The sequence below is a fragment of the Mixophyes fleayi genome, chromosome 3 (assembly GCF_038048845.1).
Source record: "Mixophyes fleayi isolate aMixFle1 chromosome 3, aMixFle1.hap1, whole genome shotgun sequence".
NCBI lineage: Eukaryota > Metazoa > Chordata > Amphibia > Anura > Limnodynastidae > Mixophyes > Mixophyes fleayi.
In genome coordinates, this window is record NC_134404.1 from 14,571,382 (window position 1) to 14,643,470 (window position 72,089).

Here is a 72,089-nt window from a genome sequence, read left to right on the forward strand (position 1 = left end):
TGCTCCTAATTGCAAACACATGTTCTAGCATGCATGCATCATCACAATCACTAGGCACTTATACCTACCCTGTATATGGTGCAAGAGATATGACACAAATACACGTAGCTCAGAGATGCCCAAAGCTTGAATTGGATGCAGCTATGTGCGATCGAGCTTAGCACGCCCTTACTGTACATTGACTACGTGCATACGACCCTTCCCATTCTGCCCACAAATCGTAGACAGTCGGAAATGTCATTTACGTGCTGCGAACATGAATTGCATTTTTTGGCATATCTATCGTTTTTTGCTCCATCCGCATTAGCCAACATGGTGCACTAAACCATGTTCATCCAGAATAAATGCATGATGTCACAAAACACCATCTATGCACCCGTTCTGGTCAGAGCCACACCCATTTTGTAGGAAGTCCTTGCTGACGTTTTGCCAGAAACTGAAAATGTCAATCGGAAATCAAAGCTGCTTACAAGCAAGTAACCAGTGATATGTAACATCCTTGTTTCTGTGTTGTCTGTGTCCGAATACCACACACAATAGAAGGCACTCAATCAACTTATGTTTAAAAACCGGTGTTCAAAAAGAAGGGGTTATCTAGAAAAGAAACACAAAATCCCCCAACACACTGCAATCAGCCAGTAAAATTGATGAACAGAAACATAGAAACATAGAATTTGATGGCAGATAAGAACCGCTTGGCCCATCGAGTCTGCCCATTGTTTAACCTATGATAACCTCAAACCCTATTTGATCATTTATTCTTTTTAAGGATATCCTTATGTCTATCACAAGCATGTTTAAATGTCTCTACTGTATTAGCCTCTACCACCTCTGATGGGAGGCTATTCCACTTATGCACTACCCTTTCTGTGAAGTAGTTTTTCCTCACATTTCCTCTGAACCTACTTCCCCCCAGTGTCAGTACATGTCCTCGTGTTCTAATACTTCTCTTCTTTTGTAGAATGTTTCCCTCCTGCACCTTGTTAAAACCCTTGATGTATTTGGAAGTTTCTATCATATCCCCCGTTCCCTTCTCTGCCTCAAACTATACATATTAAGATCTTTTAGTCTTTCCGGGTGAGTTTTGTGCTGTAGGCCATGCACCATTGTAGTTGCCCTTCTTTGTACAGTCTGTAATGTATTTATATCCTTCTGGAGATACGGCCTCCAGAACTGAACACAGTATTCTAGATGAGGCCGTACCAATGACCTATACAGTGGTATTATTACTTCTTTCTGCTACTGATTCCTCTCCCTATACAACCCAGCATCTGACTTGCTTTCCTCATTGCTTTGTTACATTGCTTACCTGCCTTTCCGTCACCTGAAATAGTGAGTCCTAGATCCCTTTCCTCCTCAGTAGTTTCCATTATAGTGCTATTAATACTATATTTAGCCATTGGGTTTTTAAGACCCAAGTACATGATTTTGCATTTTTGATATTAAACTGTAGTTGCCACTCTTTGGACCATTCCTCTAGTCTACCTAGATCATCAATCGTTTGTTTTACCCCTCCTGGTGTGTCTACCCTGTTGCATACCTTTGTGTCAGCTGCAAGTAGGCTTACTTTTCCCTCCCTAATAAAAATATTCTATTTATACCTAAAATGCAGGAGTGATCGTTACACAAATTTACAAATACACGATAAGCCACCAACCATTTCACGGTCCTACCCTTAAACACTGAGAGCACCCATATTGGGTTGCATGGCTACTCTCACTATGGGGCCTCTCAATACCTCTACACATTGTCTAGTAGTTACAAAAAAAGACCTGTTACATGGCACTTACATATTTATATTATAAGAGGAATAACTGAGTCTGTACCATCTGTGCTATTATATTACTCATTCATTTTATAACCTTGGGTCTAAAAAAAACATTTTTACGAGGAATCAATGATTTATACGAAACATGTGTGTGAGGTCCTGAGATTTACAGCCATACCTCATCCAATACACTTGGCACCTCAGGACATCAATAAGAACGTGAGCTTTTCATCATGATGGATTCTTGTTATTAATAACAGCACACTGCTGTGCGATACATTGTCCTGTACATCCATTTCTATACATCCCAGTAGTGAATAAAACATTACTCAACATATAGTATAGTCATCCTGCACTTTAAAAAAAAAACGAAACAATTTAAACTGCTTCATGGGAAAAGTAATCAGATTTCCTTCTGGACCAACATTTCCAACAAACAAATCAACAGCCAAAGTATTCCTTATTTTTTACAGCCTGTTCTTTGTTAGACGACAACAACTCAAGCTAATTACTGAGCTCTGCACAGGGCTACTGAGTTTAACGGAAACAATCATCTGTCTAGTTAAGAGACCAAGAAAGTGTTTTGGTATTCTAAGAGAATGGTGCTTCGCAGTGACTAAGTAACACAGGAATCCAGACCAACAATGTAAGGTTAAAAATTATGTTTTTGAAGAACAAATTAAAAAAATATATATTCTAAGTAGAAATTCACAGTGCTCAGTTGACCAACAGATTCAAAGGAACAAAATGACACCCAATCAAAATCATTCCTTAGAAAAAAAACTTAGATGAACTGTGCGGTTCGCGGGAGTGTTACAGATTAGTTTCCAATTGGAAACAAAAAATAATTTGTAATTAAAGAGAGCAAAAACAGGGATTGTGTAAGTCATCCAAGTGAAGAAAAATATTTTGAGAAAAGAACTCACAAAAGACAATAATAGCCTGCTGATTTGTTATCTATGCGGCATGCATCAATCATTTCAGGGCGTAAATGTATCAAGCTGTGAGTTTCCAGCGGGTTCAAAAGTGGAGATGTTGCCTATAGCAACCAATCAGATTCTAGCTGTCATTTATTATCACATTCTACAAAATGACAGCTAGAATCTGATTGGTTGCTACAGGCAACATCTCCACTTTTCCAACCTGCCAGAAACTCTCAACTTCATACATTTACCCTGTGGAGTCCTCCACATACATCACTTTCTCAGGTAAATCACATTGAAAAGCCACGCAGTGTCCCTCAGGGATAGTGGTGACCTCTCAGTGCAATGTGAGATAACCTCACTGACTAAAGAGTTTTGTAGCCATGACCACATAGATAATTTGTGGTTTGAATGAAGAAGATATATTTAGTCATTAACATGATTGCCACTTATTTGGCTATTCTCATTCGATAAGTTGTGACCTGTAGGCTGTAACTAGAGGTGCTGGGATCTGTTTCAAAGTGATTCATTTAACAGCTTGTGAAATCAGCTCGAACGATTGAAAATTCATTATAACCACCTGAAATTTGAGCAAGTCGAACTTGTTCTAGTTGTAATTACTACAATGTATATAATTTTTTGTGTTTTTTCATGGAAACAGCAAACTTGAAATTTGAACTCAAACACTCCAATGTTCACTGTTATAATACATTGAATGCCGAAATAGTTCAAATAATTTGAGCATCTTTAGCTGTAACATCTGTTAATAAACTCTCTCCGAAGTAGCTTCCAATAAATCTGTGACGGTCAACTATGCATATCATACATTGTACATCTGCCTGGGGAATAATCCTGCTTAGTCAGGTTGCTCTGAGTACAGTAACAGACACTCCTCCTATGCAGCCTTAGAACAATCTGGCTGCCACACCCACTTCCAATGTAATTCTGTGTTACCTTCTCTGCAACTGTTAGATGGTTCAACCCGGCTTCGAGCTTGGTGATGATGTTCCAGGGGAGAGATAGATATTTGTATGTGCTATAGGTATTTATGCCATGCATGGTGGTAGATGTTGTTTTCTTCCACAGGCATCGCACACCAAGTTAGATGTCATTGCAAACTGCACTTCCCCCACCTAGATTGACTGGAAAAATAAACAGAAAATGTCTCAGTGATTCACAGAATCAAAAGCTATTTCTGGGTTTATGAAAAAGGAGATGAATGTATCAACTTTGTTATGTATAGAGGTACACTGTTGAGAGACTCTATTCCTTTCATCTATCTCTAATTCTGTGGCTTCTTTCCTATCTTATTTCATTATCTCATATCATGTCACTGCCCCTGTCACATGCAGCTCTGTCCTCACTGACACATCACTCATCACCTGATATACTCTGTGCTGCTGGGGACCCTGCTCCTTCCACTATATAACTCTCAGTCTGTGACTTCCTGCTACTTCCATTCCCCTCCTTACATCATGTCACTGCTCCTGTCACATGCAGCCCTGTCCTCACTGACACATCACTCATCACCTGATATACTCTGTGCTGCTGGGGACCCTGCTCCTTCCACTATATAACTCTCAGTCTGTGGCTTCCTGCTCCCTCCATTCCCCTCCTCACATCATGTCACTGCCCCTGTCACATGCAGCCCTGTCCCCACTAACACATTCCTCATCTCCTGATATACTCTGTGCTGCTGGGGACCATGCTCCTTCTACTATATATTTCTCAGTCTGTGGCTTCCTGCTGCCTCCATTCCACTCTTCACATCATGTCACTGTCCCTGACACATGCAGCGCTGTCCTCACTAACACATCACTCATCTCCTGATATACTCTGTGCTGCTGGGGACCCTGCTCCTTCCGCTATATAACTCTCAGTCTGTGGCTTCTTGCTGCCTCCATTCCCCTCCTCACATCATGTCACTGCCCCTGTCACATGCAGCCCTGTCCTCACTAACACATCACTCAGCTCTTGATATACTCTGTGCTGCTGGGGACCCTGCTCCTTCCGCTATATAACTCTCAGTCTGTGGCTTCCTGCTGCCTCTATTCCTCACTTCACATCGTAACATGGTCTTTGTTACATGTAGATCTACCATCACATACAAAATGACACAAGTGGACAAGTCAAGTGTCCTTACCGCGATCAGCACACATATCTCCTGAAATACTATGTGCTGCTATGTAATTTCTGATAGGATTGGATATAGTCTTTTTTATCCCCCACCTACTTCAAGAACAGAGGAAATACAGATGGACAGGAGATGAAGTCTGGCAACAACAACTTGATCTGGCCCTGTTCAAGAACACATTTTAATAAGACACATTTTATAAGCAAATATTAACTTTGTTACAGAAATTAAACTTGGAATAATTCTCCAGATGGATTCTAGCACAGAGCCTGACTGAAAATAATGGGAGTCTTTAGTTGTTTTGTATAGTTGAGTCCAGAAAGTGTACAGGGAAAGAGTTCTGGTAAAATGTTAGTAAATAAAGCTTTATTGGTACCGGTTAAAGGAGAATTACGTGTTAACGAGAACAGTTTCATAGCTATTGTTGGTAGGATGGCTCCCTCTGTTGAATTTGTCTCTGGAGTTTTGTATGGATCTGGTTGTAGTCTTAAAAGAGATTTTAAAAAACTTTTCGCCCCATCTTGAAGACGCTTCATGTATGGACCCTGACCAATTGTGACTGTGCTTAGCACTGTATATAGACTCATACTAATATAGAGACCTTGGTATGTTATGACTGGACAGGTATATATACCCAGGCAGGACCCTGCACACAGACCTGGGTATCTTGTGACTAGACTTATTATATAGAACAAAGAGCATTTTTACTGAACGTAGTAAACAGCCGGGAGTATTACGGCTAGCAGGCAGATCGGGGAAAATGTTGGCTGGTCGCAGAATTTAAACCACGACAAACTGGGACTGTACTTATGCTACAAGAAAAGTGTGACTGTGCGTACGAGAGCTCCCACCCACCAATAGGAAACATAGAGATAGATTTGATCATTGTAAACAAGAACTTTGGTACCAATAACTCTTAGGTCGGGGGTCTACCTAATCATTCTACTGCTTGAGGCGATAGATGAAACCGCATCCTTCTTATGCCACCCAAAAATTATTTAACATGTTTGATCATGAGTAGTGTACACTCTAAAAGACAAATGTAAGTTGACCCATTATTAAATTCATCAATGAAGAAGAAACCAATGAAGTCTGGTAGATTCCAGTAGTAATATCCCATGTCCGCTATACTCAATGATCCCATAATATCTTGCCTTTTTATTGCATATAAGAGAGCACACATAAGTAGAAATAGTTTGACGGCTGTAATCTAATTTCTCATCAAGGACGCTCTTATCACAAACATTTTCTCCTACTGTATTATGCCCCTCCCCCCAGATATAAGAAAGGTGACATTAGACATTATAGATATAAACTTGAATGCATAGCATAAACTCCATAGTGATGGTGTATTCATACATTAGCTAACTTGGAACTGCTTTCAGTAATTGGTTAAATATCCCTTGCTCCCCTCAGCTGGTTTTCATTTTCTTTAATGCCTTAGGGTTCAAAGACGGGAAATAGCACTTTAGTGAGACACATTGTGTATACGGGCAGGGATCAGTGAAAACAGCCTGCATGTGACAACTTTTCCAGAAAACAAAAACAGACCAAACCCAAAAATGTAATAAGAGCCCTCTGGCATATTTCTATAGCCTTGCTGGCTGAGAGCAGAGGTCGGACCTGGGATAGTGACAGTGGAACCTTGGCAAGTGTTGAGAGAAAGCCCTGAGCCTATATTCCTGAATATGTTTAATCCTTGTGTCATAGGATAAAAAGAAATGGCAAAAGAAAGCAGGAACTAATATATGGCTTGGAAAGGGATGTGATAAAATCTCTGATAAGCGCATTAGAAGTTTGTAATCGCTCTGGATCCCCTGCTAGGGACATTGCCTTGATCTATTCATGCAGAGGAGGTCCAGAGAAGAGGCTTATTGGCTTCTGACGAAGTTAACCCTAGTGTGTGTGTTTTTACGTGTTAGGGACTATAGATTGTAAGCTCCAGTGGGGCAAGGACTGATGTGTATGATTGAAACAGATGCTTCCTGCCTGACATTTCTGTTTCTGTTGATAACATGACCATAAATCCCACCCTACAAGCTCGCTGCCTAGGTGTAATTATTGACTCACAACTATCCTTTGTTCCCCACATCAACTCTATATCTAAATCATGTTACATTCATTTAAAGAACATTTCCAGAATACGTACATTTCTCACACAAGACACTACAAAAACCTTAATTAATGCACTCATCATCTCCGGCATTGACTATTGCAATTCCCTCCTTACTGGTCTTGCGAAAATCAAACTTGAACCGCTACTGATTTTCCTTGCAAACCGTTATTCCTCTGCTGAGCCACTCTGCCAGTCTCTACATTGGTTGCCTGCTTTTCAATGAATCCTCTATAAAATTATTCTACTAACCTACAAGGCCATCAACAAAACTGCACCGACATACATCTCCTCTCTTGTCTCAGAGTATCTCCCAACTCGACACCTCAGTTCTGCACAAGATCTGCGTCTCTCTTCCACTCTCATCATTTCCTCCCATTCTCGGTTACAGGATTTTTTTCGGGCTGCACCTACTTTGTGGAATTCCCTCCCTCGCACAGACTTTCCTCTAGTCTTCAAACCTTCAAGGGTTCTCTGAAAACCCACCTCTTCAGACAAGCTTACAATATTCCTCAACCAGTATCTTAATCTCCTTGGGTTACCAAATTACCTCCTGATCACACAGTCCACTCAATTCTTATTATCTTTGCATGCTAGCTGGTCCAATGTGCAATATGATGGAGGATGCGCCCTTGTGTTTCAAACTCCCATTGTCCCATTGATTGTAAACTTGTGAGCAGGACCCTCTTACCTCTCTGTCTGTATGTATTACCCAGTATTGTTTTATTAAATAAACTATTTATAAATAAATAAATGGTGATGATGATGATATTAATGTTTGTTCCCAATTGTAAACTGATACGGAATTTGCTGGAGCTATATAAATAAATGTTGATGATGATGATGGTGCCCGCATGAAATAGATTGTCTAGTGATTAGTGTGTCCTGAACTCCAGCCAATGCTCCATGTCAGACGTCATTGGAATTTAATGGCAAAAACTCCAGTTGGTCTTCCGAGTTCAAGGTTGGACAGAAGGACATCGCAGAGATACAGTAGGACCCCATGCATCCTGCTTCATCAAAAACTAGTTACAAATAAAATGCTACCTGTGTTTGAAGGTTAATTTAAAAATATTTGCAAACATGAAACACCCCCCACCCCCTTCTTATGTGAATAAGTGGTGTCCGCTACCTGTAAACACCATCATTAATTTTTGAGGTTCCTGATGAAATCAGACTTTTACAAGTGACCCCCTAAGAAGCTAGGAGGTCAAGTACAAATGCCCTTTAATTCTTCAACAGTGCACTTAGTGCTGCAGCATGTCTATGTATTTATTGCTATTATAAGACATTCGTCTTTTTAATATGGATGTATGAATTAATCCAAGCTCCTCTACCTCAAATTGGCTGATGAAATACCAGTTTGCGCTGCTACTTTTCACAGGCAGATCTGATCAGACAATTTAGTTGTGATTGACACATTTTTGAAAAATCGGATTGTTAATAGATCAGTCTGCTTAAATGGCATGTAATATGCAGTAATAGAATCACTTTCTCAGAATCATGTGATTAAAAACTGGATTAGGCCGTAACTTTCTCAATCTGTCAGCCAAATGAAAGTACCCCATTGTCATTACGGCCATTGCCCATGCTCTTACTGCCCAGAGATACCCTCTCCTGATCATTTTTCAATCACACATGAAATGCTCTGTAGAAATCACTGAAAACACTTGACAATGAAATCTCAGTCTGTCTTACACACATCTCGTTCAGGAGGAGTGCAGAGAGAGCTGAGTTGTAATATCCTTGCACACAATACTGCCCAGGAATAATTATAGCTATCTTCTATTGGTGCCTGTCCTTGGGATCCCAGGACCACCCTTCAAATCCACATACTGATAACATATACCTCATTGGGATTCGGCCTTATGCGTACAGCAATGCCGGTGATAATTACTATACAGGTATGGTACCATGAGGTAAATGAAAGAAACAAGTTTGGACACACTCCCAAGTCCATGAATTGTATGAGAATGTGCTACAGTGCTGGGATCGGCTATATAAAATACAAACCTTGCGGAAAGAGCACACTGCATTTTATACCTCTTTATATATTAGGGCGAGTGTTGAGACCACCCTGCATCTCACCCACCTATCCGTATTTATTTAGAGCAGCATTTAACAAAGTTCCTGAATTATTTACAGGATATAGTAAGGTAGACGCCACTACAGGGTGTAGGTGACCTTCGAGTCAAGGTCTTCTTGCCACATTAGATAAGAAATGTACAATCAGAACTTCATTTTACGCCAGATGCTATATGACATAGTAATGTTGCAGAGTTTAATATACCGGGTGTTTCAAAGAGATGGCCCCGATTTGAAATCGCTATATCGCTGCAACCACAAACCACCCATAAATGAAACTCTTGCTGACTGAAAGTGTGGAACATGGAGCAAAAAATTACTCCCGCTAGATGCCTCTCCCAGCACTCAAACCGCCCCTAGCCTCAGTTGTTCACAAGATGGAGACCCCGCAACAAAAGGCGTTTTGCATTCCGCAGTTCAGCAAGACAATCAGTAATTGCGATGTAGCGTGCAATGGCATTTTGGCACTGATCCAATGACAAAGAGTATTTCTCGTTGGTTCCGACGCTTTGAGAAAACAGGCGTATGTAAGGGGAAGTGGAGAAGTGCACAGGTCGACCACGCACTTCAGAGGAAAACATGAGAACTTGTGATCCCTCATACGACTGTCCTGCAGGTCCGTTTTCTAAATGACACATTGCCTCAATGATGGATAGGTCGTACGGGACCCCAACACTTGGTGCTACACTCTCAGTCCCCAAGATCCTCAGACGTTACACCCTGCAACTTTTTCTTGTGGGGATATGTCAAAAAAACGTGTGTCTGTTCCACCAGTAGTGACCACTATGAATGACCTCAAAAACAAAATCACGACAGTGGTGTATTCAGTGGAAGACAGGCCGAGAGGCGTTTGGGACAAATTCAACTATCGTCTCAATGTTGTCTGTACAGAGGGCACATAGAGCATTTATAACATGGTTAGGAAAATTTGATAACTCATTAAACCGCTTGTAACTTTTTGTGTAAATGTAACATGTTGCCATAATGAAATATATGGCTTTGAAACTGGGTTCATCTTTTTGAAACACTCTGTATATCCCCTAATGTGCTTCTATTTTTGTCCTTAACATACTGATCCTGCAAAGTCACTCTCCCACACACCCTGGATTAGTAAATCTAATACTTTAGTACATATCATAATGTGTATCTCATTTATTACCAGAAAAACTTCCAATCCTCCGCTGCAGATAGCGCGGTCACGTTCTAGGAGATAGTTACAAACTATAATGACTACCACCGGTACAGACATGGGCTCTCATATAGAAATCTGTTAACCAGGATAAGTAGAGGGAATGTACGTTAAAAAAGGGATATTCTTGTAAATGTAATTCAGTACAATAGATTTCAGATCTGTGTTTAGTATGTCCATAATATCACAGATTGGATAGTTTTTCTCTCCAGTCTTAACAGATGTACCCGACCTTTACAGCTGCACTGTGGAACATCCTGCATGAAGCATTTATCATTTACTAAGTGACCAAACTTTTGGATTTATGAGTGTTTTTATTTATAGGTTCTATATAAAGAGTAGTATTGGTTATAGCATGCTTGAAGTTCATTTACTGTGATCTTACCCATTCAGCAGTCATGAGAGGACGCCTAGTGGACAGTTATAGTACTACATTCACAATCCCCACTGAGGGACTGATTCAAGTCATGCAAAAATGAAAGTAAATTGCGTTTTAATTTAAAACTTATGTAATTCGGGCAAACGCACTTCCGTACCTAACTACAAGCTGATCTGACGGGTCTAGGTGCGCTCTGCTCTGACAGACAATACACTGTATGATACATCCAATACATATGTGGAACATAAAATTCTAACAGAATGCACAGAAATAATAAAAAAATATTGCTACCTGTTAATAATATAGTGCTTAATTATATATAAGATGACCAAAGCTTGCACTGTGCGCTCGAACTTGGCACACCCTTACTGTACATTGACTATGTGCATACGCCCATTCACATACCCGTTCCATCCATGAAATCATAGGCTGTCATAAATGTCCTTTGCGCTCAAAGATGAATTGGATGTTCTTGTATCACTGGCGTATAGACCAGTTCTGGGCATGTGAAGAGCGATTTGACGCAATTACTTTCCTTAACGAATCAGGCCCTGACTGTTCAAACATCAGTGTGTAATGTATAACCAGGTAATAAGCATGTGGAGGGCAAAAGTGTCACATTACAGCATACGATACATTTATATACGTCTTCAAAAGGAGAAGTACACAAATGTAATAAGTGAAGCTCAGATGTTGCTGGTTCTTTATAGGATGGCAGCAACTTGGTCGTGGGGGGAAGGTTGAATGAGCCAATCTCTTATTGGCTCATTCAGACCGAAAAACAAAACCCCTCATATACAGCAGAGACACAAGACGGAGACATTATTTTAACCTTATTTGGTCTCATCTGTACAAGAAATGGATTTGAGAATTCTTATTAGCGGGAACTACAAAAAGCTCTAAAGCACTTTCCAAATCTGCTGATTATGCTAAACAATATCATCTATAAAACATTTCCAAATGGAGAGTTCATGCATAGATATAAAACGCATGAGACGCGTTTCACCTTGGGCAGAACGCGAGTGTTGCACACAATGATCGCACTTGATTTTCTTCAGTAGAGTAAAAATTTCTCCTATTTACAGTTAGAGTTCACAAGAGAATTAGGTCTTCATATCGGTAGTTCAACAGAACGGTAAACTGGCTTATGATTTACAAAACATACAAGCGGTGCAACATCCGAATAACAAATACAAATGTTTGAAATTTATAAAAAAAAAAAAAATGCCAAAAATCATAGATTTAGAAGAGAACATGACCGCAATTAATAAACAATCATTTGTACAGCAACAATTTACACGTTCAGGTTTACTGATCTAACGAATAAAATTAATTTCGAGCCCATGTGCCTGACATGAATGAATCATCATTTATTTATATAGCGCCACCAATTCTGCAGCGCTGTACAGAGAACCCACTTACATCAGTCCCTGCCCCATTGGAGATTAGTCTAAATTCCCTTCACCACACACACACACAGACTAATGGACACACAGACTAGTCAGTTTGATAGCAGCCAATTAACCTACCAGTATGTTTTTTGAGTGTGGGAGGAAACCGAAGGACCCGAGGGGAAACCCACGCAAACACGGGGAAACATACAAACCACAAATATAGCCTTGGTCGGCAATCTAACTCACAACCCGAATGTTTTGAGGCTAACCATTAAGCCACTGTGCTGTACTTTACTCAACTTGGAATAGACCCCTGTAACCAAAAATATACTGCAAATGTAGAAAGAACCTGAACTTACCTAGTGTACAGTAGATATTAGTCTTACCGACATTGCAGTTGAAAAGCTCTGGTACTCAGCTAGCTCCTTACTCGTGAGTGGTAGTTCAGCAGCACACTAGTGTGATCAGTCTAAGGGATATTTGCATGACCTTGGGGCCCCCATAAAGAAGTAACACCTCTACCCCCCCCCCCAACTGATGGCAGCCATGGGATAGTGCTATAAGACTTCCGACCTTGCTGTTGTGCGTCTGCTCTCCATCAGTGTTTTTTGCTTCCTATTCTTGTTCTGCATTTGGCTGAACCTGTCTGGCTTAGCTGTTGGTGGATTACTATTTATCTGTCACCCAGATGCAGGCTGGCAGTTGTCATTGCGGCCAGTTTAACTCCGGTAAAGTCCCCGCGGTGGCCCATGTGGCTACAGGTCAATTGGTTAATGAGGGTCATAGATGCCCCGTCTACAGTTCACTTCTGAGAAACTGAACTTGTTAACTTATTTCTTTTTCTCTACCAGATGATCCGTCTCACGCATATGACAATATAGAAGACTGATCTGAAGGAATGCAAGGGTTAGAGATGGGAGAAACGGCTGCCTACATGTTAGTATGATTTCTGGTTGCATATGCATGATTTAAAAACACAGACATCCTGGAGACCAAACACAAAAGACGTCTCCAGCACTGTAAAACGCGTCTAACAGAAAGGACACACCAAGACATTTATGGCTTAAACTTTATTTCTCAATCTTGCTTATTGAATGTACCCAACAGTGACAAGAAGCTAGTAGACTGCAATTCATTTTCGGCGAGCCCCAGCTATGTTTCCAGGCCAAGACTCAAAAATGCAAGTGTGGAGATATCAGAGAGACATCTAAAAAAATAATATTTAAATTCTCTGAGATGTTGGGAAAAGGGAATAAAAGTTTAAAAACACCCAATCCAGAGAAGCTATTTGCTGAGAGAGCACAGTCTGCGGATGTTAGCAGCGAGCTCTTCATGTGGACTTGTGGTTTACACGGGGTCCTTGCATGAAGTGACATCACCGACAGATGCAGCATCCAGAAGACCACACGGGAGGGTGGGTGATCCTGTTTCCAGTTTCTTAACTTCAATCTATTTGAACAATTTCAGGACAGCAAACAGATCCTCTTATGGAGCGAGAAAGGTTTCCGAATATCCCCCACAAGGTATAGACAGAGGGATTAATGGCACATGTGTCGGGCTGGAGCAGTAAGCGAGCGCTGGATGCAGGGTTAACAGAGTCTCTCTATTTTGGCATTGACAGGTCCCCAGGACCAATTTAACATAGTTCAACTCTGGTAACTAGTGCTGTCCGACATGTTACATGAAGTCATCAGACTCATTGCCATCCTGCAGAAAGAGAATACATCAATCATTATGTTTTAAAGGTAAGTAAGAAAGATTATTTTATGTACTCAACCGCCCCTATCCTACCCCCTGTTCTCTTAGCTGTGTACATCATTAAGAAGCCCTGCTGCAGAAACTCTGTATACTGGGACTTGTAGAGAGCCACAGGTTGGACAAGCCTGTGCTAGACAACAGAGGCCTGTTGTAGAATACCTCACACGTAGACCCAACCAATCGGATATCAGCTTTCATCGCTCTACCGCAGGTCAGACCAATGAAAGTCGACAACGAACTGGTGCTTTGGATTACAGCAAGTTTGTGTGAATGGCCACAGGCCTTAAGCTAAGCCGGTCACCAACACAGTGACCGTTCTTTTGGTGGCTGAGCCAATATTCAAACTGCTGATTCTGTGGTAGTTATTAACATCAACATAGCATGTGGCACAAGTCCCTAGCCGATTGTTTGTTTAGGTCACAATATGGCTAACTCCGCAGTGTGTGTAGGGGACAATAACACCTAAAAGTGCAGCATACGCAGGAGTTCCTGCCTTCTTACCTGATTGGAAGACATTTTGTCAGATTTCATCAATGAAGAGTAGCTCCTGAGGAAACACACGATAGAGTAGTGTTAATATACCAGTAATAAGTGATTAACATACATAGGTGTATGAGAAGTTCAAATGCTGAGTAAACACTGACCTGTACAATAAGCAGGTCACTAGTCATAAAAAAGACCACCATAAGATACCTTTATATATTGCTAGCCACTTCTTTTGAAAATACTTATTGTTGTAGTATCCTCCCCTCCCCCGTTTGATATATTCTCATGGTCAGTGCCTTACTATGTAATTGAATGGGAGACCGATTCAGTAAACATTTGTGCCAAGTAGTAAGAAGCCTTCTTACGGTTCTGTGCTTAATACATGAACACAAATACAATTTAAAAAAATCATTTAACGCTGACAATGTTGAACAGTCTAACAATCCCTGCAGCCAGCTTAACCTGACTCACGCTCCCTAGGAGAGATGGAATGAAATCATTATTTCATTGCCACAATTTACTCAACAATATTACAATACTTTTCAAAACACTCCCACACACCTCTCTGATGTCCCAACCTCAGCATCCTAATATAATATTACACAAATTCTCAGAAAATCGCATTAGTGTCAGCCAGCCAAGGTGCTAGCAGTGAAACGCAGAGCTGGCAGGCATTGCCTTGATGCCAGGAAATAAAACACCTTTAGATATGGAGTCTCTCACAGCTCACAATACAAGCGTAACATAGTTCTAGCCACTGGCGGGCATGCCAAGCTCTCTGCTACAAGTTCTTTATAAATGTCATGCGATTCTAGTGCCAACTCTGACCTGGGCTCCCTGTAGACCTGTACAATGAGCAGGTCTACAAATTAGTCAACTTGTGGTTCTCCGGGTGTCATAGAACTAAAAGTATCAGCATGCCCTGACAAGCTGGGTCTTGTAAAACCCTGAAAGCTGAAGAGCTATAGTAATCCCAGGGTGTGGTGATGCTTTCATGAGAAGTGACAAAGAATTTACATGCAGCTGTGCCTCTTTTTATGGCTAAGAAAACAGCATTATATCCAACATCCTGGAATGCAAGGGTTTCTGGGTATTTGGATTTTTTGTGGGCGGGGGGGGGGGGGGGGTCGGCGGGGGTACTTACTTTCCTTATAGATAAGGGATTCCATAAAATAGCTAGCACCATCCAGGAGAGAAATGCAACGATGGGAAGCATGCATGACCTGAACAACGAGTTCCTGTACACTACACTTAGACTGGGGCTGGTGGACTTCTAACACCTACATAAAAGCAAGTTAGTGTCATCATCTTCAACGCCTTCGGCATTCAGCAGGTAAAAAGAAATAAGGCATGAAAATGTGCCAAAACATCCATGGGATAATAATCCATGTCCAAGTGGGTGTAACAACGCAGCCGCCAGGAAAAAGAGGATTTATGTACTTACGTTAAATCCGTTTCTCTGATTCCGTCTGGGGGACACTGCTTACCATGGGTTGTGGAGGAAGCTTGGGGAGTTGGCACCTAACTAGTTAAGTTTTAGTACTGCCGACAGACCCCTCCCCTCTACAATCCCCCTGGACTCTTCAGTTTATTAAAAAGCCCTAGGAATAAGGCCAGTCAAATAAGAGCCCACAGAAGAACAGAAGAAGGGAGGGATCGCAGTGTCCCCCAGACGGAATCAGAGAAACGGATTTAACGTAAGTACATAAATCCTCTTTTCTATTTCATCCAGTCTGGGGGACACTGCTTACCATGGGGATGTTCTAAAGCAGCCCCCTAAGAGTGGGACTACTCTGAAAATCCAGCTCGCAAAGCATTACGAGCGAAATCTGCATCCGTAGATGCAAATACATTAAATTGGTAAAACTTTGTAAACGTGTGGACAGAGGACCAGGTGGCTGCTCTGCAAAGCTGGTCCGCAGAAGCCCCATTTCTCGCTGCCCACGACGCCCCTACCGATCTGGTGGAATGGGCCGTAAGTCTCTCTGGCACAGGACGGTTAGCCTTTATGTAAGCATGTCTAATGGTTGCCGTAATCCATCTAGCGATGGACTGTTTTGAGGCTGGCCAGCCTCTCTTATTAGCATCATAGAGAACAAACAAAGAATCTGTACGTCTAATTTGAGAAGTTCTTTTTACATAGATGCGCAGAGCCCTAACCACATCTAACTTTTCCATAGTCTGGTGATCAGATTGGGAAGCGGATGAAAAAGCCGGAACTACAATTTCTTGGTTAAGGTGAAAAGCCGAAACTACCTTCGGAACGAAGGAAGGAAGGGTTCTTAAGACCGCTCTGTCCTCGTGGAAAACCAAATATGGTTCCCGACAGGACAAGGCTCCTAATTCCGAAACTCTTCGAGCAGAAGCGATAGCTAAAAGAAAGAGGACCTTCCAGGTCAACCACTTTAATTCTGACACACGCAAGGGCTCAAAAGGAGGCCCTTTAAGCATTTCCAGTACCAGGTTGAGAACCCATGATGCTGTCGGCAGAACATAGGGAGGCTGAATATGCAGTACTCCCTGGAGAAAAGTCCTGATATCCGGTAAATCGGCTAATTTTATATGGAAAAAAACCGAAAGTGCCGATACCTGGACCTTTAGGGAACCTAACCTGAGACCTGCCTCCAGGCCATCCTGAAGGAAAGCTAACAAGCGAGTGAGGCGAAAGGAGGATGAGTGGCAAGTCCTACCTTCGCACCATCTAATGTAAGCTCTCCAAATCCTGTGATAGATGCGAGCTGAAACTGGTTTTCTAGCTCGCATAAGGGTGTTTACCACGTTTGGGGAGAAACCTCTAGCCCTCCAGAGACTGGCTTCAACAGCCATGCCGTTAAACTGAGCGGAGGTAAATTCTGGTGTAGGAATGGACCCTGAAGGAGAAGGTCGTCTCGAGATGGTAGACGAACCCCATGTCCTTTTGCCATGGAGATTATTTCCGCGTACCAGACTCGGCGCGGCCATGAGGGAGCTACCAGAATTACTGGCAGACCCCCATGCCTGACCCGTCTGAGAATGCGAGGAAGCATGGAGATAGGAGGAAATAGGTATCCCATCCTGAACTCCCATGGCATGGTCATGACGTCTACTGCCACGGCTAAGGGGTCTCTTGACCTTGCGCAAAACCTGAAAACCTTCCTGTTGTGTCTGGAGGCCATGAGATCTATGTCTGGAAGGCCCCACCTCTGAACCAGGCACTGAAACACTTCCAGATGCAGAGACCACTCCCCCGGCATCATCTGGTTGCGACTGAGATAGTCTGCTTCCCAATTGCGTATTCCTGGGATGAATACAGCCGATATTGCCGGAACATGAAGTTCTGCCCAAGACAAAATCTGGGCTGCAATTTTCATTGCTGCTGCACTCTTGGTTCCTCCCTGTCTGTTGACATATGCCACAGCCGTGGCATTGTCGGACTGAATTCTGACAGGGTGGCCCTGGAGGAGGGATTGTCCTCCTTTGAGGGCTAAGAAAATAGCCTTCAGTTCCAACATTTATGGATAGGGATGATTCCTGAACCGACCAAAGGCCCTGAAGCCGGAGGTGAAGGATTACCGCCCTCCAACCTTTCAGGCTGGCGTCTGTCGTTGCTATGACCCACGCCCCCGGAGAGAAGGATCTGCCCACTGTCAAGTGATCCTGAATCAGTCACCACTGGAGAGATTCTCTGGACCTCGGGGATAGAGAGATCTTCTGTAGGTCCAGGCGTAGATGGGATCCTGACCACTTTGTTAACATATCCCACTGAAAACAGCGAGAGTGGGCTCGAGCAAAGGGAATGGTCTCGAAGGAGGCCACCATCTTTCCCAGCAACCGCATGCACAAGTGGATTGAGGGTCTGGGAGAGGACAAGACCTGGGAAGTAATACTCTGAATTGAGGTGGCCTTTTCGACAGGCAGGAACACCTTTTGCTGGCTGGTGTCCATGATGAGGCCCAAGAAAGGGACAAGTGATAACGCAAACAACTCTGAGGAGGATTTGAAGAGCAGGTCGTCCAGATAAGGCACGACCTGGATGCCCAGAAGGTGAAGACGAGCTGCTATAACCAACATGACTTTTGTGAAAACCCTCGGCGCTGTGCAGAGGCCGAAGGGGACGGCCCGAAACTGATAATGGGAGGGTCCTACAGTGAATCTGAGGAGGGACTGATGGCCCTTCCAAATGGGAATGTGGAGGTGTGCATCTTTTATGTCTATGGAAGCCATAAATTGATCTTTCTCCAAACCGTTTATGACCGACCTCAGAGATTCCATCCGAAATCTGTCGACTCTTAGGTGTACATTGAGGGACTTTAGGTTTAAAATGGGTCGGAAGGAGCCGTCCGGCTTCTTCACAAGGAACAGGTTTGAATAAAAACCCTGTTCCTTTTGGAATTCTGGAACCCTGCAGATAACTTTCTGAGAGAGACGAGAGGCGACACAATCCTGTATTGCCTGTCTTCTGAATGGATCTCGGGGTAGGGGGGGTTACGAAGAACCGATGGGGTCTGGGACCCAGCAGGTATATCCTGTATCCCCTTGATATAATGCCCCGAATCCAGGAGTCCTGGGAGGACTCTGTCCACTGTTGAAGAAAAAGAGACAGACGACCTCCCACTGGGGTTTCCCCCGGGGAAACGAGTGGACAAGGACGCAGGCTTCTCCTGAGTCTTGGAGGCCTGGCGCCTGGCCGAAAAAGAGGATCTTCCTCTAGAGGAGGAGCCTCGGGCATTGGGCTGTTTACCCCTAAAAGACTGTCCACTGGACAAGGAGGATCCTCGAAAGGACTGACGGAAAGAGCTGAACCTGGGTTTTCTGCTTCTACCTGGGAAAACCGGCAAGGAAGTACTCTTGCCCCCAGTAGCCTGGGATATCAAGGTATCTAATTCCGGACCAAACAAACCTGCTGCTGAAAAAGGAATGATTTCAACAGACTTTTTTGATTCCGCATCTCCCTCCCAGGATTTCAGCCATAGAGTTCTTCTAGCTGAAATGGATGCAGCCTGTATAGAGGAGACAGCCGCTGAATTTTGTACTGCCTCATAAATGTACCCCGATGCCTCTTTTAAATGCAAGGCCAGGGGGAGTAATTCAGAGCCATGTAAGGCCTCTGCCAGCTGGTCTGCCCATACTTCCATGGCTCTAGCTACCCAAGCTGAAGCGAATGTGGGTCTAAAGGACAAACCTGCAGCCGCAAAAATAGATTTCAGTTGGGATTCAACCTTCCGGTCATTGGCATCCGGAAGGGACGCTGAACCAGGAGCTGGAAGTAAGGTGTGTTTGGCCAAACGTGCTATAGGAACATCTACTTTTGGGATACTTTCCCAACGAATTACCTCCTCCTCCTGTAAGGGGTACAAGGAGGAGAATCTTCTGGGAACTGAGAACCTCTTCTCAGGTTGTTTCCATGCTCCTTCAGCAATGTCTACGAGTTCCCTAGAAGGGGAAAAACGGCAAGCCTTTCTTTTGGCCTTCTTAAACAGAATTCTGTCTCTAGGCGTAGGATTCTCCGGTTCTGGGAGGTCTAACGCTTGTCTAACTGCAAAAACCAAATCATTAACAAATTGGCTTCTAGAACTATCCTCCTGTTTCGAAGACTGAACTTGGTCAGAATCGGAATAAACTGCCCCCTCATCCTCAGAAGATTCCTCAGAATCTGAAAGGACCATGATAGGGTTATCCGATCTAGGTCTCTTTCTTTTAGCGGACGGGATGTTTGGGGACTCAAGCAACAAGTTAAGCTTATTTAAACCTTTAAGGAAAGATGTAGACCATGCCGCTTCTGTGGGGATAGGGGTTTGGTCAGAAAAGGAAGAGGAAGGTCCTGGTAAGGACGCTCCAATAGACCCTGTGGTAACAGGGAGGCCCAGCTGAGTGCTATTATTAGTAGCCACCGAAATAGCCATATTAGATAGCAATTGGTTAGATTGTAATACCATCTGAGCTAAGGAGAAAACCGACTGCGTCAGGGAGGCCACCCAGGCCGGCTCCTCCGTCAGAGGGGCTGTGGACTAAAGAGTCTGCACAGTGGAAGCCCCTGCATCACAGGCAGAACAGAGCGCCAATTTAGGGTCCCCCTGCCCACATGGTAATTTAACTTGACATTTTGAACAAGTGAAATATTTTGCAATAGGGCCCTTTCCCTTATCTGTCATTCTTATAAAGGAAGGCACACCAATCACACAGATTAAAGGGTTAATCTAGCTGTGTAAACAGAGAGAATAGAGAGAGATATGTATGCAGGAAAACAGATTATATAACAAGAAACAACTAATCTATATAATAAAAGTTGTACTTGTAATAATTAAACACCAAATGTTTGTAGGCAAGTAGGAGACTATAATGTAAACCTTACAAGCCTACTTTTTTTCCACAGAAATAAACAATATGTGTGTTTAAAGGCAATACTTAGCCCAGGGCCATAAAGGAGAGAAGTCCACGGCAGTTTGTCCAGTGTCTGCTCCCTCAGCTCTGCTCTCTCTTCCCAGGCTTCCTTTGGAGCCAGAAGACTGGGATATAGCATCTCTCTGTGGAAGGAGGGGGGAACTCTATGCATTAGCTCCCCCCCCCCTTCAATAGCTCCAAAAACGTATCAAAAAAGAAAAAATGGAGCGTGACAGATAGTGGAGACCTCTATACAGAGGTCTCCGCAGCGACATACCCGGCGCCCTCCTCCTATGCATGAGGGGGGAACCGTGGTATAGCCCCGTTCCTCCTCTCTCCGTAGCGCTGCTGGCCCGAAAATCCAAGATGGCCGCCGCTACTTGCTAATCCGATAACCGGCACTCTCTGCCTGTAATGGCAGCGCCGGTTATCGGGGAGGCTGGAGGAGTGCAGCGGTCCATGAGACCGCTTGTCACTCCTCAGTTTAGGCACCCTTCTGAAAGTTTCCCTGTCAGTGAGAGCCTCTGGCTCCCATCTGACAGGAGAATGCCTGCGTTGCTGGCTGTGAGTGTGTTCTCTATTATAGAACACACTCCAGCACTGCCACCAATAGTAGTGAATAAAAATAAAATAAAGAAATACATTTTTTAAAATTTATACTAGCTATAAGAAACACTGCCCAACTCCAGGGCACCTGAAAAAAACTGAAGAGTCCAGGGGGATTGTAGAGGGGAGGGGTCTGTCGGCAGTACTAAAACTTAACTAGTTCGGTGCCAACTCCCCCAAGCTCCCTCCACAACCCATGGTAAGCAGTGTCCCCCAGACTGGATGAAAGAGAAATAAAAAAAAAAGCCAAAAAACCCGAAAACAAATTTGGACCCAGGACCTCTAATCAGCAGGTGGAGTAAGTCCAAGCAATGAATCTAGGACAAATCCGCAGCAGCTGAGCAGTAGAAACTTTTGATAGGAAACGGCATCATAAAGGAACACATTTAGGGTTCATGTCTGTAAAGGTGGCTACTGCACCTGCATAACAGCACAATAGTCTGGGAATAGGGAAAATGTATTGTTGTCAAAGAAAAGGTCCGTAATCTAAGCCCAGTATTTGTCTCGGAATCTGAACAATCTTGAATTGTCTGGAGGTGGCACCAACCAGTGGATTTCACTGGGGAAGATGTTAGCACCAAAGGACTCAGGTAAGCTTTCAGGGGACGATGATAATAATGTTGTAGAAAAGCAGATTGTGCTCCAATTCGTTTTCTGGTAAAGACCACGTAGAAGCTAAAGGCTGCAGTTTCTAGACACGGAACAAGAGAGGGATCATTTCGTCTTCCAATTGTCAAACTGGCTCAAACAACCTTGGTGCAGTCACTCATACAAAATAATTTGTCTGATTTTTAGACACTTTTTAGAGTTTAGACAGGCCCATTATCAGTCTCCTGTGTTTTAGTTGTGAAGGATGACTGGCCAGTAGCAGACTTTGCTGTCTCGTTGACCTTGCCAGTCATGTCAGGTGCTTTGATATTGATGATGGCATTTATCATTTAGAGACTCCAACACAATCCTCACATGCTACCAATATTAAGGGAAAGAGCTGGAGATCCTGAAAAACAGATCCGTGCTGTGATGAAAACCTTGCAGATACGGCAGCATGCAGTTTAAAGGCTGACATACATATATTCTCTATTAGTGATGGAACGGTCTCAATTTTCACTTTGAAAGTGTAGTCGTCGCGTGTAGACATATACAGCTCTCTGAGTGATTTGTAAGATTGGCCAGACAGGTATAAAGATGACATGAATATGTTTAGAGCATGCCTGAACAATCTGAGGCTCTCCAGGAGTTGTGAAACAACAAGTCCCAGCATACCTTGTTAGCTACTAGCTGGTAAAGCATGCTGGGGCTTAGATTGAAAACAACTGGAGATCTACAGAATGTCCGTCTGTCTTAAGCTGGGTACACACCTATGCAATCGTACTTCAGATGCAATTCCTCGAACGATTTCACTAACGATGTAAAGTCCCGCTGAGCATGACGATTCATGCGTAAACACGTACACAATTAACATTCAGATTTGTGATCTTCATCTCTCATAACCATCTGTTGAAAAAGATTGTGACTCTGTACACTCTACAGGAATCTGCCTACAGTGCAACAATATGTAAACAATTTAAATAATGGGCTGAACCACATGCAAACATCCAGGAAGAAGAAATAGCATCACCATTCATTTACAGTAGTGCTTTGTCTATAGTTTATGTTCGGTTCACTCTCAGCAGAATTGTAAACTAGTTTTGTTTTTTTTAATGATCCAGACCCGTAGAAGAAAATCACGCGTTTGTTTGGCTTTTCGCCATGGCGACAATGCTGAAAACAATAAATAGGAACAAAAAGTAGAAGAGTCGTAGTTGTTGGACCAAGGACTGGTTCCTGAGAGAGACTACTTTTCAGATAGGTCACTGTTACAGGAGAAACTCCTGAGGACTTCCGGACTTTCCAGCAGATGGATGACCCTACTTTCCAGGGCTGCTGCAAATGATCACCCCACTCATAGAAAAGGAGGACACGTATTTCAGTAGACCAAAACCTGCAGACCAAAGCGGCTGCTACCTTGATACTTCTGGCTCTTCTCAAGTACAACACGGTTATTTCATCTCAAGCTCTGGGTCTGATCATAGCCGAGACCTGCAAGTCCATCATAAGTTTTCCGCTAACAATATTTGAAGATTTATTCAAGAAAAAAAAAAGATTTAGAACAAATTTGCTTAGATCAACCAAAACACACACACTATATGGACAAAAGTATTTGGTCACACCTGTTAATTATTGAATTGAGGTGTTTCAATCAGACACCTAGCCATGCAGTCTCCCTTTGCAAACATTTGTGATACAAAATGAGTCATTGTGAAGAGCTCAGTGACTTCAAGCGTGGTACTGTGATAGGATGCCACCTTTGCAATAAGACGGTTCATGAAATCTTATCCCTGCTGGATATTCCACGGTCAACTGTAAGTGATATTATTACAAACTGGAAGCGTTTAGGAACAACAACAACTCAGCCGTGAAGCGGAAGACCACGTAAAATCACAGAGCGGGGTCAACAACTGCTAAGGTGCATGGTGCGTAAAAGTCGCAAACGCTTTGCTGATTTCATAGCTGAAGAGTTCCAAACTTCAATGTAAGCACAAAAACTGTGTAGCGGGAGCTTAATGGAATGGGCTTCCACGTCGAGCAGCTTCATGCAAGCCTCACATCACCAAGACCAATGCCAAACGTCGGATAGAGCGGTGTAAAGCACACCGACACTGGACTGTGGAAACATGTTCTGAGGAGTAATGAAACACGTTTCTCCATTTGGCCGTCAGATGGGTGAGTCCGGGTTTGGCAGATGCCAGGAGAACGTTAGCTGCCTGACTGCATTATGCCAACTGTGAAGTTTGGTGGAGGAGGGATAATGGTATGGGGCTGTTTTTCAGGCGTTGGGCTAGGCCCCTTATATCCAGTGAAGGGTAATCTTAATGCTTCAGCATACAAAATCTTTGGAACAATGCTATGCTTCTAACTTTGTGGCAACAGTTTGGGGAAGTCCCTTTTCTATTCCAACACAAATGTGCCCCAGTGCACAAAGCAAAGACATGGTTTGATGAGTTTGTGTAGAAGAATTTGACTGGCCCGCATAGAGCCCTGACCTCAACCCCATGGAACACCTTTGGGAAGAACTGGAATGGAGATTGCAAACCAGGCCTTCCTGTCAAACATCAGTGCCTGACCTTATAAATGCTCCACAGAATGAATGGGCACAAATTCCCACAGAAACACTCAACATCTTGTGAAAAGCCTTCCAAGAAGGGTAGAAGCTGTTGTGGCTGCAAAAGGGGGACCAACTCCATATTAAAATATATGTATTTGAATACAATGTCATTACAGTCCCTATTGAAGTAATGGGCAAGCGTCCATATAGTGTATTTTGGCACCAACATTTAGATGTATAAAGCATACTTATAGGATCACAGTAGAGAATACATGTTGTACCCTGTTTAGCGCATGTATAATTGGGCAGCACGGTGGCTTAGTGGTGAGCACATCTGCCTCACAGCACTGTGGTCACGAGTTCAATTCCCGACCATGGCCTTATCTGTGTGGAGTTTGTATGTTCCTCCCACACTCCAAAAACATACTGGTAGGTTAATTGACTAACAAAATTGACCCTAGTCTCTGTGTGTGTGTGTGTTAGGGAATTTAGACTGTGAGCCCCAATGGTGCAGGGACTGATGTGAGTGAGTTCTCTGTACAGCGCTGCGGAATTGGTGGCGCTATATAAATAAATGGTGATGATGATGTATACTTGAAATGGTCATATACGTATGCCTATTGTTAAATGATTACAATTAGATGAAGAATAACCATACATGGATTATTGACATAGTTATGCTTTCTGGATTATTTGGTGGAATTCGTTGACACGCCTGCAATAAAGGCCTAGACAAATGATGTGGTGCAGCTGCAGGATATTACACAGGTGTACTGAACTGACTGTCCATATATTTTATATTGCACATGATAGGTAATATGATGTAGCTTTAGAATGGAAATGTATAGGGTGTTTGTATAAATAGAATATGCCTGTAGCAAGGGAAATTAACAAGTGGATAAAACAACATTTGAGAAATGTAAACATACCACACAAGTAAATGAGACTTTATGGAGAATCACTATGCATTTATACAAGTGCTAACATTTAATGATCTATACACTTGGATACAGGAACAAATAGATGACATAGTACATGCAATGAATGTTTACTTTTGATTCCCTACTAAGACAGTGCTGTATTCCATGTGCTCACGTTTAGACAACAGAGCACGTAGGATACGACAGATTTAAACATGTGCGCCCACCAAGGCGTCGCTGTTGGAGGAACCATCAGCAGAAGTGTTGGACAGGCGGACACGAGTGCGTACACACTTCTCCATTTGCCCGACATTGTTCCATCGTGGACTGTCATTTTTATGAAGTTTATAAAACCAAAATCAACAGATGCGATGTGTTTTGGTTCTTTAAGACTTGATGGTGGGAGCGCACACACTCTGGTAATATTTGACCAAACGGTCGTGAATCGTGTTTATCTGATTATTGCATAGATGTGTACCCAGCTTTAGAAGCACATCCCGCTCAACCAAGGGTGGGGACAAATGATACATAAAATTGTACAATAGGAAGATTTATATACCACTTAACCAGACAGTATTATTTTCCGCTTGACATTATAAAATTGCTTTGTGGCTGCATGATTACTTTTGGTATGCAAAGACTAACTCACCGGAGTTCATCCATTTCTTTCTTCTTCTTCATCTCCTCCTTCTCTTTCCTCTTCATCTCCTGAATTTGAACTTTCTTCTCGTTCCTCTCCTCCCGGTCTCTCGATTCCTTCTCTGCTGCAAGGTCTGGGTAACGTTCATCCTTTGTCTTCTCCAGACGATTTAGGATCTCATTTACCTTCTCAACGGTCATACTTTTCACCTGAATAAGACAGAGAGACAATCCTTACTAATGTTAAACAGTTAACAAAATCAGACTGCTCACAAGGAGAAAACTCCAGCAGTACTATATTCATTTTGTAGCTCCGCTGCGCCCTCTTCTGGAGACAGGTCTGTACTGTTTAAATTTAACTGGGAGGATTATGGAAATCCATAAACTAGATTGAATTATGAAGGTTTTCTGCAAACTAGAGTACTAGGCCTACAGCTGAGATGAGTAGGATATACGGGAATGTTTTATACTTGCTGTAGGAGCCATAGGAGACAGGGCACAAGCACCAAGCCCCCCCGCCCAAAAGATTAAAAGATAAAGAGAGGGGCAGTTGAAAGAAGAGAGCCAGCATTCCTGGATGGGATATGAAAAGAGGCCTAAATGTTTCATGACTGGAATTTCCACGGTTGGAAACATCATTTAAAAATGGAATTTAAAGGGAAACTGTTGAGGACAAGCGGTGGAATGCCCAGGGAAATCTCTTATAGAACTGCTCGAAACTGAGAGGATTATGGAAATCAGAGCCCGCATATCACTGCAAAGGACCTGACAAAAGGTTGGATAATAAAACACACCTCAAAATCAACCATGAAGATAATCAGAGGAATGAAAGATTAAGATTTTAGAATGTTCTTCACAGTCCTCAGACTTAAATATTATTAAAAATCTGTGGAGAGATGTCAGACACGTGAAACACGGCAGAAGACTTGAGAATATCTCGGAGCTAGGAAAAGTTCTGCAGGGTGAGAATAATCCTGCAGCAAGACCCTTAGCTGGGTACAAGAAACATGTGGTACTGTAGCAGTGATTAGCAAAAGGAAGGATTACTAAATACTGACTCACTAGGTGCCCGCTTTTGCATATACCACTTACATGACTTTTTTTAAATTTGATAAATTCAGCTAATACATAGTAACGTGCGTTAAAATAAGCAAAAATATGTCCTGTTGACATCTGCACCCAGCAGAGGCCGTGGTAACTTCACTTTCACCAGGGATGTCCAAATCATATATTGCCTGTTTTACCTACATAATCTAACTGGAACAAAATTATGTTTTACCAAAACAAATGTCTATCAGGCCCCCGAAGAAGCTTTAAAATTCACTGGTGTACACAAAAATGAATAAAAGTTATTCAGTTTAAACAAAACATTAAAAAAAGTGTGAAAACTGGTACAATACGTCCAGAAGAACAAAAGAAGTTAACAAAAAAAGAAGATTTTTGTACGTTAAATCTCTTTCTCCAATTCCATCTGGGGGACACTGCTACCATGGGGTTGTATGAGGGCGCATGGAGTTGGCACTTAAATAAGTTAACAACTAAGTTTGTTGCTCACTCCTCCCCTCTGCAACCCCACAGACCTCAGTAATACTAAAGTCCCAAGAAAAGGGCTCAACAACACAACTAACCGTAGAACAGCAAAAGGGAGGGAACGCAGCGTCCCCCAGATGAAATCGGAGAAAGAGATTTAACGTAAGAACAAAAATCTTCTTTTCTCCTTAATCCACTCTGGATGAAGGAGAAAGGGTGACTCCGGTTTAACCAACCGTACAGAGAGTTGTAGGGATCTGTAGAGAAGGTTCTGGAGACAGGTCTTCTGAAAAGTGGTCGTAATCCTACAAATCTCTTCCTCTGTGAGGACATCAACTGGGATATGGAATAATTGATTATCCAATCGTGTTGCACCAGAATTCGAATAGACAGGGTCAGATGCTGATAGAGAAAAGGACCCAATAAGGATTTGAGGTGAAAATAGTCCAAATGCGGCATAATGTTCACTCCCAAGGCACGTAAATGTGCTGCCATTACCGCCATAATCTTTGTGAAAACTCTCTGGGCTGTGGAAAGCCCTAAACTGATAATGGGAGCTTCCTACTGTAAAAACAAAGGACTGATCCCATCCGAAACTTGTCTACTCGTAGATGTTGGTTTAGCCTCTTGATGTTTAGAATTGATGGAAACAAACCGTCCTGTTTGGACACCAAGAACAGGTTTGAATAAAACCCCCGGTGTTTCTGCCACTCTGGACATGATCCCCAAGATCCAAATATCTCAGATGGACGCCGCCCACTGATATTTGAATAATTGTAGGTGACCCCCTACCCCGGCAGTCTCAAGGAGAGGAAGGTCCTGTTATGCAGATTATTATTAATTATTTATTTTAATGTAAAAAAAAATTGAGATCTTGTGATTCGGACGTCTTTTGGAGTAAGCATCTCTACCCGTTTGCGACTGTCCTCGTTTTGCAAGGAGTCTACCTCTATTGGCGGGCTGAACTTTATAGTCCGTGTTCACAAGAAGGGATTTCCAAAAAGACCCAAAACACAGAGTTTTAAGTTTAGGGACATTCGTCGTCTGGACCAAACAGAGAAAAAGTTTCAGTTAAGTGTGTATACATAACATTAGGAGTTTATATAAATACACATACATCTCCTAACTCTACAGGGATAAACCCAGAGTTGTACTCCCCAACACAATCCTGTGTTAATATATATATAACAGAATAATCCTCACAATAGAAGACTCTCAACAATAAGTTTATAACTATGTGAAGGAATCAGTAAATATTCTACAGGTATCCATCTGTATAGATATGTGTAAGGCAAAATTGATGTAAGGCGCTCATCCCTCCAGAACCATGTCTAGGGCAGAGTACCCGCAGATAGAAAGCAACTTGTCAGTCACACACAGTATATACTGCAGGTAGAGAGCAGCCTGTCAGTCACACACAGTATATACTACGGATAGAGAGCAGCCTGTCAGTCACACACAGTATATACTGTGCCCCCCTCCGCGAGAGACTTGGCATTTCCCTGAAAATGGCCGTTCCTCAGACGAAGTCCCCTGCGCTCTATGCCCAAGGCAGCGCTGGACCCGTCGGGAGAATACAGTGACAGTCGCATATGGCTGTCACTGCCTGCAGGATGATTCTTTTATATCTTCTTGTTATTTTTTTAATATGCAAAAACTGAACTATATTCCATCTTAAACTAAATGAACCAGTGTAAAACATAACACTAGAGCTAAAGGAAAAAAGACCGCACTAGGTGGTCTGTTACACTTCCCTCTGATAGATGCTCTAATAAGGCTAGGATAGTGAATGACTATCCATATATGGGAAGGGTGCACCCGATCATAAATATTAGTGACCACAGATAAAGAACAAAAGAGAAAAAGTAATGATCTTGTGGGGCACTCGAATGGACCAAAAAGTATCTGAAAATTACTGTTAAATAAATCTTTATTGAATCAACTTATCATAAAATTTCTAATAGCGAAATATTAAAAGGTGTATATAGAATGCAATTGAAAAAAGAATAAACTGGTAAAATAGACAATATTAATTGTCAAGCCGTGTCACTGCTCACTATAATATTTGGCCATAAATGTATGTCACAAATAATCAATATTTTTTATTATTGGAATCTTCATACATTAAGGATGTAACATCTTATTGTTTAATCTATTATGGTAATTCCTTCATGAATAGATTCCAAATAATATTTATGAGCTGAGAGGATGGTAAATGCGGATTGCTTATAATATACAAGCAGCATATGACTCATACAATTCCACTCTTGTTAACAGATGTGTGATAAATCAAGGTAATCCTCTGTAGGTGTGAAAACCTTTATACAACAGTGGTGTATTGTCCTCAAATAACCCCATTCATCGGGATAGATTTAGCCAATAATGAGTATTCAGTACAGTAATTTAGGGGGAACACTGATGGCTTGTTTACATATATACAAGCAGCATGAGAATCAATAGACAGACACAAGATTAGTCCGTCCAGCTAATCTGCATATGTTGATTCCCAGGTGAATTCTGGATGAAATACAATAGCACTGTTCTGATCTATTAAAACCCCAAATAGAAGAGCGTGATTAAATCTAGGTCACTAGTTAATCAACTATACTGAGTACTCGATTCTAATGTGTACATTTATTATGTTCTAATAACTCCCATGGGTATATCTATCGCTAACTTAACCCTCCATACTCATTTGCATATGTTCAGTCCCCCTATTGTGAGCATGATAACTTTCAATGGACTCTGCAAATTATGAGCTCTCACTAGTTTCTCTGCATAATAGGTGGAAAGCTGTGAGGTTCTAACGGAGGTAATTTAATAGACTGAGGTTTAAGGTCTAAAAACTAGCTAAATGAATAGGAAGCTCATATTATTTAAAGAATTGAATTATATGAGCACGGGCAGTGAACGCAGCGTCCGCCGACGCGCGTTTCGCTAGTAGCTTTTTTAAGGCAAGCCGAGTGTTAGGCTTGATTGGCTATTTAAAGGAGAGGTCCCTCCCCTTATTCTGACGTCATTCCTGGCAACGCTATGGCAACACTATGGCAACCATAGTTGCCAGTTAAACCCGGATATAGTAGTATATTTGTATGGTAAAAATATCAGTGTGGACTGATCGCATTAAAGGGATTAATCCCGCTTGGACAGAATCATTGTTTACTTAGCAAAGAGGATTATAAATAACACTAGGAGTGTATAAAAGAAGTAAATTACTGATCTAAGAAAAACGGACAGATTGAATCTATAATGGAGCTAAGGTAAGTATACAATTATTTACTACAGATGAAGGGATGAAACTAATACATCCATGATACATTACCCGGTGAATTTACTGAAAAATTGTTGGTATAAGTGTTAGGTGGTTTAATGTGACTAAAATTAATTGAATCTGGAAAAACCAGATCCAAAAGTGTAAAATAGAAGATGATACCACACTTAAATAGGTATTAATATTGTGAGAAGATGGAATATACTCACTATCCTGTGTGAAACTCAAACTTGACAAGAAAACAAAATATGAACATTATTTATGACAGTATAATAATTGTCTTATTTGAATAAAGAAATTAAAAACTTAAGGCAAACCCAAGTTTGCTGGTTTTACAGTGCCTGAACGTGTATACTAGTGAGCCAAAAGAAAGGCTAAGTAGTGATATATGAAAATCTTATATATCCATACGTTATGGATAAACCATAATTATTATCTAATTATAAGACGGTCTTAATGACCGATAATTAAAGTGAAACAACATCAAAAAAAATCCAAAGAAAATAAATGAGTGAACATAAGCAATACCAGAAATGAAATAAACATTACGTTTTGTTGATGTGATCTTAGAAGTTGGTAAATAGTAAATCATAAAAAGCTTCCATATGATTTAATGTACCTAATTGGAGTGCCATCACATGTGTACCAATATTATATCTTCACACTGTAACACGTCCCACAATGGGATCAATAACATAGGTCCATTATAAAAAGGCTGAATAGCTGTTATTATCATTGATGCCATTTGGGGCTAGACAGCCCATTAGGAAGATCAGTTTCGTCTCTCTTCGTAACAATTCTGTATGAATATCCCCCCCTCTTAGACCTAAGCTCACTTGTTCCATAGCGTATGCCCTTAGGACCTTAGGGTCACTGTTATGATATTTCAACATGTTTGGCCACTACTGTAAGTTGTCTCAAGTTGGCTCTATCATTCACTGCTCTTTTTATGTTCCCTATATGCTCCAAGACCCGTTTCTTGAAAGGTCTACTGGTCATTCCCACATACTTCATATTGCAAGGACATGAAAGGCAATATATAACATTTATGGAGTTACAATTTAAAAATTTAGAAATCTTATAAGTTCTTCCGAACTTATCCTTATACTCCTTGATCTGGATCATGTTCGGACACGACTTGCAAGTCCCACATCTGTAGAAACCATTTGGAACATTGGAAATCTTTTTTCCAGGTGCGAAATAGCTCTGTACTAGATGATCTCGGAGATTTTTTTGATCGTCTCCATGTTATCGAGATTCTATCCTCTAGTACTTGTTTGAGATCTTCATCTAATTGTAGAATGTGCCAGTGTTTTTGTAAAATCTGTGTGATGGCTCTCCATTCCGAACAGAAGGTCCCTACTAATCTTAATTTGACATTCTTCTGATCCACCCTTGTTTTATCAATGTTTGAGTGAATTAATAAATCTCTATTGAGCTTGGATACATTCTTTTCGGCTGTTCGTATGATATTACTATTATATCCTCTTCTCCTAAGCCTACATTTCAATTCTTCCGATCTCTGCTTGTAAATTTGTTCATCTGAACAGTTCCTCTTAGTTCTTAATAATTCCGCTTTCGGAATTCCTGTGATAACCGGGGGGTAATGGGCGCTTGATGAATGCAATAAACTGTTTGTGGCCGTCTTCTTTCTGTACATATCAGTATGTAATCTCCCGTCTTCAGTTCTAAAAATGGTTAAATCTAGAAAATTAATTGATGAATCATGTATCTCAGATGTCAGCCTTAAATTGAGATCATTATCATTCAGGAGATCAGTAAATTCATGAAATAATCCATCATCACCATCCCATAATAGAATCACGTCATCTATATACCGTAACCATAATAATATATGGTCTGTATATTTCTCATTCTGCGAATTAAAGACTACCACCTCCTTCTCCCACCAGCCTAGATATAAATTGGCGTAGGTGGGGGCGCAGGCAGTCCCCATCGCAGTTCCTCTGATCTGCAGAAAGAATTTTTCCTCGAACACAAAATAGTTCTTAGTAAGTACAAACTGTAGTAGGGTAATCAGAAAGACTGAAAGGTCAGTATTTCTTTCCATTCCCAGGAAATACTTGACTGCATGTAGTCCATTATCATGTACTATATTAGTATAGAGTGACTCAATATCATAAGACGCAAGTTTAGTGGTGGGATTTACTGTAATATTGTCCAATTTAGACAAAACATCCTTGGTGTCTTTGATATACGAGTCTAAACTCATCACATGTTTTCGTAGATGATAATCTATGCACTTACTCGCTTTTTCTGTCAAGCTTCCATTGCCAGAGACAATCGGTCTCCCTGGAGGTGACCGTTCATTTTTATGAAATTTTGGTAACAAGTATATAGTAGCAATTCTAGGATTGGTGACTAAGAAAATCATAATCATTTTTGGAGATTACACTGTTTTGAAAGGCTGAATCCACAATATTGTTGTAACAAGACAAGAAATTGGCAGTCGGATTAAATATAATCCTTTTATAACAGTCTTTGTCATTCAATTGACGATAAACCTCTTTTAGATATTGTTGTTTCGGCCATATTACCACATTACCCCCTTTATCAGAGGGTTTAATCAGGACATCTTCCCATTCAGAAATCTCTTTTAATGCTAGCGTTTCTTCTTGATTTAAATTACCAGAACGTGATTTGTATTGTTTGGTTTTCACAAACAATTCATCTAGGTCATTAGACACTAGATCCTTATAGATCTTTACCTGGGGACAGATGGATAGATCTGGAAAGAAGGTCGATTTTGATTTTAATTTTGGTAATTCATCTACCACCATGGATAAGGCATTTTCATCTTCAGGATTAGGTTGATATAGTTCCTCTAGTATTTCCAAGGCTTGTTGATCTTCTTCCATATTTAGATGGACAGAATTGGAACCTGTTCTAATAGTAATATCCTGTGGGGCAGGAGTAAAACCTTCTCTTTGTTTGATTTGAAAAAACTTTTTTAATAATAATTTCCTAGAGAAAGGGCTAGATGCTTCTCCCATTCAAATCTATCAATATATTGAGTGGGAGAAAAAGAAAGGCCTTTACTTAGGAGAGTAATTTGAGTGGGAGTAAGAGTTCTTTCTGAGAGGTTAATGACTCTTAGACAGTCTTCTAATATCTGGTCCGTCTGTAGTTCCTTCTCATGGTAAATTGACTCCCCTGTTCTTCCATCTCCTTTCTTTTTCTGTCTCTTAGATTTCTTCCCCCCCCCCCCCCCCCCCTGTGAATCTTGTATGATTTTCTTGCCCTCCTCTGTCCTTGTTTCTGATATCTGTTCCTAAAAAATCCCTAGACTGCATTTGTTCATTATTGGAGTTATTAGAACCAGAGGGATCAGGGACCTCATTATCAGAAGAATCCAAATCAGATGTACTATAAGTGGGTAATTTTTTATTGGGTCTTCTAATGTACCATCTAAAGACCTTATCCTGTAAGTAGTCCTCTTTATCACGAGCAAATTTGCCTCGTTTTTTTTGTCCACAATGTTTTTTTCAAACTGATCCAGATCATTTTTGAGTTTATCATAAGATTTTTGAAAAGACTCAAGTCCCTCAAAATTTTTTAATTTATCACCTAATATGGAGATTTCTTGAGCATATTGTTTCAGAAGGGTATTATCATGTCTAATCAGAATATTGATTAATTCATTGGAACATCTCGTAAGGGAAGACTCCCATTCTTTCTTTAAATCTTCATTGATCAACTCGAAAGCAGGGTATAATTTGGGTCTAAAACCTCTGGGAATCATGCTCTGCTTGATGTAATTGCAGAACATAGTTTTATTCCAAAAGGTTTTTACTTGTTTAAACATAACACTTTTTAATTCAAAGAGATCCTGTGTCCAACCCTTAGAGATTGAAGTATGACTAGAGGTAGAGTCTGATAAGAAATCAACATCTCTATCTGTTAACCAATTTTCTTGTCTCTTGGAGAGTTCACTACTCAGACTGAAAATAGCCATTTTTTTTTAAAGAAATTTAATACTAATAACTTTATATATTATATTGTAATATTGATATAACCTGTGCTGGTCTGGAAATGGTGGTAACAAAACCACCCACAATATCACAGAGCTAAAAGGAAAAAAGACCGCACTAGGTGGTCCGTTACACTTGCCTCTGATAGATGCTCTAATAAGGCTAGGATAGTGAATGACTATCCATATATGGGAAGGGTGCACCCGATCATAAATATTAGTGACCACAGATAAAGAACAAAAGAGAAAAAGTAATGATCTTGTGGGGCACTCGAATTGCATTCTATATACACCTTTTAATATTTCGCTATTAGAAATTTTATGATAAGTTAATTCAATAAAGATTTATTTAACAGTAATTTTCAGATACTTTTTGGTCCATTCGAGTGCCCCACAAGATCATTACTTTTTCTCTTTTGTTCTTTATCTGTGGTCACTAAAACATAACACTAGTCTACTCCTAACCTCACTGACATGTCAATAACACTAAGAAAATAATAAAAATCTAATCTAGCAGCAAGTACTGCAGAGCGGTACTGACACAGCCAAACTCCTTGGGCACTTAAACAAAACTGAGGTCTGTGGGGTTGCAGAGGGGAGGAGTTAACAGCAAACTTAGTTGTTAACTATTTAAGTGCCATCTACATCTGTGCATGCGAGTGGAACATGGTAATTTTCTACAGTCTCAAGCTTAGCTGACGGAGCCTTCCATACACAAGTTAAAGGGGGTGGAAAAACATGCTGATGTATACATTGCTGCAAAACGGTTTATTTAAGAATCAAAAAGAAAAATTACGTCTTTTTGCCGGTGAAACCCAATCTGGCCGACGTCCATGTCTCCGGTTTTCCTTAAATTGGCCCACTGTGTGTACACAACATTTATACTGCTCATTTTGCAGCCTGCAGAGAGAGAAACATAGTAATTAGTAATAATACCTTCAGATCAGACGTCACAGAGAGAATATGATGTATTAGGGGGCAACCAGATTGTAGGTCGTGTTTTCATCACTTTTTAGAAGATTAAAGCAACGGTCCGATTAGTCGTGGATAGCAACACCTCTCTCCTGTGCACCAGTTTGTACAACTGCCCCCACTGTATTATCAGGAAATTACCAAATTGGGAACCATGGGTCCTTTATTAAAGTATTCACATAACGCAGACGGGGTTCTGATAGAGATTAAAAGCACTCATACATCCTAGCATAAGAATTATCTCAGCATTTTTTGAACTACTTATGTAAAGGGTCAGTCACATCTCTTAATGATGGACAGCGAGGGGACTGAGATCCATGTCATTCAGCTCTCGGACATAAATGCTTCACACTGGCTATGGGAAATCCAGCAATGTGATAAATGTAATGAGAAAACCACCACTACATTCAATGCCACATTAATCTAAAAGCAGCGGGCATGTTACCTAGTAGGCGGTTACTTGTACTATTTGCATAGGAGCAGAATCATTGAATCATTTCTATTCTATATAATGCAAATAAAATAGATTCCAATATAATAGCAAAGCAAAAGTTCAACCTATCATAAAGTAATTTGCAGTTTACCTGTACACATTAGGCTTGTTATATATACTAATATACACGACTCTTACAGTACAGCTCTATAAAACACCCGAACACATACCTTGGATACTGTTGGCCTTTACTAGCTGTGCACAATCTGCCAGTACATCTTTAGGTATATCTTCTATCGTCTGACCCTGAAATAGAGGAAGTTACATTTCAATCCCAATCTACTTTAATTTAAACGTTAAAGAGCAAGTAAAATCCCTTCTTCACATTATTATAGGCTAAAGGTTGTAGATCATACAGCTGAATTCTATGCACTAATTGGTGCGTTTATATACGTCCTGCATGTAACTGTGCCATGGAGTCTTCCAATGTCTAGAATTACGCATCGTCATTCATCCACAAGGGAGTCACTTAACGGACATCCGTCTGATGCTGGTGGAAAACGCTCTTTCAGGTGCTCTCCGAACATCCCATAAATGCTTGTTTGGGTTCAGACCAAGTGACTGGGAAGGCTATGACGTATGTATAACATGGGTATCATGTTCATCCAAGATTTTTTAGTTATACATTAGTGTCATATTGAGAAATCAAGGGCATTGTTTCTGCTCTCCTATACCTATAGCATTCTGCAAGAAGTGTTTTATTTCCTCTATCAGTCTTGTTTACTGTTGGACAGTGCGGTTGTGTCAGATGACTCTCTCTGCTGTGTTTTCACATATTATATTGTATGTAGCTCTGTGTTTTACCTTCTGTAGCCGCAGGTAAACATGAGCGGATGAGAGTTTATCCACATGGAACCTGCAGAGACAAGATACGAGGTTATCAGTGAGAATCCCGAGGACATACTCTGCCTAGCTAATCATACGTGTACAGTAGACAACAACATTAGGGAAGGAAGATGTGGTGTTTTGGAGGATTAACCTCTAGGCTGCTGTAAGGTTCCATATTTGGCCAGCTTGATTTAAAAAACAAACAAAAACAAAACAACAAACAACAACCACCCTCCTAGTATATAAGCCCCAGAAACACTGAAAGAGATCTTATACATACCATATATCTTCCGGCCAGCCATACTTTATAAGATCTTCATCTGCAATATATAAAAGTGGGATACTGTACAGTGACCATTGTCTCAGCTCTCTTACCCATAACCCATTTATCTTATTGACATGTAACACCCCTAATACAATAGCGTGGGGCATAGCCTAGAGGCTAGGGTTGTGCGTGACATCACTGGTGCGGAGTATGACGATGACGAGTATGACATCATATGGGAGTGGCCAGGCCCAGAAAAGAATCAACATTTAAAAGAGCAAATAGACACAAACCCCTGAATGTGCTCATAGTCTGCACAGAGGGATATCATGAAACAGTTCTGATCACATGTATTTGCGTTAGACAATAAGTGAACTGACAATTTGAGGTTACAGTCCTGACTGAGAAGACCCTCCAGGAATGCAGACAGGAGATGATGTGTTAATTCTTTTACAGGTTCTCAGACAGACCACTAATCTCTATTGAGATACAGTGCACAGGACGGATTTATTAATGCTGGATTTATTAATGTTGCCTATTATGTATTAATGCTTCCATCATCCGTTCTGTGTGCACTCTATCCGTGTCTCTCCGTAAAGATCAAGGTTCTCTCTCTGAAGCTCTGTCCGTCCTCGCAACAGTATTACTTATTACGCACAAAGCTCAACGTGTTCCCCCAAAGACTTACTTTCAAACTTGTCCTTTCCCATGTATAGTGTGTACTCCGGGGAGACAACTGCAATAAACAGATTTAATCACCATTATTGGTCACAACAAGGGTGTATCATGTCATGTATGCACTGTGATTTGTAAGTACAATGAAATAAGGACACTACATATGGGGTTCTAGCTGAAGTGTTCCCAAACAACATGATTAACAATGGGAAAAAAATATATTAAATTCTGCAAAATAGAGGGGTACTAGGAGTTTTTTTTTTACTAAGATATATATATATATATATCTATATCTAAATGATATAGGCTTCTAATGTCCTCTTTAACAAACAGTTCTAAAAGATAGAACATTAATCTTTACTAGCTGAAGTACCCTGGTTTAAATCTTCAAGTTATTAAGATCTAAATGAATTGGATGTAACTGTCAACCTTTTAAAAATAATTAGCAGCTCTTCCAACACACCCATGAGGTGGCTGCTCAGTGTCGTGTTTGTTTTTATATTAAATGTCATCCAAATCTATGCAGTGAAAGGCCCAGAACAGGCCCCCCAGGTCAACGTTCTGCACAGCGTACACTAACGGGAGGTCCAACCGGGACCCTAACCCCCCTCCCCCAAAACCTGGCCAGGATACAACTATACCACTTTGTATTGGTTTCATCCCAAACAGTGCTGGGGTGTCTGAATGCATAACCAGAGAGGCAGACATACAGACCAATGATATATATATATATATATATATATAAAATGACTGACTGTTACACAAAACAGTTCCACCACTAGTCACATGACATCACTGCACTGCTCATCATATACAAGACTATATAATACAGACATTACTACTCTGTGACCATAAGGGAATATCTTTTACAAGAGTTTTACATACACCAATCAGCAACAACATTAAAGACACCTGCCCAATATTGTGTAGGTCCCCCTTGTGCCGCCAAAACAGCTTTGACCCATCGAGGCACTGACCCCACAAGACCTCTGAAGGTGTCCTGTGGTATCTGGCACCAAGATGTTAGCAGCAGATCCTTTAAGCCCTGTAAGTTGCGAGGTGGGGCCTCCATGGATCAGATTTATTTTTCCAGCACATCCCAGAGATTCTTGGTCGGATTGAGATTTGAGGAAGTTGGAGTCTAAGTCAACACCTTGAACTCGGTCATGTACCTCAAACCCATTCCTGAACAACTATTCCAGTGTAGCAGTGTGTATTATCCTGCCGAAAGAGGCCATTGCCTTCAGGGAATACTGTTGCCATAAAGGGGTGTACTTGCTATGCAACAATATTTAGGTAGATGGTGTGTGTCAAAGTAACATCCAAATGAATGACAGGACCCAAGGTTTCTCAGCAGACCATTGCCCAGGACCTCACACTGCCTTCGCCAGCTGCCTTCTTCCCATAGCGCATCCTGAAGCCATCTCTTTTTGCCATTTTGGAGATGCTCTGACCCAGTCATCTAGCCATCACAATTTGTCCCTTGTCAAAGTCGCTCAGATCCTTACACTTGCACATTTTCCTCCTTCCAACACATCAACTTCAAAAACTGACTGTTCACTGGCTGCCTAATAGATCCCACCTCTTGAAAGACGCCATTGTAACGAGATAATCAATGTTATTCACTTCTCAGTGGTTTTTATGTTATGACTGGTCGGTGTATATCCATGACACTCAGCAGTATATAAGCAGGTAGTGTAAAGTCAACAATGACAAATTCAAGAACATGTAAGTTAATTATAAATATAAGTTATTTGTATTATTGTGGTTGAATTGTAAAGCTCCAATCGCAGGGAGTGAGGTAAACATAAATAAAAGGTCATACAAGACAGACAAAAAACGCAGATGTGAAAACAAAGGAAAAAAGGGTCCTGTTAATGCGAGAGCTTACATTCACAAACTAACAGAGCTCCGACATAGCAGTGTACATAGATGTATAATAGATATCACACAGTGTACATAGCTGTACAACAGATATCACACAGTGTACATAGCTGTACAACAGATATCACACAGTGTACATAGCTGTACAACAGATATCACACAGTGTACATAGCTGTACAACAGATATCACACAGTGTACATAGCTGTACAACAGATATCACACAGTGTACATAGCTGTACAACAGATATCACACAGTGTACATAGCTGTACAACAGATATCACACAGTGTACATAGCTGTACAACAGATATCACACAGTGTACATAGCTGTACAACAGATATCACACAGTGTACATAGCTGTACAACAGATATCACACAGTGTACATAGCTGTACAACAGATATCACACAGTGTACGTAGCTGTACAACAGATATCACACAGTGTACGTAGCTGTACAACAGATATCACACAGTGTACGTAGCTGTACAACAGATATCACACAGTGTACGTAGCTGTACAACAGATATCACACAGTGTACGTAGCTGTACAACAGATATCACACAGTGTACGTAGCTGTACAACAGATATCACACAGTGTACGTAGCTGTACAACAGATATCACACAGTGTACGTAGCTGTACAACAGATATCACACAGTGTACGTAGCTGTACAACAGATATCACACAGTGTACGTAGCTGTACAACAGATATCACACAGTGTACGTAGCTGTACAACAGATATCACACAGTGTACGTAGCTGTACAACAGATATCACACAGTGTACGTAGCTGTACAACAGATATCACACAGTGTACGTAGCTGTACAACAGATATCACACAGTGTACATAGCTGTACAACAGATATCACACAGTGTACATAGCTGTACAACAGATATCACACAGTGTACATAGATGTACAACAGATATCACACAGTGTACATAGATGTACAACAGATATCACACAGTGTATATAGCTGTACAACAGATATCACACAGTGTATATAGCTGTACAATAGATATCACACAGTGTATATAGCTGTACAATAGATATCACACAGTGTATATAGCTGTACAATAGATATCACACAGTGTATATAGATGTATAACAGATATCACACAGTGTATATAGATGTATAACAGATATCACACAGTGTATATAGATGTATAACAGATATCACACAGTGTATATAGATGTATAACAGATATCACACAGTGTACATAGCTGTACAACAGATATCACACAGTGTACATAGATGTACAACAGATATCACACAGTGTATATAGCTGTACAACAGATATCACACAGTGTATATAGCTGTACAATAGATATCACACAGTGTATATAGCTGTACAATAGATATCACACAGTGTATATAGCTGTACAATAGATATCACACAGTGTATATAGATGTATAACAGATATCACACAGTGTATATAGATGTATAACAGATATCACACAGTGTATATAGATGTATAACAGATATCACACAGTGTATATAGATGTATAACAGATATCACACAGTGTATATAGATGTATAACAGATATCACACAGTGTATATAGATGTATAACAGATATCACACAGTGTATATAGATGTATAACAGATATCACACAGTGTATATAGATGTACAATAGATATCACACAGTGTATACAGATGTACAATAGATATTACAGTGTATATAAACCTACCATTGCTGGTGAAGTAGAACACCATGGCTGCACCGCACTTATCTCACTCTGCTGCCGGTTATGTCAATATCTACAGGGAAGAAAGATACAGGATTATGTTACCTAAATATTCACATCCTCATGTGTAATATCATCACAGAGAGAGCTCAGTACAGGCAGAGAATACTGCACACCCTGCTGTGTATAATATTATATACATACAGTGTAATAAGAGAAGTGGGACATGTGGACAATGGCTTTATTCATTAATGCTAAATATATATATATATATATATATATATATATATATATATATATAGTGTATTTTAGATAGACACACGATATGCACACATACACACACATATTGGGAATTCTTTAGCCAAGTAGCTGTGGATACCAGAAAAGGAAAAACAAAGTTTAGTTCTCAGAGAGAGAACCCAGAGGCATGCTGGGAGTTGTGGTCCTACCTCAGACGGAGACCCGGATGTTGCGCCTACCTGCTCTCACGACGGTTACACAAAGGCCGCTGTCTCCGCGCAGTGCCGCTCCCCGGACCCGCAGGCACAGCCGTCACCCGCTCACACCCCCCTCCGTTCCGTCTCTCCGGTCCTGGTTCACACCGGAAGTCACGGTCAGAGCGGCCGCGGCCAGTGCGGGATAGCGCCTCTCCAGACACTGCCACCCGCTGGCCGGAGGTGGTATGACAGCAGCAGTTACAGGAGCAGAGAGGGGTTATGTAGGGTCACACCCAAGTACAGTGGGATCCCATCTAGTGCTGGCCATTACCTCCCAATAGTCTCTCTGTTGTACCCAAATCACCTGTCCATCTTCCCTTCCAAGCTGGATGTGGAAATATGTCTAATTGGCATCTAAATTTGCATAAATACCATCTACTTTCCCATCTCTGTATTGTTACAGGTCAGTCCATAGACCTATTTGTTTCTAGGAGTGTGTAAATTTTCCCAAACTGTCTAAATGTACTGTGCAATAGGTATTACGAATTACATGCAATAGCATTCATTAGTGTATTTTCGGTTTCTAGGAGCAAACCAGAAACTGTGGACATCGATGCGCTACGTCTTCCAGTGGCTTCATGACAGTGACACCGAGCACACAAAGTCCTCCGCTCCAAATCACCTTTCAGTCTTCTTCCCAGAGGTGTAATCGTCTGTTTTCATTCTTTCCAGTTTAATGAACAATTCTTATTCGCAGTTATAAACTCTCCTATTGTCACACATGACAGAGGTGATTTGCAGATTTTTCAGGATTTTGCTCCCCCATCTCTGAAGAAAAGACCAGGGGGTAAATGTATCAATCTGCGGGTTCTTGAACACCCGCGTGTTCAGCCTCTTCCGCGATTAAATTTCAAGCGGCGCTGCATTGTAAAGGGTTAACTTCCCTTTACAATGCAGCGCCGCTTGAAATTTAATCGCGGAAGAGGCTGAACACGCGGGTGTTCAAGAACCCGCAGATTGATACATTTACCCCCAGATCTGATATATATCACAAAAACACTAAGACCGTAAAGTTTGTTATAGCTGGGACTACCTGTTCAATCTCCTGGTGATGCATGAAGACAGAACGCATAAGATTTAAATGCCTGAACAAGGAATTGTCCTCATAAAAGATATGGGCATTCCCCAACATCTCCTCCTTCTGTAGCACCTTCTAGACCCATAAGACCCAAAGCACCAACATTTGAATGATCCAGAAAATAACTGACTCACTTAAAAACTGTGTATTTAAGCTCATTATTATTTGCTTGGCTTGGTATATCATACATGTTTTTCTTTTCTCTCTTTCAGGCACTTTCTGACCTCCAGGAAACTCAACTTTGACCCTTTTTTCATAAGTGCGAGCCATGTTAAGTTTTTAGATACAAGTTCTAATTTGGTTGTCTTGGACCCTCACTCCACTGTCGGGCTCCTGAGGATTGACAACAGCATAGTTTGTTAGACATCCCTTGTGTTGACCACTCAGCCAACTGAGACCTTATAGCCTCATTTATGTTTAGGCTCATCCATGTTTAGAAGTGTACATATCCATTATTGTTTTGTCTAAATCTAATGGAGTTTAAATATAACCACTTATTGTTTGAAGCTGCTAATTCCTTTTTGTTTTATCACAATGTTACATGAAAGATTATCCTTATCTTACAGGAATCACCCTCACCTTTGTCAATGTCCTGCAACCAACTCCCACCCACCACCCAAGTTCACAGTATGTACCACATCTTTTGTTGTGAATTTCTTTGCCAAATTTTCACAAGTCTTAGTCGGTTGCTTGCTACAAGGTAGAGATTTCAATGACAACTCAAATCCGAAATGTGACCGTTCGGAACCCATTCTAAGAACAGGAAATGTTGTACCTGCAAGTCAAAAACTTAAAGATCTTGTTACACTAAATAATTTATATGACTCTTGGTAGGTCCTATACTCCATCGATAAAGCGTTTACAGATTATTCAGTTCCAAATATCATCTGTAGTTGAATAGTTATGATTCTGATTGATCAAAGCACAGCATGCTCAATTCGATCAACAGACATCTTTTCTGTGTCAGACCAATCAACCGTCTCGAATGAAATCAATATGCATCACCCCCGACTTACCTTGCAATTCCTGGTGACGTAATGAACACCTCTTTTTACAAAACGAAAACAGAGAGAAGAATTCCAAGAAATGAATTACCCTGCTGACACCTCACTTACATTTATATAGGAAGCTCTTAAAATGACCATTAGAGGCTCTCTCATCAGCTCGACATCTCATGAGCAAAAAAATCTTCTTAAAAAAAACCCTAAATGTTAGACTTACATTAAACTCTTAGCTCTCAGAGGTCAGCTCGATCACCTCTTAGCGTCCGATGCTGCCACGAATCTTCAATCCCTCCAACAAAAGGTTTAAGACAGAGAAGACAAAGCACAATTTTAGTATGGAAACTAAAGGTTAAATGCACTCGCAATAGAATTGTAACCATTAAAGACATCAAACCAATCTATCTATGACCCTCAAAAAAATTGCAGGTGGAGTGCTGATGCCCAAAGCTTATTTCCCTGTTCAATACAATATTATGGGAAGAAATTCGAGATAGACACCACCTGGGCAGACATTAATATTATCCCTAAAGAAGAATGAGTCTCTACCTTGTGTACTGGCTACAGACCATGTCTCCTAGATGTCGAACTCAAACTATTTGCTAAAATACTGGGAAGTAGATTGTTTCATTCCAGCTCTTGTCCACCTGGATAAGTTGGACTTTTTCAAGGTCGACAGGCAGCAGACAATACAAGGAGAGCTGTGGTTGTGATATATATCTCTAATGGTAATAGACAAGCTGCCCCCTTTCATCTCTTCGCTTTGCTCTCACGATGGAGCCTTGGCGGGCAGAATTCAAAACATTTTAAAGCTAACGAGTATTCAATGTGGCCCCTGAGAATATATGCTCTCCCTATACGTAGATGATGTCTTACTGCTAACAAGCCCTCACACATCACTCCCTTTATTACATAAAGATTTTATTACATACAGAGGGCTCTCAATTTTCAAATCAAACAAGATAAATTAGAGATTTTACCACTAAATTTCACATCCCACATGCAACAACTTCTCAAACAAAACTATTTCAGATGGAAATTTCATCAAATCAATTACCTGGGTGTCTTTCTCAGCAGTCACTATAACTAACTATAAGAAGCTAACTTTCCAGCTCTGATGGATGCTGTAAAGAAAAATCTAGCCAACTGGGATCGGCTTTTCATATTACGGATAGGCAGAACTATAGCAGTAAAATGAATGTGTTACTTATATCGTGGCTAAAAGGGCAGTTTGCCACGGCTTGTTAAGAGAGAGACTGATAGTCTTACAAAGAGTCTGCCGGTTCATGCCATAGACAGGATTAATTCTTTGCAGTCCTCTGCACACGGGTGGAAGACATGGGTGTTATTAATTCATTGTTTATTACTCAGTGCTGGGGAGGAGGTTTAAATAGGAGGTTCTTTGTTGTGGGCAGGACGACCAACGCTGAACTAGTTGACCGGTGGCTTGTTAGGTAACTGAATGTTAAGCCAGATACAGGGTCACGAGAGATAGAAAATTATTTTTGTGTCTGCTGTAACTGCACATTTTGCTGACTATACCATCCTGGCACATATGAATTAAAGGTTCGGCAAAACAGTGCATATTGTCTGTCTGTCGTGCTTATCACAATATTTTCTAACTGATATATTCCCTTTGCAGTTTTTCCCAGAATGCATGGAAATCCAGGGTGTAAATGTATGAGGCTGCGAGTTTCTGGTGGGTTCGAAAAGTGGAGATGTGGGCTATAGCAACCAATCAGATTGTAACTATCATTTTGTCAAATGTACTGAATAAATGACACCTATGGGTAAATGTATGAACTTTTCCGATTTTTTTCAACTTGCCGCTATTAAAGGTATTGTTTTGCCTTTAAAGCCATTGGCGCCTTAAATTTTCACTGCAAACTCACCGAATAACGGCGAGTTGAAAGAATCAGACGTTCATACATTTACACCCTTGAATCTGATTGGTTGCTATAAGCAGCTTGATTCATTTACACCCTGGATTATTTTCATCTGCCCTTTAATCTCTTTTTCCAAGTTCTTCACCTATACAACTCGCACTGAGAGTTTTCACAACTGACTGCGTTTGAATTTGTTTTTAGGCTTGAATCTAATCCAAGGGGGCTAATATCAACATTCTACCACTCACTAGTTGCTCATGGTCAACCCGTAAAAAAACATACACGAAACTTGGGAAGAGGACCTGGGGGAGACCTTAAAGATAAATGAATGGTCTACGGCAGTGGTTCCCAAACTATGTGCCACGGCTCCCTGGGGTGCCACAGCAATCTCACAGGGGTGCCGCGGCCAGGGCCGGTGGTAAGCGAGGCGGGGGACAACTTGGTAATTATTTTGGCTTAGGGGTGCCTTGAAAAAATTATTGAGACCCTAGGGGTGCCTCGAACTGAGAAAGTTTGGAATCCACTGGTCTACGGTAAAAGAAAGGATTGTTAAGGGCTTGATCTGTATAAGAAATGGATGAGTGCATATCCATAGTTACACATAAAACAGGGATAATTGAGACCCGGGTCCACTATATAGTTACCCTTCAGCTTCTACTCTTAGATTTTTTAAAAGTTGCTTTGAATCTTGGTGCTTGTATCTGCTTTATTGTCCGTCCAAAAGCGTTAAACACGCTGTCGCGTTTCTCCAAAACCGGCAGTGGCTGTTTCTTCCTTTTCCAACACTTCTGTTTCAATTGTAAACCACCTATCAGGAGGGCATAATTGCAGTGAATTTCTAAACTAATGTATAAATTCATGCAATAGAAACATTAAAGGATTGGTTGTAAAGTTAACCCTCAAAATTACATAAAGGGGCATATTCAATTGACGGCGGGATCACCGAAAATCCCGCGCTCAAAAAATATTACCGTTATTACGGTAATCCTGCGTGGGAAAACCGTTAATACGGTAATTTACTCGCTTTAACGGTAATATTTTTTGAGCGAGGGATTTTCTGCGATCCCGCCGTCAATTGAATATGCCCCAAAGTGTCTTAAAATAATGACAAAAGCATATAAGAAATAATCACCAGCTGTTGATATATTAAATCCAGGAATAGCGAATAGCGAACAGAGAGTATATCAATAAATAATCTTGTTAGTCTACAAACAGCCTCAATCAAAGAAGCAAAAGTGGTCATTTTTATTATGTTGGTTATGTTCTTATTTACTGTTTTGGAATTTTCCCACCCCCCGCCCTCCCTTTTTTTCACACTCTGAAAAAACTCTCAATAAAAATATATTTTTGAAAAGTAGCACCCAGACCCATGGAAATTACACATACAATTCCATGGCAGGGGCATGCTCATGATTCTGTACAGTTTAATTTGTATTTTTTTGTTTAACATTAACATTTTAAAATGACCACATTGCCCTTCAACACTCTCCATGGTCCTACACCTCAGAGATAATTCAGATGCCACTTGCCTTCCTTCTGTAGAATGGTGACCGTTGCTACTGGTCATGTGACCACCCTGTACAGAGATGCACCTGGGCTCCTCTATTTTCTCTGACCTCATTGGTCCTGACAACATATGAGTGTCTCTTCTATCCCAAAGCCATTAGAAAAATCCCTAGACCAGGGCGCATTCCCTGAAAGCCCAGCACCGAGTATTCAGTCCTCGACACAACTCTAGTTACCAGACGGGCGTTCATCCCGAGATATAGCTGCGGAGTGTCCATAGATAAAACCCCCATCTACCAGTGTATTTATTGGACTTTATACTATTTATTGAACTGTCTCTAATAGGGTTTACAGCTTTACAACAGACCAAAATGCAGATGGATGGAGATTGTGACTATCACGGCATAGACTGTACGGCCCATACATTTTATTTTGTTTAACTGCTGCAAATTTGCCTTCTTTACTACTTTGGTCATTTTTGTACATATTTATTTTTGTTCATCATTTGCGAAAATTCAGCACTATCCAGAAAGACCGTCCCTGGGGACAAGGTCTCTATAGAACTCCGCAATTCTTCTGTACAGAATCTCTTGGACATATGCTGAGAATTTGCCAGAAGAGGAGGCTTCTGCAAAGCGAAACTAGATCATGGTCAGCAGCTACCAGAGAGTTCAACTGGGGGAGATCCTTACAATGGATAATTGGTGCATTCTGACTCCAGATTGCAATATTTATACATGTACTATTCACAGAAAAGTCAATGGCTTGAGATCATAAAGTTACATAGAGTTGTGTAATAAATATCAATTAGTAGCATTATAATTTTGGTAGTATTGTATATCAAGGTGTAAGTGTACCTGTAATTTGGAAGTAGAGCCTCCTCCTGGTCATCATCAGGAAACTTATCACTTTATACCAGAACAAGAGATGAGAAGAAAATATTCAGTTTTAGGGCACACTGGAGTCCTTCATCCTTATTAATTGTAAAATTGATTTATATTAAAATAATTTTATTTATACGTTATTCCACCATCATACATTGAAGCTTCGCAAAATATATTAAAACCTTTGCATATTGTGTTAAATTAATTATATTAATAAACTACGACCATAAGATAAAATCTAAGTGGTCAGTCTGGTTATTAATGATTCCAATATCCTAGTGCTGTTATTTCACTCACAAGATTAGCATCATCATCATCATCATTTTAACTCCTGACAATCATACAGATAGAACAAACATGAAAGCAGTGTACGTAATTACATAGGTACAATTCAGCAGAATAATAAATGCAATTAACAGAACAAATCGCATGGCATACAAAAAATAAATTCAGCTTAAGACATGACAGGGACAAACAAGGACAATGGGGGGTGGACAGAGATGTAGGGTAGAGATCCTTACATTCTAGAGGATGGGAGTAGTGACAGACAATAGGAGCAAAGGTGACATTAAGTTTAATGGACCAGGTGGGTAGCAGAGGAAGTGGAAGCTGAACAGTCAAAGTTCAGGATGGATGTTTGAGCTGGTGATAGGATAGGTAGAAGAGGGTAAGGATATTAGGTAGGGAGGATGGTGAAGAATGGGGAAAAGGGAGGTACGTTAAGATAGAAAAGAGAGGGTGATGGGGCAGTGTGGAGAGACATGGAAAGCAGTCTGTGTAAGATGGAAAGAAGTACATGGTAATACAGAAGAATAACAGGGTGGACTTACTGCAAACACAGTTAGGTTACTGGTACTGGGGGGATGATGTTCCTGTATAGGACAGTTATGTGTGATGTGGAAGTGCTGATTACTGGAGGGACAAGTGTCGGGTAGTTCATGCTTGCACTTGGATGGGCCGAGGAGAAGCCTGTTAACAGGCATGTCCGAGGGCCAGTGTGTGGGTGACTTTTGGTTTGAGAGGCCAGTGATTGTGTGGGCCGGTGGTCGGGAGAAGAACAGGTCAGATCTTGAGCAGTCCGGGGGTCTGGTGTAGTTTCATCACCTGATGGATGAGGGGACATTTCAGCTATAGATGTGGTTACCGCACCTGGCTTCAGATAACTGATGGTTAGGAGAGGTCCAGGAGTAGATGGCTTCACCAGCGTGGGTAGACTGCTTAGAGGAACGCTCATAGATTCATCTGAAACCTGGACCAAGATTTGGTAGACTGAAGTACCAATTTATTAGCAGTGTGGCATATACTGTATAGTGCAGGGGTGTCACGGGCACTAGGAGTCTTTACCCAGGGATCACCAGGTGATAAGCTTACCAGAGCAGTATAGATGGTAATATGGTACTCTGGTAGCGGGGTGATCACGGAACAGGAGACAGCAGATGATAGAGATGCTCGGGAAAGTCTATGACTAGCAGCACTGGTAATATATATGTAGTAATACACGAGGAACTGAATGGACAAAGGACACGTAAGGGTAGTCAGTGGTCTGCGGTAGCAAGTTGTACCACTGCTATAGTGAGGAGGAATGTCCAACAGAAACGAGGAGGTGATGAGATTCAGCGGTCTGCGTTTAGCAAGTTGTACCACTGTCTGGGTGAAGGAATAGAATCCAGGTGAAGGTATCCGGGGAGTCAGTGGTCTGCGTTAGCAAGTTGTACCACTGCTATGTCAGAGGACACTGGAACAGGTGACACAGGAAACAGGAATCAGTGGTCTGCCTCTAGCAAGTTGTACCACTGAATATATATGTGAGGAGGAGCACGGGGAGAGACTGCAATACAGAGGATACACGGGCACCTTGAACTTGATCCACAATGACATGCACAATGTAGTAATGACGAACAGCACTGCAATAATACAAAGTCACAGAAACTATCCGGGCAAAAGCTAACACAGTCAATGATGGCAATAGTCTCAGCGGATAGTAAGCTCCAGAGGAGAACAACTCAGTCCAGCAAGATATGCAATACACCAGCACAGTCAATGAGAAGTATGCATACCGTGGTTCAGGAGCAGGCTGTCAGACAGGAGTGCAGAGATACCTGAACGGCTGGAGGCCGGCAGGATGCGAAGTCCCGGGAGGGTGAAGCGGTAATCAAGTAGGTGCAGCGCACAGGTAGGTAGACCAGCAGGGAAACAAATACTCAGGAAGCAGTAGTATGTAGAACTGGACTCCTGGAGGACCCTGAAGAGTAGCGATGGTCTAGACGAGATGAAAGCAGTGAGGCGCAGATCCGATGCAGACTGGCGAGTAGACACCAGCAGGAACACTGAGAAGCACGGAGAGCGGATCAGCTGCTGCAGACACGAGCAGAACCGAGGAGTAGCAGCCAGCAGGACTCTGCAGGTACACGGAGGCAGCGGATAGAAACCAGCAGGTGCAGCCACGATGAAACACGGGAGAGTAGAGCTGAGCTGGAACTGTTGAGCACGGAGAGCAGCGGATAGGAATCAGCTGGTGCAGTCTCGAGGAAACACAGGAGAGTTGAGGTGAGCTGAAGACTGTAGCGCACGGAGGCAGCGGATAGGAATCAGCTAAACAGTCATGATGAAACACAGGAGAGTTGAAGTGGTCTGAAGACTGTAGTGCACGGAGGCAGCGGATAGGAATCAGCTAAACAGTCACGATGAAACACAGGAGGGTTGAAGTGGTCTGAAGACTGTAGTGCACGGAGGCAGCGGATAGGAATCAGCTAAACAGTCACGATAAAACACAGGAGGGTTGAAGTGGTTTGAAGACTGTAGTGCATGGAGGCAGCGGATAGGAATCAGCTAAACAGTCACGATGAAACACAGGAGAGTTGAAGTGGTCTGGAAACCACAGGAGAGTTGAAGTGGTCTGGAAACCACAGGAATCAGCAGCGCTGAATACACGAGGAAACACAGGAACACCTTCAGAGGCTCATGGGGAATGAGACTCCAAGATCAGGCCCCGAGGTATGGAACTCAGGTGTTTTAAATAGGGAGTGTTGCCTGATCAGCCAATTAACTAAAGGGACAGGTACTGAAGGTTTGAAAGGGCTGCGCATGCGCAGACCCTCAGGATGGTGGACGGCCACGGTTCCTAAATACACGGGAAGAAGCACTCACAGTCTGGTGAGTGACAAGGGGATTACAACGTACTATCCACAATATTTAATCACAGCTGAGCTCAAAATGATCTAACTCCTTATTGCACAATTACATCACTTATAATAATGTTAATTTTATATATTTTGCAAACAATGTAGCACCAGCAAGGTCATTATTATGATTTATTGGACTCACATATTAACCTAGCACAATTTATGTATATTGGATCCATTAAACATTTAGCACTATTAAGTTTTTACTGTTTTTTCATTCAAATCATAAGATAGCTGTAGGACGTTCTCCCATCTGTATACTCATTATCACATTGCTATAGTCGGACTTCATTGCCATTATTGAATTATATGTATGTGCACACAGAGCTCATTTTCATACAGAAATCTGTTTATTCTAAGACCTTACGTACTATCTATTATTTAACTTCTTTAATTGTGCTCAAATATGCCACAAACAAACAATCAACAAGTTGATTCAGATTCCATTCAGCAGAAGGGACCAGGTGACAGCATTCTTCAGCCATAGCTTCAAAAATATAGTTACCAAGAAATCAATTTCTCAAAAACTTTGGATTAAATCTGAATTTACGAGGATTCATCCAAAAGTTCCAAACAATCCAGAGGACTTTGGGATTTCTCCTGATTTTCATCAAATCTATGTTGTGCTCAGATATTTATGGAAAACATTGTCCAATAGGAATTCACAAAGAAAAATAATTAATTCATAAATCAAACACTGTAAGCCAATTAAAATTTACCATGTATTTTGTAGTTTATCCTACGGTGTCCTCCCCTTTTCTAATTAACATATGTTGCACCTACATATCATTCATTTACAATGTGACCTGTGTGGAATGTTTGCAAATAGTAATTAATATTTTAAAAACTTTTACTGTATTTAATAAGTAATTATTCATACATTTTATGTAATTCATTTAATAATAGTAATCTCAGACCTATTTTTATCCTTAAAAAATATTTTTTTTTATATAAGTACTGTTATAATATATATGGCAGACCAATGTGTTTGCTTGTACTTGCATTCATTATTATATGTGTTATGTATTATAAGTTAAAGTGTGTTTTTCACATCTAACGTCTGCGCAACCATAATTAACAAAATGTTATGCGCAATGGCTGTTTGACAAACTATGTAATCTAAAAAAAAAAATCATTAGTATAATACATGTAGTATCTTTCGCATCAGTAGGGACATAAATTATAAGTTTATCAATAAGACAATAATCTAATTTGTATTTGATGACTTGCTTGTGACACTATTGAGTGTTCAGCAATGTAGCACTACATATAAAAAAGCATTAATAAATGGATATGAATTTGAAGTGTAACGAACATGTCTGTATAATAGCGCATTTATGATTCCGACAAAAGTTAGGGAAGGGGCAGTGGGTTGGAATTTTATAAAATAGAGTAGGGATAAAAAACTGTGCCAATAATATCAGGTGTGCAACCTGCACAATATAATCCTGGCATAAATGAAATAAAAATAAAAATGAATACAAATAAATATCAACAAAAAAATATATATATATAATTGAAAAAATCAAACATATGCCAGATGCAAATACAAATGTGCATAAATAATGTGAATTTCAAAGCAAACATATAAATCGTTTAGTCCATGAATGCTAATGAAATGTCCAAATACATAAGGATATTATTGGCACAGTTATTTATTCCTCCTCCCTTTTGTAAAATTCCAACCCACTGCGCCTTCCCTAATTTTTGTCTTTTTATGAACGCGGGGTTATTTAGGCAACCCTGAGGGTTATATGGCTGCATCCTAATTCCTTTTCCTGTATCTAGTGGAGCGCAGGATAAGCATTACAATTTTTTTTCTGCATTAATGATTGAACTACTTAATATTAACATTTGAGTATCTTTGTTAAAGACACTAAAATTAAATCCTAAGTAGTATTGTTATTTAAGCCAAAAATAAAAACATGTAGGTTTATTTAATATTAGGTCTTAAATATGTATCATTTAGTCAAAGATTCTTTCAGAATCGAATATCTTATGAATTGTGAATACATTATGTAAGTTTATTTCTTTTGGTCTTCTATTTAGACTAAGGCTGGGTACACACTATTGTGTTTTCAGCCGATTCTCTGGGCCAATCAGACGATAAACGACTGGTGTGTAGCCTGAAACGATGAACGATTATTGTTCCAAAGCACATTGTATCATTGAGTGACATTTTTAAACTGAACTAAAAATCTTGTTCAACGATGGAAGAATGTCTATCTAATTCTGCAGTGTGTATCTACTCTGCAGAATTGGAACGGCAGAGGGGACGGGGCAGGCACATGTACCTTAAATAACTGGAGAGGAAACATCTCAAATATTCTTTGTGGAGTGGAATGTATGCTTAGAGCACGGGGCGGATCCCTGCTGAGTGACAGTCTGACAGTCAGCCAACATAGAACTCTATATTGCAGTGATGGCTCTAGTTGTTTATGACTCCTGTATAGGCATCAATTGTTAACAAATTAATTGCATTATATTGTTGGCTCAATTATTGGGTAATTTTAATATATATTTTTAGAGAGTCCTATGTCAGACCTAATTGATCCATTAGATTTAGTAAGATACTATTTTGAACTTTTTTAAAAAATACACACTATTCATCATAAGTTCTAGTTGTTTGCTAATGTTCATATTTATTATATGAACTGATTATAATAGTTTTTTTTAAGTATTTCTGTATAATAAATATTGTTATTTTTATAAATTATAACGATTTGTTCCTTTCTTTCGAATTGTTTTATTGGGATGGTAATCTAATAACATACTACCTACACACCCTGTTTTCTGCTGTTTATATTATTGCTCTTGGTTCTACCTTTATGTGGGATTAAAAATTTTCCTCTCCAGTTGCAGTAAGGATTTTTGGAAGTGTGATTAATTTCCGTATTGTTTCTTAGCGCCTAATTTATATTTTTTGCTAATGTGTAAAATGATAAACTAATTTGCACCCCTGGCATTTTAACATTGTTTGTCCAGGGTCATATTTACACATTTTTTTGGCTTGCTCTCCTTAATGACTCAGGCCCTATAATGACTTACATTCTTAGCTTGAAATACTTACATTCTTCAAAAGCCTCCTCCTCCATGGCCTGATCCACCTCCTCCTCCATGGCATGTTGCTGCCTCTCCTCCCTGGCAGCACCTCTTCGGTGCTTCAACTGCCCACTGGGTCATACGGTCTGTTGGAATAAATTATACACATTTAGCTCTTTACTAAAATTGTGTCTCTATTTCTCACTTATACCCAAACTGTCAGATAGTTTAAGGTATATCATTAAAACACATTGACACTTTAGTGACTTTAAAAAGATAAACAGAAACAACACTTACTTGATGTACTTGACCTGGCCAGAAAATAACAATCACATAGTGATTCTGAGATATTATTAACACAGGATTTGGTTGATTGCTACTTAATTTCCAGGTGAGGCAGACATCTTCCCACTAAAGCCTGGTAGTTCATCAATCAAAGCCTTAGTTAGGTTTGTTTGCAGCTAAGCGCTATCTGTCAAGATTGAACATTTCTAAGTGCTATGACTAGAAAACTCACATCTGATAATCTCAGCACGGGTTGAGGCGGTCCTTTGCTAGTATAACAGAGTTATTCAAAAATATTTGCATATTCCAAAGGTATTCTTTTTTTTCTGACAAAAATGTGTGATGCATGCATTTGTTTATGTTTATGGTTAGAAATATTATACATGATTTCACATTAATCACCGAACACCAATTGCATTTTTTGGATCTTAGAACATTTTTTAAAGTGTTTTCTTAACCATATTTTAAAAATAATTGGAACCTTGGAAATCGGTCTGGAACCTGAAGTGGGCTGCCTCCACAGTTTCAGGAGGGCTGGGGCTCTGTTTGAGGAGGGGCTGGGGGAGGGAATTAGAAAAGAAGTAGAACACAATAAAAAACATGTAACATGGGGAAGTGCCAAAACACATAAGAAGCATCCTAACAGATATTATATTGAAAAGCTTCATCCCCCCACCAAAAAAAAATATACTACAGGCAACACACACATTAAAATGCACATCGCATATCAACATAGAGATGCACTGTTATTGTGGTACATAAAATATCTTACAAATAAAAACTTTTTTAGTGTCTAGAAAGAGGAAATATACCTCTCAATACAAATAAAATTCCACTATACAAATCCACACCAGTAAACTCCACTTTACTTCTAAACAATTTAAAGTGTGCATGAACCAGTCTTTTATAGTGGTTTGTAATGAGAAAAGTGTAAGCAGGTGTGTGGGTCACTGTAGTATCAGATGAGAAGATCTACAGCTGGGTCTATGTAACGCTGTTTACGTGTATCTCTGTCAGGCGCCGCTCGGCGGCCGCCCGCCCGTCCACACAGAACGTCTGGTTGCCTAGCAACCAGACGCATCACTTCCCCTTCCGCCCGGCCGGCCAGCTCAGACCCAGAAGCGTCCCCGTTGCTAGGCAACGGGACGCTGCTTGAAGAGAGCGCTACGGCGCTACAGGATGACTAGCGCTACGGCGCTACAGCTATGACAGCACTACTAGTGCTGAGGGCATTGGCTAGCAGCACTATTTAAGCCCCTCTGACCTCACCTCCTGTGCCAGAGTTTCCTCTCCTGCTGGGGCTGGATTCTTCTTTGTCAAGAAAAAAGATGGGTCTCTGCGCCCATGCATTGACTATAGACCCCTGAATCATATTACCATCAAGAATCGGTACCCGTTACCTCTTATCTCTGACCTATTTGACAGAATCAGCGGGGCTCAAGTGTTTACTAAACTAGACCTACGAGGGGCCTACAACCTCATTCGTATAAAGAAGGGTGACGAGTGGAAGACCGCCTTCAATACGAGGGATGGTCATTTTGTATACCTGGTAATGCCCTTCGGTCTTTGCAATGCCCCTGCCATCTTCCAGAATTTCGTTAATGACATCTTTCAAGATCTGTTGTACACCTCCGTAGTCGTTTATCTAGACGACATCCTAGTGTTTTCGAAAGACTTGAGTTCTCATCAAGAACAAGTGAGGGAGGTCTTACGAAGACTGCGCAAATATCATCTTTATTGCAAATTGGAAAAATGTGTTTTTGAAGTTCTCCAAGTGTCCTTCCTTGGGTTCATTGTGTCCGGCTCCGGGTTACAGATGGATCCCACCAAGGTGTCATCCATCTTGAATTGGCCTCAACCGCAGGGTCTTAAAAGTATCCAAAGATTCATTGGATTCGCCAATTATTATCGACAGTTCATCCAAGATTTCTCTTCCATCATTGCTCCAATTACAGCATTAACTAGGAGATCTGCCAATCCAAAGATATGGTCTCCAGAAGCTGTTTCTGCCTTTACTACTCTGAAGAAAGCCTTTTCCTCGGCCTCTGTGCTCTCTCAGCCGGATCAACAGCGACCTTTCTTTGTGGAGGTAGACGCCTCTTCAATAGGCATTGGAGCCGTGTTATTCCAAAAGACACCTTCAGGTACCCATTCTCCATGCGGGTTCTTCTCCAGACGATTTCTTCCCAACGAGATTAATTACAGAATCGGAGACAAGGAGCTTCTCGCTATTAAAGCAGCTTTGGAGGAATGGCGGCACCTATTAGAGGGAGCCCTACATCCGGTTACCATCTTTACAGACCACCGAAATTTGACATTCATTCGGGAAGCTCGCTGTCTGAATCCTCGGCAGGCCCGCTGGGCATCATTCTTTGCTCGCTTCAACATGATTCTTACCTTCTGTCCAGGTGCTAAGAATGGGCGGGCAGACGCTCTATCTCGTTCTTTTGATGATACAGACCGCCTGAATCCATCGATTCCTCATTGCATTATTGACCCTTCGAACATCATTGCTATTACCAATACTGTGAAGGATGCTCCGCCCACAGGACGATCATTTGTGGAACCACAATTACGACTCAAGGTATTGCGTTGGGCCCATTCGTCCTGTATTGCGGGTCACGCCGGCATAAAGAAGACCACATTCCTTCTCTGCCGTCGTTCCTGGTGGCCTACCATACGCGCTGATATACGGGACTTTATTGCAGCATGTACCATTTGTGCCCAACACAAAACTTCCAGGAAGGTTCCTGCTGGGTTGCTCCAGCCCCTACCCACGCCTGATGCTCCCTGGGAGAGTATAGCCATGGATTTTATTACTGACCTTCCCTGCAGTTCTGGATTCAATACCATCTGGGTTGTCATTGACCGATTTTCTAAAATGGTGCATTTTATTCCTCTTTCAGGTCTACCTTCAGCCAGTCACTTAGCCGACACATTTATCAAGGAGATCTTCAGACTTCATGGTTGCCCTAAGGAAATTATCTCTGACAGGGGAGTGCAATTCATCTCCCGGTTCTGGAGGGCTTTCTGTAAAGAACTGGGTACGGAGTTAAAATTCTCATCGGGATATCACCCCCAGACCAATGGTCAGACCGAGCGGATCAACCAGGATTTAGAGACTTTTCTCCGTTGCTTTACCGCTGATAATCAAAGCAGATGGTCACAATTCCTTCCCTGGACACAATCACCATGTCCATGAATCTACCGGGTTTTCTCCATTCTTCATTGTGACCGGGATGCATCCTATTATCCCAGAGCCATTTCCCAATTCTTCCTCCTCTGTTCCAGCGGTGGACTCACTTTATCGAGAATTCTTTATCATTTGGGCCACAACCAAAGCAGCTCTGCAAAAGGCATCACAGCACCATAAGATCTTTGCAGATCGCCACCGAAGAGCTACTCCCCTATTTAAGGTAGGGGATCAAGTATGGCTTTCCACTAAAGATTTAAAACTCAAAGTACCATCTATGAAAATGGCTCCACGTTTTATTGGTCCTTACATCATCTCACAAGTTATTAATCCAGTGTGTGTTAAACTAAAGCTACCGGCTTCTTTACGATGTCATAATACTTTTCATGTGTCCCTACTCCGGCCATTGGTGCTTAACAGGTTCTTTGTACCTCCATCTCGACCTCCTCCTGTTCAAACCTCCTCTGGAACAGAGTTTGAGATCAGCCGGATTCTGGATGTCCGCATTCGCTACGGGAAACAGCAGTTCCTTGTGCACTGGAAGGGATTTGGCCCGGAAGAAAGATCTTGGGTGGATAAACCGGACCTTCACGCTCCTCAGTTACTCAAGAGATTCCTCCAAACAAGGGGAAAAGGAGGAGGGCATACTGTCAGGCGCCGCTCGGCGGCCGCCCGCCCGTCCACACAGAACGTCTGGTTGCCTAGCAAACAGACGCATCACTTCCCCTTCCGCCCGGCCGGCCAGCTCAGACCCAGAAGCGTCCCCGTTGCTAGGCAACGGGACGCTGCTTGAAGAGAGCGCTACGGCGCTACAGGATGACTAGCGCTACGGCGCTACAGCTATGACAGCACTACTAGTGCTGAGGGCATTGGCTAGCAGCACTATTTAAGCCCCTCTGACCTCACCTCCTGTGCCAGAGTTTCAGGTCCTTTCCTGTCCTCCAGCGTTCCAGTGTTCCTGTGTTTATCTGTTTCCTGACCCGTGCTTTCCTCCAGTTTATTGCCGTTTGCCTGTGACCATTGTGACCCGGATTGCCTTGACTACCCCTTTTGGATCTCCCTTTTGTACCTCGCTGTCAGAACGTTATCGACCCGGCTTGATTCACACCCCGCCCGGATTCTCCTTGTGTACCTGCATTGCCCGCACCGTTGCCGAACCTTTCTGTCTGACATTCCTCTCGTGCTTCGCTATCTGACTCGTGGAAGGATCGCGACCTGCGTGTTTCCTGCAGCTAAGCCCATACCTCCTTGCGGGGGTCCCTGGTGAACACCAGGGGCATGTTAGACTCCGCGCCTTCCTCCGAGTAGTGCCAACGATAGCAGGTACGCTATACTAGTCGTGACAATCTCTTGGTTATTTGAATACTGATAACTATAATGTTTGTGTTTATTTATGCTTGCCAATTATTATGAGATGCATTTACATCCACATTCCTATTTTTTTAAAAAAAACATTACATGATTCTTCATGTTGGTGAATAAGAATCTGTGTGTAATTGTTATTGTTTCTCATTAGTCCTTGAGGTAGCCACTAGTGGCTGTGTTGTGTTGTATGTTTCTTAGGAGCACTATTATGTGTTCCATATGTGTTTTCTATCACTTATATCACCTTCAGCCATGGCGTATTGTTGTGCTTGTCGTTTTAGTCTATATAATGCATCTATTTTTGCATCTGCACGTTGCCTTAGTGGTTAGCCCTCCACCTCCCAACAGTGGGGTCATGAGTTCGATTCCTGACCCATGGTGGGGAATATCCCTAAATTGTAATTTTTTTCTGTGTGTAGCTACAACAGGGACAAGCAGCTGATAAAAATAAAGTTAATCCAAACAATTATAAAATATACACAGATAAGAGATACACAGCCAAGGCAAGGCAAACATGACATGTAATAAAGCATGTGAAAAACTATGCCACAGCTAAATAAAGCCACATTTTAAAATAACATTATTATAGCTCAAAACAGATTGCATAGAGATATAACAAAAAAAACAAAAAACACCTAAGTGACAAAAAACCTCTGCAGAACCCAAAAAAGGACAAGCAAGTTATTGTGTAACTATTCGCTATTAGCTAATATAACTATATAACCACTTATAGCTATATAACCACTTTACATTGCAATTTTTTACAACTGTGCATCAACTATTGAATTTTGTGTTACATTTTACATTGTATATTTATTGACATGAATAAGAAAAAAAAAATTCATACTGTTATGAGAGAAGTGTATGCAGGTGTATGGCGTGCATATTTAATAGTGATTGTTTCCGGCGCCGCCGCGACTGACTCACCTGCGTCTCGGCCGTCGCTATGGCGACTGGGACGTCATTTCCGCCCATAACCCGGCCGTTTCCGGGGCAACGCTCAGAAGCTTCAGCGCTGCGTCCCGGCAATGAGGAAGCCGGGCGCATGCGCTCACCACAATCTCTAGCCTGCGGGCTGATTAATGCTGCACATTAATTAGGCAGGGGGCTGTGTCTAATTCAGAGCCAGGCTCTGATTAGTGGCCACTGCTACTTAAGGCAATGAGGTCTGCTACCTCATTGCCGGTTATAGCTTCTGCTCTCCAGTCTGCTGACCTGCTTGTTCCCGTTCCTGTCTTCTGAACCTCTACTGATTTCCCGTATATGACCCTTGGCTTTGAATTGGACTTCGCTTGTGTATCCTGTGACCCTGATCTCTGGCCTGTTTACCATTTCTGCTATCCGCTTGTGACCCCTGACTTTGGTTTGTTTACTGGTACTGTTGTCTGCTGCCGGCCCTTGACCTCTGTGTGGACCTCACTCCGCTTGCCTGTGTTCTTCCCAGCCGGTACACACTTCACGACCCTCTGTCAGTCTGCGGCCCAGTCTGTCCCCACCATCAGGGGTTCCAGTGAACACCTGATTGGCAGAGTAGATTCCCGGTTGTGTTGTGCCGGCTGGAGGGGTTCCTTACAGTGATTAGGGGAATTTTAAACAAACAATGGTTTTTCACAGTTTAGTCTTGTGGCTTATTCGACGCTACCGCTATAGCTTTTGGACACAGACATGACCCCGAGCTTCCTTAAGTGTTAAGCATGAATTTAATAAAAAAGTTAAGTACTACTTCATATCTATCCGGAGGTAAACGTCTACTTTCCTTAAATCACTGCGATCTTTGCCCATTCCCAACCCTTTTTTCTTAAGAGGTTCAGAGAGCTTCTTAAGTTCTCTTACGCACGAATGCGGTCTTAATCTAAGTAAGATTTCTTTCTCAGGTCACTGATTTTCTTACTTATCTCCCACCGATTCTGGACATGCACAGACTGGATTTCCATACAATCCCCATAAAAAAAGCAGAAAAGTCAGACCCTTCATTATTCATGAACAGGTTAATGTTAATAGATTTGATGAAGTCTAGAATTATTATGTGTTGTTTAATTTTAGAGGTTAAAATTTTTTACATTTTGTTTAGGTCTATTATAAGAAAAAATAAATAATTAGAAATCGGATGTGTTCAGATGATGACTCAGCTTCTTCTGCCATCCCTTCAATTGGACCTTAGGTGAATTCTTTTGGCTGGACGATCAATGCCCTTGTGTCACGGGCACTAGGAGTCTTTACCCAGGGATCACCAGATGATGGACTTACCAGAGCAGTATCGGTGGTAATATGGTACTCTGGTAGCGGGGTGATCACGGAACAGGAGACAGCAGATGGTAGAGAATGCTCGTGGAAAGTCTATGACTAGCAGCACTGGTAATATGTAATAATAGTACACGAGGAACTGAATGGACAAGGGAAACGTGAGGGTAGTCAGTGGTCTGCGGATAGCAAGTTGTACCACTGCTATAGTGAGGAGGAATGTCCAGAAGTAACGAGGAGGTGATGAGAGTCAGCGGTCTGCGTTAGCAAGTTGTACCGCTGTCTAGGTGAAGGAATGGAATCCGGGTGAAGGTATCCGGGAAGTCAGTGGTCTGCGTTAGCAAGTTGTACCACTGCTATGTGAAAGGATACAGAAACCGGTGACTCAGGAAACAGGGAACAGTGGTCTGCCTCTAGCAAGTTGTGCCACTGAATATATATGTGAGGAGGAGCACGGGGAGAGAAATGCAATGCAGAGTATACACGGGCACACTGAACTTGATCCCACGAAGATATGCACAATATAGTAATGACTGAACAGCACTGCACAATAATACAAAGTCACAAGAACTATCCAGGCAAAAGGTAACACAGTCAAATGATGGCAATAGTCTCAGCGGATAGTAAACTCCAGAGGAGAACAACTCAGTCCAGCAAGATATGCAATACACCAGCACAGTCAATGAGAAGTATGCATACCGTGGTTCAGGAGAGCAGGCTGTCAGACAGAAGTGCAGAGATACCTGGACGGCGGGAGGCCAGCAGGATACGAAGTCCCAGGAGGGTAGCAGCGGTAATCTAGTAGGTGCAGCGCACAGGTAGGTGAACCAGGAGGGATAGAAACAAATACTCAGGAAGCAGTAGTATATAGAACTGGACACCTGGAGAACACTGAAGAGTAGAGATGATCTAGACGAGATGAAAGCAGCGGGGCGTTGATCCAATGCAGACAGGCGAGTTGACACAAGTGGAGACACTGTAGAAGCACGGAGAGTGGATCAGCTGGCTGCAGATGCGAGGAGAACTGGAGGGTAGCGATGAGCAGGGAACTGCCGATACACGGAGGCAGCGGATAGGAATCAGCTGGGGCAGTCACGATGAAACACGGGAGAGTTGAGGTGAGCAGGATACTGTAGATACACGAAGGCAGCGGATAGGAATCAGCTGGTGCAGTCACGATGAAACACAGGGAAGATGAAGTGGTCTGGAAACCACAAATGAACAACAGGAATCAGCAGGAGCTGAATACACGAGGAAACACAGGAACACCTTCAGAGGCTCATGGGAAATGAGACTCCAAGATCAGGCAACTAGGTATTGACCTCAGGTGCTTTAAATAGGGAGTGTTGCCTGATCAGCCAATTAACTAAAAGGAACATGAACTGAAGGTTAAAAAGGGCTGCACATGCGCAGACCCTCAGGATGGTGGACGGCCACGGTTCCTAAACACACGAGAAGTAGCACTCACAGTCCGGTGAGTGACACCATGTTACATGTCGCACCCTAAAATAATTCAATTTATCGCGACCATGTAACCTAGTGTTTCCCAAACCCAGTCCTCAGGGACCCCTAACAGTGCATGTTTTCTATATCTCTTTGCTGGAACACAGGTATATTCGTTACTGAGTGACACATTGTAACAGATCCACAGGTGGTATAATTAGATCACTTGTGACCTGGAAAACCTAAATATTTTTTTTTAGGGTGCGACATGTAACTAGGGCATTGATTTAATAATGAGGGAAGATTACAGTATAAAATATCAATTTTGCATGTGTCGACAGTCTGTGTGTCACCATTAATGTTTTGTCAACACTATCAATGGGTGTATGTATGATTATAACTTGTGGACTATGATTATGATGTGTAACAATATCAATTGTTGCTAGTTTGCATGTGTTGACAGTCTGTGTGTCCCCATTACTAGTTAGTAGACATTATGGGGGGTATTCAATTGTTAGCGAGTTTGTAATTTCGAGCGCGTTAAGTTTTTTTTCTTATTTTCGAGCCCGGAAACTTCTCCCGCAATTCTAATCTATTTTTTTTTTTCGAAACGGTCTTATCGCGCTCCAACCATTTGTCAATGTTAAAGTATAGGCTGGATGCGAACCCTTAGCGGAAAAAGCTATTCAATTATTTTTTAACGATGTGGATGAAACAGGCAAATCTGCTGTTTCATCTCGCACCTCCTTGGTCTGCTCAAAGAAAAAAAAAAAATATTACCGGTAAGTTAAGAAAAATATACATTAAACTGAAAAAATAGGTGTAAAAGTTCATAAAAATAACCTAAAAACTTAAAAGTACTATTTTTTTAAAAAAATAAAAGTGTAAATAATCAAAATGGTGAAAAGTAACATGTTATTTATTTATTTTTTAAAACAAAAATCAATTGCTTCCCACTCTATTTAGTCTTAACCCTAGTGCTGGTAGGCTATTGCTGTGTGTGTTAAAATCTTTGAAAAATTTTGCGTAGGGTTCCCCCTATTTTAATTGAACCAGCACTAGGCAAACCAGCCGGGGTGATAGGCACTATAGCAGGGGGGGGGGGGGGACGCAGTTTGGGTCCCTTGGCCATAATGACTAAACACCCACAGACTGTTCAGCGCTGGCCTGGATTCCCTAGGGAGTGTGGTCCGCTGAAAATGTAAGCAGCCCACCCTCCTAGGGACACCCAGCCCAGTGCTGATAGCTCTAGGGCTCTTCCTACTACCCCTGGGCTGTGGGTAGTAGGGTAATAAATGGGGATTTTGTATGGAAAAAAAATAAAATAATTTTTTTTTGACTTGTGGAACTACATGTCCCAGCCATCCATGTTGGCCTAAATAGTGTGGGCATGCTGCTACTTGTCTAACTACAAGCACCAGTGTACCCATGGCACCCAGGGCATGTTTGCACTTGTAGAACCACAAGTGCCAACATGCTCTTACACACACGGCTGGCTGTGATCTGTAGTTCCACAAAGCAAAATAAAAGCACAACACCCTCATTCCAACCACAAATCTTTATTAAAAATAATAAAACCCCAAGAAATACAGTAAACACCCTCATGTTCACCATAGATTTTTATTAAAAACAAAAAAAAACAAATTACTCACCATGGACGAAATCCTCAGTTTTATGATGCTTTACCTACACACACTCATTTACGCAAAGTCCCAAAATATATTTGTACCTTCGAAGAAAGGTCCGGCTTGCCCACTGTCCCACAAATATTTGTACCTTACAAATGTCCATGCTTGGCCAGTGTTCAAGAAATGTTTGTAAATGGCAAAAAGTTTACCTCCTTGTAAAATCTTTAAATCTGCTGTCCAGGGGGGGGCATTGTTGCTTGCAGTGCTGGGGCCCTTCCTGGTTGCAGTGTGGGGGCCCATTTTCTTGTGCAGTGCTGGGGCCCTTCTTGATTGCATTAATTTGCATCAATTTTTTATACTAAAATGACTGCCTTAACCACTCCTCATTTCAAACTCGCTAGGACCAATAATAGGGCGCGAGGGGGTGGATGCAATGTTAACAATTGAATTGAGCGGTTTGTTTTTTTAAAACAAGCGCTCGAACAGGAAAAAACGAGCGCAGGTTTTTTTTGTTTTTTTTTGAGCGCGGGATTTTCACCCGTCTCGCTAACAATTGAATATGCCCCTATGAACGTGTAACTGTTCTATATGTTACCATTTTCATTGCGTTCACGTTCAACATTTTCAAGTCTCCATTTTAACCATCAGAAGATTTTCCATTGGAAATATGACTACATCCCATATTCATGCATAAGTTATTCATGCATAAGTTTATTCATGTATAAGTATAATCATGCATAAGTGTATTTATTTAAACAATCAGGGGTGCCAAAACATAAATAAAATTAATATATAAAAATGTAATACTGTAGAATATGACAGAATTATACTCAAAACCACGTGAGTTGCACATATAAAATATTATATATTTATTAAGTATATTCATGCATAAGTGGACTCATGCATAAGTATAGGGTATTTATTATTTTTAATAAAAATACATGGTATCAATGAGGGTGTTTACTGTCTTTGGTGTTTTACTGTGGGTTTATTATTTTTAATAAACGTTAGTGGTATTAACCAGGGTGTTGTGATTTTGTTAACATTTTATTTTGTGGAACTACAGGTGCCAGCCAGCCCTGGGTATCAGGGCTTGTTGGCACTTTTGGTTCTCCAAGTGCCAACATGCCTTGGCTGCTGTGGGTATTTTTAATAAAGATTTGTGGTTGGAATGAGGGTGTTGTGCTTTTATTTTGCTTTGTGGAACTACAGATCACAGCCAGCCGTGTGTGTAAGAGCATGTTGGCACTTGTGGTTCTACAAGTGCAAACATGCCCTGGGTGCCATGGGTACACTGGTGCTTGTAGTTATACAAGTAGCAGCATGCCCACACTATTTAGGGCAACCTGGCTGGCTGGGACTTGTAGTTCCACAAAACAAAATGGCATTTTTTTTTTCTTACATTTATATCAGCATTATTACCCTACACCCACCGCCCAGGTGTGTAGGAAGAGCTCTAGTGCTATCAGCACTGGGCTGGGTGTCCCTAGGAGGGGGGCCTGCTCATTTTTTGGGCAGACCCCACTACCTAGGGAATCCAGCCCAGCGCTGAACAGCCTGGGGTTGGACACTTCCTAGTGAAGTGGGCAGAATTCAGGAGATTGCCACACTCTCCCGGGAGTCTGTGAGACTCACAAAATGCGTGAGTCTCCCGGACATTCCGGGAGAGTTGGCAAGTATGTTTTAGATGGTGTGTAAGGAACCTTAATCGGACATGTTAACCGTACCTGAAACACTGGATTTGTGTGATTTTTCTGCTGTAGTGGCACCCTCCACCCCAGAGGGCGGCATCCCCAATGCGATTGTATTCCAATATATAGGTGTGTGTGTGTATATATGTATGTATGTGTGTGTGTTTTTATATATATATATATATATATATATATATATATATATATATATATATATATATATATGTATATATATATCTCCCAATTGTAATATGGAATTTGCTGGGGCTATATAAATAAATGTTGATGATAGAGATTTTATATATATATATATATTATTATTTATTTGTTGGGCGCCACAGGGTTTCTGCAGCACCGTACATAGTACAAACAGTAGACCGTACAGGGTTAAACAGTACAGAACGAAAACACAAAGTACCAATGCTTCAGTACTTTCAGTATATATATATATACATACACAATTTCCACATTAACTCAATTCATTAGAAACTTTGAGAGTTGCTTGCAACATCTTGACACATCACACCATAACCTACTTGTGGAGTTTTTGCTAGTAACTGTCTGCAGCCTCCTCACCCGCGTCCCTGGCACCAGCTCTAGGAATTATAGCTTCATGAGCTCCTGTGAGGAAAATATGGCTGCATTGCATTAAAAAAATTCAGATAAAACACTGACTGCAGAGACAATGGGGCCGTAAAACTCTAACTGTGACTCCTGGCCCGACTACTGGACTCTCGGATATAAGTTCTTAGAGAGGTAGAGTGTGTGAGCACTATCTCCATCTAAGTTACATTGGAACACAGTGACTATCTTCTCTGAGCCCTGTAATATCCATAGCCTATACCACTATGGTTGGTACACAGCAGCGGTAGTTACACCTCTAAATATCCCACCTGGCACAGGTAAATAGCCCAAATCCAAAAGATAGATCGGTAAAATATAACAACTGAAAAGGCAAACACATACTTCATACACACTTCATACACACTTCATACACACTTCATACACACTTCACGAGGTAAAAAGTGCTTAGTGGGCTATATCATCCAGTCACACAGCGATGTTGGTTACAGGATTGTTGTCTTGTGTGAACTGTGTACAGGGTGGTAATAGGGTGACCTATGGTGGTTGAGGAATATTATAAGCTTGCCTGAAGAGGTGAGTATTCAGAGAACACTTGAAGGTTTGAAGACTAGAGGAAAGTCTTGTTGTGTGAGGGAGGGAATTTCACAAAGTGGGTGCAGCCCGAAAAGAGTCCTGTAATCGGGAGTGATGGCATGTGATGAAAGTGGATGAAAGATGCAGATCTTGTGTAGAACTGAGATGTCGAGCTGAGATATAGTTTGAGACAAGTGAGGAGATGTATGTCATTGCAGTTTTGCTGATAGTCTTAGCAGAAGTATTTTTTATTGGAGTCTGTGAAAAAACAGGCAACCAATGTAGAGACCGACAGAGTGGTTCAGCAGAGGTAGAATGATTTACAAGGAAAATCAATCTAGTTGCTTTTTGCGAAATAGATTGTAGGGGTCAGAGTCTGATTCAGGGAAGACCAGTAAGGAGGGAATTACAATAGTAAATGCGGGAGATGATGTGCGTATGAATTCAAGTTTTTGCAGTGTCTTGTGTGAGATATGTTGATTGTGAATATGATGGTAAAACAAATAGTTACACATCAGTTCTAAAATACTAGTGAATTAATGAGGGCTAATTGGATACAAACAGACATTGTAGGAGCATCTTACAAACACACATCAAGTAGGACCATAAACCAATAGGAGACATTTCTGCTGTGCACCAGTCCATCACGAAGGACTATTGTTATAGAAAAGGGCTAAATAATCTACTTAATCAAATGCTACACATTTTTTTTTTTTGTGAAAATTCCATGTAATAAAAACGTAGAACTTAGAATATACAGAGCCCATGTAAGAACATATTGCATACATGTAACACGTGTTGGTGGCAGTGTGTTACACTTAGTTTCTTCCTTGCAGTATCCTTGGGTCAACCACTCAACTGGACCAAGGTCCATCTCTCAAAGTGCTGGGGGCAATGAGTAAAAGATGCATTCAGTTCACAATAAGAGTGCAAGTTGGGCTCATGCTCGGTTTTGCATGGCATTAATTAACTGCATACAACTATATATCAAGCCCTAATTGTAAAATATATATGATTACTCTTACAGTATAAAACATCTCTGCATATTTACACTTGTTCAATCCTTGAAAAAAGACCAAGGCCTGATTAAGAGTTCAGGTCACCTCAGGACATTTAATAAGCTTGTACATCCCCTCAAAGGGTCACAGCAACCTTAGTCACTCATTTTGTTTTAATTAAAATCAATATGTAAGCATGAACGATCGCTACTGAGAATGAATTATGTGAGAGTGGGGGTTGGTGTGCGGCTGTCATGTCTGCATCTGTCTCCATCCTTGTCTCTTCTATTAATTTATCCTCAAATTCTTGCCAAAGGAAGACTCATTGTCTTCATCCCTAACCATGGGAATACATCAAGATTAAACCTTAATACATTTCTCTTTCATGCTTTCTTTTTACTTTGGAGAACAACTATTCTGTTGTATTTTAAAATGAATTTCAGTTTGTACCTCTACCTGTCACAATATTTGATTCCCAAAAATGTTGTTTCCTCCAAAAGCCTCATGCCCAAAGCTGAAGCCCAGTCAGCCTATTGGACAATCAGGTCCTAAAAAAAAAGAACACTCAGCTTGTTAAATGTGTATTTTGGTGTGGCTGGATCACTTATATATAACTTAGTGTATACATTTATTAGTGTAGTGTGGCAAATTTTATAATTACAAATTGTCAAATTTATTCCAACACTAATTATACACAATAATATATCTAATCATAAACACATAAAACTGATCTAAATAAAATGGTCATTTTCCATTCTCTTATGACTTCAAGAATCAGGTTCCACCTAAACAGTGCTTTATTATTTAATTAGTAAATTTGTTTAATTTGTCTTATTGCTACTTTATTGTTTTATTAACTTGTTTCAAAGTACATTTCTTTATCTTCCTAGTAATCAGCTTTTTTCTGCCATCAGAGAAAAATTATTCTTTCTAGGTTGATGTAATGTTTTGAATAGTTAATAATGTTTATTAGTAACTCTAGTGTTATAAGAATATAATTTGTTTCTCAATACCATTATTTGTATATTTATACCAGAAGTATGAAATTGTTTTACAGTTCAGGATAATTTTGCTTGAAATTCAAGAGTATGTCCCGTTAAGAAGTGAGGTACAGTATATATTAATGTGCTATGATCCAGCAATAAACCAATGGAAAGTTCTGCCTGAAACACATCTAATACACCTGGATTAAGAGGATAATATGGGATGAACTTGGTATCCTAAATCAACCAGTACTAGCAATTATCAATTGAGAAAAATGCCAATTAAAGCCCTTAATCCCTTAATATTACATAATAATCTTTCATGTTACCTTATAATCAAATGATTGAGGGACATTTATAAATAAAAAGTACAATTTGCACACAGCTTCCTAATTTGTATAATCAGGAACAGCTGCAGTGTTTTACATTATCATTTGCATCATACAGTGAAATAAAGAGACCATCCTGTAAGTCAGCAGTAACCTGTATTACCTTTCATTTGGACGGATCAATTCTATCACTGAAGATATGAATATTTCTATGGAGCAAGCCTGTAATATACAATGTATGGGTCTTGGTATTGCAGCAGGAATTACCTTAATAGCAGATCTAATGACCAGTTTATTTATTGTTGCTGTGAATGTCACTGACTGGATGAAACGAAGACCAGTGACCACTACTGACCAAATTCTCACTTCTCTCGGGATCACCAGGATGTTCTATCAATTTGTTTGCCTGTTGGACCTCCTTTTACATATTTTCCTTACAGAATTCTACATCAAGCATAGTATAATTGTTCAAATTATTCAGGTTGCTTCCCTTTATTCCAGCATGTGGATATCATCTCTCCTCTCTGTTGTCTTCTTCCTGAAGATCTCTAACTTCCACAATGTCTTCTTTCTACGTCTGAAGATTATTATATTACAAAAAGTCGTCCGTCTGATTGTTGCTTCTGTGCTGGTGTCCATTTTCTACACTTGTATATATTTTTTGATTGCTAAAATAGAAACACCTAAAAATTCAACTAAGGAAACATATAATAGTATAATAAGTGATATACAACTTTACGTGTATTTTTTGTGGAACATTGTGCAGTTTCTCATGTTCCTCGTGTCATCAGTCTTTCTTATTTATTCCCTGTGTCATCACATGAATAAAATGAGATGTGACAGAAATGTAACAGGCCACCTGGATACCTATTATAAGACCATAACATTTTCAACTTTTTCAATCTTTAACTTTGCATTTTACGTTTGCGTCAAACTAATTATATGGTTCTATTATAGTTCACTTAGCAATGCAGATATTTACTTTCTTGGGAGTATTTTTCCAACACTTTATTCCATTTACTTGATATATGTAACAACCAAGCTAAGGAATCGGTTGTCTGGGTTTCTTCAACATGGATCCAACTGCTTGTTCAATAGAAGAGGTTCTGAGCCGATTTCCAGAGATCCATTGCAGACAGTCACTCAAAAATGTAAGGAAAGTCCACACAAGTAATTGATCAATGGATCAATTCATTTAAAACATGTTAAAATGTTGCACAATTTCTATACACTAACCACTGGCACAATGCATACAGTATATCATATCACATGAAAACACATAATAAATTAAATTGCCCAGTTGTTCTTTTGCAATATGTGATAAACCGTACATTTATCTGCCGATCTGTCAGTTTGTTTTCCATATTTACTCCCATGACACTCCTGCTTGATTCTACTATAATTCCTCTGGATATCAACACAATAAATCTGAAGATCTATTGAACCATAAATGTTACAAAAGATTCTACGGTCTGGTGGTGACTGCATGTCAATAAATGGGAACCAATATGTGCATATGGCAGTGGATATAATGTATACACTATATGGACAAAGGTATTTGGCCACACATGTTAGTTATTGAATTGAGGTGTTTCAATCAGACCCATTGCCAGAGGTCAAGCACTTAGCCATGCAGTCTCTATTTGCAAACTTTTGTGATACAAAATGGGTAGTTGTGAAGAGCTCAGTGTCTTCAAGCGTGGTACTGTGATAGGATGCCACCCTTACAATAAGACAGTTCGTTAAAATGTCATACTTGCTGGATATTCCACGGTCAACTGTAAGTGATATTATTAGAAAGTGAAAGCATTTAGGAACAACAGCAACTCAGCCACGAAGTGGAAGACCACGTAAAATCACAGAGTGAGGTCAACGACTGCTAAGGCGCATGGTGCGTAAAAGTCACCAATGCTCTACTGATTCCAAGGCTGAAGAGTTCTGAACTTCCACTGGCATTAATGTAAGCACAAAAACTGTGCGCATGAAGCTTAATGGAATGGGTTTCTTTGGCTTAGTAGCTGCATGCAAACCTCACATCAGCAAGACAAATGCCAAGCCTCGGATGGAGTGGTGTAAAGAACAACGACATTGAACTGTGGAGCAGTGGAAATGTATTCTGTGGAGTGACGAATCACGCTTCTCTGTTTGGCAGTCGGATGGTAGAGTCTGGGTTTGGCGGATGCAGGGAGAACGCTACCT

General features: G+C 41.0%; 1 protein-coding gene across 3 annotated transcripts; it reads right to left on the bottom strand.

The window, feature by feature from the left end:
* Window positions 1–13,040: 13,040 nt before the first annotated feature.
* CCDC25 (coiled-coil domain containing 25) lies at window positions 13,041–42,107 on the bottom strand. Of its 3 annotated transcripts, none has more exons than XM_075201141.1 (10): window positions 41,990–42,107; window positions 41,504–41,573; window positions 37,938–37,985; window positions 37,265–37,304; window positions 36,961–37,012; window positions 36,327–36,402; window positions 35,488–35,591; window positions 25,910–26,109; window positions 14,245–14,290; window positions 13,041–13,692 (listed from the first exon to the last, which is right to left on the bottom strand). In XM_075201141.1, the coding sequence occupies exons 2-10, from the start codon at window positions 41,526–41,528 to the stop codon at window positions 13,663–13,665; spliced, it is 621 nt and encodes a 206-aa protein (XP_075057242.1). In that variant the 5' UTR covers window positions 41,529–41,573; window positions 41,990–42,107; the 3' UTR covers window positions 13,041–13,662. The 3 variants fall into 3 exon arrangements, with proteins under 3 accessions (XP_075057242.1, XP_075057240.1, XP_075057241.1); XM_075201139.1 differs by having other exon boundaries at window positions 41,980–42,107; XM_075201140.1 differs by having other exon boundaries at window positions 41,950–42,107.
* Between the last annotated feature and the right edge of the window lie 29,982 nt (window positions 42,108–72,089).

Coding starts and splice junctions, on each gene's coding strand:
- CCDC25 (XM_075201141.1), bottom strand. CDS start 41,528: ATGGTGTTCTACTTCACCAGCAATG. Junction 37,305..37,937: donor GGGAAAGGACAAGTTTGAAA/GTAAGTCTTTGG, acceptor TATATATTGCAG/ATGAAGATCTTATAAAGTAT. Junction 37,013..37,264: donor GGCTGGCCGGAAGATATATG/GTATGTATAAGA, acceptor TTGTCTCTGCAG/GTTCCATGTGGATAAACTCT.